This window comes from Argiope bruennichi, chromosome X2 (genome assembly GCF_947563725.1).
Source record: "Argiope bruennichi chromosome X2, qqArgBrue1.1, whole genome shotgun sequence".
Taxonomy (NCBI): Eukaryota; Metazoa; Arthropoda; class Arachnida; order Araneae; family Araneidae; genus Argiope; species Argiope bruennichi.
This window is the reverse complement of record NC_079163.1, coordinates 49,570,087-49,642,175: the sequence shown is the minus strand read 5'-3', so window position 1 is coordinate 49,642,175 and position 72,089 is coordinate 49,570,087. Positions and strand designations below refer to the sequence as shown.

At 29.6% G+C, this 72,089-nt stretch overlaps 4 protein-coding genes and 1 long non-coding RNA gene across 8 annotated transcripts; 4 read left to right on the top strand and 1 right to left on the bottom strand.

Moving 5' to 3' along the window:
• Window positions 1-18,099: 18,099 nt before the first annotated feature.
• LOC129960377 (cytokine-like nuclear factor N-PAC) lies at window positions 18,100-57,033 on the top strand. 4 transcript variants are annotated; one of them, XM_056073789.1, is made up of 7 exons: window positions 18,100-18,249; window positions 19,212-19,324; window positions 25,176-25,238; window positions 32,398-32,456; window positions 32,734-32,784; window positions 54,764-54,826; window positions 55,366-57,033. In XM_056073789.1, the coding sequence occupies exon 7, from the start codon at window positions 55,395-55,397 to the stop codon at window positions 56,946-56,948; it is 1,554 nt and encodes a 517-aa protein (XP_055929764.1). In that variant the 5' UTR covers window positions 18,100-18,249; window positions 19,212-19,324; window positions 25,176-25,238; window positions 32,398-32,456; window positions 32,734-32,784; window positions 54,764-54,826; window positions 55,366-55,394; the 3' UTR covers window positions 56,949-57,033. The 4 variants fall into 4 exon arrangements, 2 of the variants coding, with proteins under 2 accessions (XP_055929764.1, XP_055929763.1); XM_056073788.1 differs by lacking the exon at window positions 19,212-19,324; XR_008783583.1 differs by lacking the exons at window positions 32,398-32,456; window positions 32,734-32,784; window positions 54,764-54,826; window positions 55,366-57,033 and adding an exon at window positions 25,784-26,379.
• LOC129959748 (cytokine-like nuclear factor N-PAC) lies at window positions 26,875-27,714 on the top strand. The gene has a single exon (XM_056072639.1). The coding sequence runs from the start codon at window positions 26,875-26,877 to the stop codon at window positions 27,712-27,714; it is 840 nt and encodes a 279-aa protein (XP_055928614.1).
• LOC129960378 (uncharacterized) lies at window positions 30,619-40,251 on the bottom strand. The gene is made up of 3 exons (XR_008783584.1): window positions 40,107-40,251; window positions 39,305-39,363; window positions 30,619-32,449 (listed from the first exon to the last, which is right to left on the bottom strand). It is a non-coding gene; the product is annotated as an uncharacterized LOC129960378 (long non-coding RNA).
• Window positions 57,034-57,850: 817 nt separating the features above from the next.
• Window positions 57,851-62,632, top strand: LOC129959747 (uncharacterized). Its single transcript, XM_056072638.1, has 2 exons — window positions 57,851-57,901; window positions 62,147-62,632. The coding sequence occupies exons 1-2, from the start codon at window positions 57,851-57,853 to the stop codon at window positions 62,630-62,632; spliced, it is 537 nt and encodes a 178-aa protein (XP_055928613.1).
• A 505-nt stretch (window positions 62,633-63,137) lies between these two features.
• On the top strand, window positions 63,138-63,925 carry LOC129959745 (uncharacterized). Its single transcript, XM_056072637.1, has 2 exons — window positions 63,138-63,266; window positions 63,419-63,925. The coding sequence occupies exons 1-2, from the start codon at window positions 63,138-63,140 to the stop codon at window positions 63,923-63,925; spliced, it is 636 nt and encodes a 211-aa protein (XP_055928612.1).
• The last annotated feature ends 8,164 nt before the right edge of the window (window positions 63,926-72,089 follow it).

Genomic DNA, 72,089 nt, shown 5'->3' with positions numbered 1-72,089 from the left:
TTCTTTTTATATGGTAATAATTTTTCAAGAACAGTAATAGGCATGAACTAAGTACAGAGAGTAAAATAGAAAAGCATCATGCTATTTTGGCTTATGCAAATTGCTATAAAGCATTAGCAAAGAAATATAATAACAAACTTATATTAAGATGAATTTTTCTCTCATTATTCTGCTTTGTGGTATCAATGTAATATTACAGGGATAAAACCTTTAGAAATCATTTCTTAATATATAAATATAGGAAGAGAAATTTTAGTGAATTTCCCAAGAGAGCAATGAAATTCAAATCTTTATTTGTTTGCCGTTCCATGCATTAAGAAAATCCAAGAAAATTCGGCTCTTATAATACCATCGAAATGGATTTGCAAAAAAATTTGAAACCCCCAAATGGGAGATGAAACTAGAAGCTGGCGTTGTTTCTTTCTTGATCCTACCGAGTTCATGAATTATTTTAGTTAAATTTGCAGAGTCGCAATACAGGCAAATTTACTGCTTTTTATAGACACTTTGTATGGTTGTAATATTCTGATGCATATTTCTGCATATTAACAAAGATTTATGCCTATGATGTATATGAGAGGCTCTTTAGATGCATAACATCAAGTTGCATCCAAAGTAAATGAAAATATTTTAAGGAATTATTGAAATACTGATTAATTTAGCTATGAAATTGAATGAAAAATTCATATTGAAATTGCTGACCATGGCTGATGTATAAGGTTTTCCTTTTATTATTGTTTAGTATACATAAAAAAATACCAAATTAATTTATCTTAAAAAAATATGAAGTGGTATCTTATTTTTATAATCACTTTGGGCGGCAATGATATATATGCATTTTATTAATAACGCAATAAAGGATTTGTGTTAATGGAAATGTTAAATTTGTTTACAAAATATTTATCTCAAGCATACATATTAATATCTCTTTAATTAAAAGCAAACATTGAGTTTTTACATGGATTAAAATGAGAAGATTGTTTTCTCTCTCTAGATTCCAAACATTTCAAAATATTTGAATCTATCTCATTATATTTAAGAAGGGAAAAAATGAAATGGTAGACTTCAATTTATACAGTCATTTTTTTATACCTGATTTGTAATATTAGTGGAACCATTTAAGTTAGGATCAGTGACTGAGGCAGCGCTCCTTACAAGTTCCACATAATTAATATTATTCTTTTGCTAGTCAGTAAAAAATAATTATTTTCTATGATTTGCATGATTTTTAAATTGATGTTTCATATTTTAATAGTATAAAATTGAAAAGGAAATAATGACATTCTAGCAAATTAACAAAAAATTCATTGGACTGTATGGTTGAAGAGATCTGATTTAATAGGAATACAACAGACTTTCTAAGCAAATGGTCAAATTCACGAATAAGATATCTTGTTAGCTGTCTCATTTATTTAAAAAATATTATCATCAAGTCAAAGAAAGGGCAATTAAAAGCATTTTTAAGCATTTTCGTTGTTTTCATCGGATATATACTACACTTGTATCTCAAGCTATGAAAATGTTGGTTTTGTTCCTGTTTCCTAGCTGATTAACACATATTTGCACCGAATGAGAAGCGGTAGATCAACAACTTGTTGGTAATTGATGGAATGGAATTTCTATCAGTAAGGGGATTCAGGGATCGTCTGGTATTTAGGAATTCGTTTCTAAGGGAGTGAGGAGAGATATAGAAATGATTTCCCGACGGAACTTTTAATTTGAGTCATTAGTCACAACTGTCAGTAGTCACTAACGACTATCCACTTCGTAGAGAAATTCTGGAATTAATTTATTTTGAGCTCTATGTTGTTTTGCTGTATTTGCTGTCATATTTTTGAAAATACCCAGATGTCATCGATATTATTTCTTTGAGGCAGAGTATAGGGTATAGGCAGTTGCATTATCAGCGTTATATATATATCCATTATATATATAACAGAATAGAATGAATTTAAAATTTTTTGCATACATGCATAAGTTCGAACGATAGGTGTACTAAGTTTAACCATACACTACATAGACGGTCATATCTGCATGACTATGATATTTGCCTTGTTTCAATCATTTTAAAATAATTTAATAATTGATTATTTTCTAACTATAATAAGGAAAATAAATTATTTTCTAATTATAGTTAGGAAAAACTTTCAATATGAGAATTTTCCCTTTATATCTTATCAATTCCTCAATACGAACAAATTCCATAATTAAAATGATATAAAGACACGAAAGTTTTTGTACACCAGAAATGAACTGATCAAAGGCTGCAAACATCAGTGGCATTTGCAGAATAAAATATAAGTTTGCATTTCGGTTCTAAATTCTGTGATATGTTAAATAATTAGATAATGAATATATAGTTAAATATTTTGAAACATTCTCTCACAAATCTTCAATACTTTGACACAAAAGAAGATCTGAAACTAGTTTTCAGAACTGGAAAGCTTCACATGTAATCCCTTAATAAAAAGAATTACAAGCCCTAATGATTATTTAACAGATAATGTCTCAAGTAATCAGAATTTTTAATCCTTTTCCTTACACTTGCAATGGAGTTGGGAATTATACGTGACAAAATATCATCAACAGTAAGCTAGGCGTTAAAAACCTGGTGAACTATTTAATTCCTTGAATTATACACTTGATTCATAATCACACTTGAATTAACTCGTATACTTCAACTGTCTCGTTCAAATGAAAATTTCATTAAGTCGTCAGATATCATAAGAATTAACGAGTTCTACACACATTGAATATCAAAGGGCACTAAAATGGTGCTTTCACAGGAGCGACAATGGAATTAGAAAGTATGTAAATTTGTTTCGAAACTGAACCACAGCGTCGAATAGTCATTTGCATAAAAAATTCCGTATTTTGAAACAAACCACATCCTATCTCGTTTTCGAGAGGATTAATTAAAATTTAACATCAGAAACAAACAACATTTCAGATTGTTTATAACTTTTCACACTCTTTGGAGTGTCTTCAAATTCCACTTAGCAGTCGAAACACGGCAGCTTTCAAGTTTAATTTTGTAATCGGATTATTTCAAATGTCAGAGATCTTGCAATTAACAGTTATCACTGAACTAGAGCCCAAGAAGAAAAGCACGAAGCAAAGGTAATGAAATCAAGAGTTTACGAAGTGTCTCTTAATGTTTCCTTTTTTCCCCCTTTCTTTCCTAAAGCGTTTTACTTTCATGTTTAAAACAGTGGGATTTTTATATTCGAATTTTGAGAAATCACAAAATGCGCTCTGCAAAGCTTTACTACAATTTTCGAGATAATATTTTCATATGAATTGTTAATTTGATTACACAATCTTTGAAGCTTTGATAATCAGTAATAAAAAATCTTTTTAATACATTAATTGCATAAATAAATAAATTCCAGCAGGAATGGTTCCTATATATTCTGTAACTTTCTGTTCTGTCTGTTCTAACTTTCCTATATATTCTGTAATAAAGATGCCATCCCCATCCCCCCTCATAAAATTGTGGACCTTGGGAAAGGCCACTCCTGATTTGTGGACAATAGTTATGAAATATTGATCTTCGGCGTGAATCTAGAGTTTTTACTGAATTTATCGTGCGATCTTTGGTGATTATTCCCCAGCATGCGGTTAATACACAAATACACGAAAATCAAAATGTATTTTAGACGCATTTTTTTTCGATCGATTGAATCAAAATTTGGCAAAGACTACAATTGTGGACACAAAACCACTGTCTAAATTTCATTTATTTAAGTCTGCGTTTTTGAGTTATTGCGTTTACAGATATATGGAAATTCCGATCTACAGACGGCCAATCCCTTGACAGATTTAGTTTAAAATTTGATAAGGTTCTACATTTTAGATGCTCAACCTGTGTTCCAAATTTCAGTTATCGAGTTCTTCACGTTTTATAGTTATCATGCTCTCTTGAGCTCTGATAGCTAGACATATAGACTTCCTCTGAACGGATGATGTTCAAAATCTAAATGAAATCTGCAAATGTGGTGTAAAGTCTATATACCAATTTTCATCTGTCTAGCTCAAAGTGTTTTTGAGTTATCGTGTTCGCAGATAGATGATAGGAGTGACAGATATAGTTCTGAAAACATGCTTTTAGAAATCACGGAGGTATGAAAAGTGGAAATTTGTCAAATTCCAAAATTCGATTTTTGGAGATTACAAAGCATTCTCTTTGTATATTTGACAGTGCTTGTTAACCAAAATAATATGAGATAAATGCTTATTTTTAAAGATTTATGAATATTTCTTTTTATGATTTTCAATTGCATTAACACACTGGCTACCGCATGATTTGATATGTATATTGTCCTATGTACATCTTCTATCTGATTAGTTCACTCTTTTTGACTAATTAGATGATCTTTTCTCTATAACAGTTTAGACATGGAAAGAAAGGGTAATTTAATTAAATAGACGATTGATTTACAGTCGTTTACCATGGCAGCGAATGAATTAATTAACATATTCGCAATATAGAAAATTTGGATTAAAATTATTTAATATTTTATGACAATTTTTATTCGAGAATCAAGGTTCAAAACATCATGTTGTAGAATATTTTATTTTTCGGCCTAATTTATACCAGTGCAGAATTACTTCCTATCGCGATCCAGGACTTTTAATCCAAATATCCCCAGTAAAATCATATCAAGAATTTGAATCACACCTCTCTTTCAAAAGTATTGATCACTGTTATTTATGACTTTTTAATATTGCTTACATAATACAGTCGCTCGAAAAAATATAATGAGCACCGTAACCGTATGAAAAGTTTTTCAAAAATGGAAAATGACTTTTAACGATGTGAATATAAAATATTTACAAATATGAATTAAACCATAAAATATTTACAAATTTGAAATAATGGGAAAATTAAAAAATAAATCTTGAATTAAATGTGAAATGTGTTAAATCAAAATGTGAAAATTTCAAGGAACAAGTTTGAATTAAATATGAAAATTTCATGAGAAATGTTAAATTTTAAAGAGAAACATGAACGAGTTTGAGTTAAATATTTTACAGGAATGTGTAAAAAGAAATATTTTATACACCATGCTGTAAATTGTATTTTTCCAAGATTGGTCATACAGAGAATCCAAATAATAATAATAATAAATAACCCTGGGAACTCTTCTTCGGAAGAAGAGTTCCTAGTGTTATTTTGGGGGGGGGGGCGGGGGTTGAAGTAAAACAATGCCATTTAAATAAATATAAAAATACATTTTATTTAGAATTATTTTACAATTTTTAAATTTAATGTATATTTATTATAAAATATATATGTTTTTCTGGGAACACAAGAATTGGCATTTTCCATTGCCAAATCTAATGGTTGACAATCAGTTAATGAAACGTGTGAAGGTGACGTCTCTGCTGGAGGATTAGTCACTGGTAACCTCCAATAATTGTCTTGTGGAGGATTAGTCTCCAATCGAATGTCATGAGCGGGTGGAGGACAATAATACAAATCTCTTCCAAATTCTTCTAAAAAATCATCTATTGCTTCTGCCGAAATGTCTTTTCGAAAATATTGTCGATTCGAGTCGTCCACTGAGGTCTCGGATGCAGGCTCCACTGACGTCTCTTGTACAGGCTCCACACGAATGGGAGTCAAATATCGTGTTCTTTTCAGTTTGTTTGCTGGTCTCGCCGGCACTTCAAACTCGTGAGCAGGTGTCAGATGTGGCAAGTTGTGCACCTGCAGAGGGAAATGTTTGAGCACCGTAAAATCCAGGTGATGTTTCACCTTTTCCCAAGGCAAAATGTCTATGGCAAATAACGTTTTCTGCACCGTCAAAATGAGATAGAACGTTTCAGGAGGCACGACGTAGGTGGTGTTTGGTCGCAGTACGTACTTGTCCTAAAGATACTGATCGTACTAGCACAGACTTCGCCGCATCGGGCAGGGTTTCGCCTTACACTCTAGGCTCTTGGTGGGCAAATGATAGATCAGCATCGGTGCCTCCGACGTTTGGTAGACGTGCTCTTCTTTCTGAGAGACATTCCACAACCCAAAAGAAAAATGTTGTTTGACCAGGAACATGTTGTCCATAATGAAATGCAGGCATCATCCGACGTATTTTACTGTTGGAGGGAATACGTTTCAGTTTCATGGACGGCTTTTTCCAAATGAATTTATTGGGCTCGAAAAACTGCATTTTTTTCGACTCCAAAATGGCCCTCTTAAAATTGTCGGCGTCGAGTCCGTTCCCTGTCCAGTCTTGTACACGATGATGGAAAACACTAAGAATCGCGACTTCCATATAAGAAATGAAGGCTTGCACTCTACTTTGCAGCATATAAAGACTTGTCTGAAATGATCTCCTATTTATGCCCTCAATATGTTTTTTTTTGTATTTCTAAAAAGAAACTAGTTTTAACCAGTTTTTAAATTATAATCATTCATTTATGACCCAATACATCTGGTCGCATTCTCAATGCACAAACTAAACGCGTTTTGGAGGATTTTGAAATGTCACAATCAAATCTCCAGGCTCGGGAAATAGTCCAGATTTGGGAACTTCTGAAGGAAAAGTCACTGGTAAAATGTGCATTTGAAGAGGAGAATGCTCAGCTGTGGAGGGTACAGCAACAAACTCGGTACTAGGTGGCTCCGCAGTAGAGGGTCCATGGACAGATTCAACGGTAGGTTCTATAGTAGGAGGTCCAGCAACAGACTCAGGGATAGGTGGCTCGGGAGTAGGTTCTGTAGTAGAGGATACAGAAATAGTCTCGGTGGTAGATTTTATAATAAGTTCTTCAAGAGACTCGGTCAGACTCGGAACAGACTGCATCATCTTAGAGTCTTGTCGAGTTTCTGTTTGAAGTCTTTTTTTTTTTTTCCTCGTACTCTCTTGTTCTGGCACGAGACACTTTTGTACCTCTAATCAGTACAATTGCAAATCTATGACAAGATGTTCTATCCAGTCTTTGACAATGATGGAATTGTCATCTTGTTCTTCCACACACATGAGCAGAGGAGATTTGCGGACAGTCGACACAAATTTCCTTATGCCATGTTTGTAAGCAGGCCTGTAAAAAGAAACTTTTCAAAAAATTGAGCCAGTGCCGGGTTTTCTGCAGCCATCCAGTCGTGAGCCACTTTAAAGTTGACTACGTGGGTGGAGAGGGTCTGACGAGAAATAGCGAACCCTTTCAAAGGCAGCACTTCATGTCCTTGAACAGCCAAGAATTTAAAGTGATTTTTGTAACTGTACGGTTTCTTTTTCTTTAGCAGCATTCCAATATCTAAAAGTCGAAACAGCAACTGCCCAGTCTCGCTGATGAGTACGGCCACTAGAGAGAGATAGGGAGTGAGAGCGAGTTGAAACCACATAATTGCTTAAATGCTTTGCTGACTCGACTTTTTAACAGCCCAATAGAAAAATTTTCATGGATTTTTTTTCCCATGAATTTTTTTTTTTTGGAATCTAAAGACATTTACTTTGTTGACATTTACTGTGACCCAAGGTTTTTCTCAATAATTTTGAACAAATTCGTCCATTCGTGAGAGTAAATCCTTTCTCATCTATGCAAAGAACCATCATGGCTGGCTGATGCGTAAACACTTCGGGCAGGTCCGGAATAGGAGATAGAGGAAGTGCAACAGTCAGCACTGACAAATCCTGCAACATGGTAGGCTGCATATTAAACACTTGAGGCAGGTGGAACAGTCAGTATTCAGCAATATGGTGAGTTGAAATCTTTCCAAATTATTTAATGTATTTGAAAAAAAAATTTCCCTTTCCTCTCTTTCTTTTTTTTTTTTTTTCTCAAAATATTTTTTTTATCAACAACCATTTTTTTTCCTTATCCATGTGGAATGGGATCCACGTAGAGATGACGAATATTTTAAGAGCGGTTATTGCGTAACCAATATCAAAAAGTCACAAATACCAGTGATCAATACTTTTCAAAGAGGGGTGTGATTCAAATCCTTGATACGATCTTACTGGTGATATTTCAATTACAGGTCTTGGTTTACGATAGATAGTAACAATCGATACGATCTTTCCAATGAAGCTCTGGAATAAGAGTTCAATCAGACATAGGGAAAGTCCCTTATCCACTGATGCACTTTCCAGGAACAGACTTCACACAAATAGTTGTGGTGGGCGGTGGGACCTATTGATCACATGCAGAGAGCTTCCTATTTCACAAGAATCAGGTCCAAGCTCTCTCTATCCCATCGCATGATAAGGACCATCTCTAGAAGCTATACTCGGCTTGTCTCATTGTACGAAAACATGATTTCTTTCGCACTCAAGTCTCCCCAGAAAAATATTTATTTGTGTTTTTAAACAAATTTCTGCAGATATTCAGTGCTCCAAACAAATATCGTATGTGATATCCTTAACAGGATATAATCACCATAACTACTAAATTTACACGATTGAAACGATTTTATATTCGCATAGTTAAATTTTCTGTGCCTGGTTAGCATGAGAATTCCGCTGCTCTGAATGATCGCCCGGTTTTTTTAAATGCAGATTTATAGCTTATTTTCAAGCTCTTTTAAAAATAAAAGGAATATTTTAAATAAATTGCCAATGATAAAATTCTCTTCATGGACTTTTAAAAACATCTTGGGAAAGATGCACAGAAATTCATCAAAATGTAAATATATTTTTTAAATATATAACAGAAAAATCTAAATGGTGGCATCACATATACATCACTACTTTGTTTACATATCATCAATATTATGGTTGAAAATGTGGTAAAGAAAAAAATGCTTCGTTTGTTAAAATTTCGAGGATTTCAGAATTTAATGGGAAATAAATTATAACGCTCGCATTTAAAATATTCATTTATTCTTTTTGCTATAAACTGATTTTCTTTAAAATATTTAACTCTTTCAATTGAAATGAAATTAAATAAATTAGCAATTAAAATAAAATATCTTTGCTCCCCCCCCCCTTTCTCCAAGTGTTCTAAAGGTATATAAAAGAGAACTGAAATAATTTGATTCGAAAATATAATTTCATAAATTTGCAAAAATAATAATAATAATTTCAAGAAAATACCAGTAATGTTTACTGAGTCTCAATCAATCTAAACTAAAGATTAAAAAAATTCTGGAAGTAAAGGGAGATAAATTGCTGAAAAAGAATTTCAACCAGCCTTTCGATTGTCAGTCATGTATACTCTAGATTGTATTGTCTACACATTATTTTGTATTTTATATTTTCAGTAAAAGTTTTAATAAAAGAAATGCACATAAACTATATTAAAAAATCATAAATTCCATTAACTACAAAATATTTATTATCAAAACTAAAATACCTTCAAATTAATATTCTTATATATTAAAAAAAATTCTGCATTTTTTAAAAATGTCTATTGTAAAATTTTTAGCCATGTTTCATGGAAAACGTTTAAAAATCGATATCGCGTAGGATATAGATAAATGCTTGTTTGTGTCTCGCAAAACTATATAATTTTAGGAATTAAAAAAATATTTTGTGCAAATGGAATACTTTGAAATGTTATATTCTAAACTTAGAGCCAATAAAAATGTTTTAAAAATATTTCATAACGAAAATTAAATTTATAATGTAATTATTTAAAATGAGACAACTTCTACCGATTTAAAAAACTGTATACCTGAAACACAATTACTGAGCTAAATATCAAATTTTCTGAAATTTTTTATTGGGAACCGCGCTTCTAAAAAAAAAGAGAGAAAAAAAAGGGGGGGGGATTCTCTTGAAAATAGACTAATATCTTCTCAACCCGAATTAATAATAATGGACTTTGCTACTCTAGAAAAAGTAAAGGTAATCGATTTTGTTTGGTCCCAAGTCAATTCTTTAACTATTATAGATAAGACTATTTCATTCTGAGAATTTGTTATTGATTGAGAGCATTTGGAAAAAGTTCAGAGATTTAATGCAAAAATTTGAAAGTTTTCTCAAATATTAAACAATTATACATATACATATACATATATATATATATATATATATATATATATATATATCAATTATACATATGTATATATATATATATACACTTTTTACTAAATACTAATTTAAATATTACGACCCTTTTGTTCGGGCACGCATGTAAGTGTGTTTAATTCTCAGCTTTCTTATGAGTACAAATATTTACGCACTAAATTATTGTTTGCACATGAGATTGTTTTGGAGAAAAACTGAAATTAATTTTTAAATTAAATGAATTTCATTTTTGGAGAATTGATGCCTTCTTAATTGACATAGAAAAAAAAATTTTTTTTTAAATCTATTTTCTTCAAAACATGCAAATTTTTATTGACATGTAAGATTTAAGAAAAGAATTAAGTAAAGAATTAAAATTTAAAATGTGAAAGCATAAGAAAACTATTATTTAAAATGAAATTTCATCCAGGTACTTTTCCCTCTGTTTTTCGAAGTGTGTTAAATATGAAATAATGTAACGTTCAAAATTCCTAATTAAAATCGGCCTGTGGGTAAAAGGTTTACGGAAAATTAGCAGATGTTTTGTGCTTGGGAGGTCCGTCCTTTATTCACCCTCTTCCTGAGTTTACTCGGCCCTTTACCAGCTTTGATGACTCGACTTCTGGGAAAAAAACTCTACCTGAAAAGGAGGATCAATATCTTTCATTTAAATAGGCAATTACTAAATACATGTGGAGACTTGAATACTTTTTTCTACACCAAAGTTCTGATATTTGTTTTTTTATTTTGTTTTCAGCTTCTTGCATCTTTAAAAGCTTTAGTTAAAAAAAAAAAAAAATTGTCATCACAATAATTTTATTTTATTGTTCACCAAATTTTAAATTTTAAATTTTTTAAGAAACTTTTTTGAAAAACCACTTGTTAATATATTTTATTCACTAATCTAGATTGTGATTATTGTAGATTTCAATTCAAAATGTTCTCGAATATATTTTAGCTGAATCAATGTAAAAAAAATATAAATAAATAAATAAAGCTAAAATGCAAGACCGCTGGAGTCTATACGATTTTCTGTAAACAAGTAATGTAAAATTTTTTTTTAATTCAATTCCTACTGAGGTTAACAAAGAAAGATTTTATTTTAGTTACTTTTTATTAAATAATTATCAAAAAAATTATTTTGTATCAAAAACTTATTGATTTTCGCAAGAATTGAACTCGCATTCTTCACCTTCACGAGAAAAATACTGAAATCCTTGCATTTTACCGATTGAGCCTGTTGATTTCAGATTTCATTACAAATTGCTAAAACTCTTTTTAAAGTATTAAAAATTAATTTAATTAATGAATTAATATTTGAAAAAACTGTATTGACATCAAGTGTCATCCAATACAAGTTTAAAACAATGTATTTGGATTCGAGTGGATGAATAAAAAGTATTTTATTAACAATTGAAAAATTGAACAAGATATATAAATATATATAGGAAGAGTATGAGCTAATAGTAGGAATTGAAAAAAAAAGTTAATAAAGCATTCTGAAAAAATGTGTTTAAATGACATTTGGACGGATACTAGGGATTTTTTTATTTTCCTGAAAACTTCATTCCAAGTAGTAATATTAATTATTAAATTTGTCGCTTATTGTATAATACCATTTGTTATGATTTGAATTTTAATCCAGTTGTACATCGTATAAGATTCTTACTTAGTTATTATTTCATTGTAAAATCAAATTAGTCTTTTCTTTATTTTTATGACCACAAAAGAATATATACATTCGTTTAATGACGATGCTGCAGGAAATTTAACCTATAGAAAAATGGAGAAAATAGTTCAAATCCAAAGTCCTTCTTCGGTAAACTTGCAGAATAGTGTAGTAGAATGAGACAATTAATAAAAAAATTGAAAAATTTAAATACAGTAAAAATTTTATTTTTCCGTGAGGTTACGAGAAACAAACATAGCATTCGCAACATTTTAGTGAAAACTACGAAGAAATGTGATATAATAAAAATTTATAAAGGGCAGAGTGAATAATTAAGATTTTAATTCATTAATAGTTATAAAATATTCTAACAATACTATTTTTTCGATGCTATGAAATCAAATCAGTTCTACCTAAAAATGTGAACGCACACACACAAAAAAACAAACAGATACAAATGTTTTAATAGCAGAACAAGAAATAAATTCACCCCATATAAAAATTTATACAAATATATACATTTTTTTTTTTTTTTTTGTTTCAAGAATTAAACTTTTCTCCCTAATTTCGAGAAATAATTTTACAATTCAATGTAATAAAAATGTTTTAATAAGTTTAAACATTTTTTTAAAAATTAAACAGATCAGTCACATTTAATTTATAACAACTAGAACCTTATCAAAGCAAAAATTATAAATATTTTTTTAATGAAATTTTATGCAGTGTTATATGAAACAATTGAAAATCAATTACCAAATCCCACGCAGATTTGATGGGTTTTGAAACTACAAGGCAATTTTAATTTTTCTAAGAAATCGAAAAAACAAAACGGAAATTTGACGCGATAAGCAACTAATGTCCTGACACTGGTTTTGAGTGGTTGAGAATTAATTGGCATTCCCACTGGGCGGAAAATCTGCAGAAGACGAAAACAATATTTTTGCCCTATTTGTGACACTTCAAAATAGTAAACAATGTAGTAAATATTAAACAATGTAGTAGATGAAGAAATTCAATTTTTAAAAAATCGCATTTCAGAGTAATGCATAAATATATTACGTCATCCACCCTTAAAAATTAGATTTAAAACCGACATTTGAGAAAAAAAAGGTTTATATTTTTTCAAAATACTTTTTTAAGAATACAAAAAGCCTATAAAAGGAATATAAAATTAGTTATGCTTCTAATAATACATCCATCTAATGATTCTTTCTAATTGTATAGAAGAAATGAATGGTTTCCTTTACAACGATCTATGAAATCACATCCATAAAAGTATGTATTTTGTATGAGAAATATTTACACGATAACATTTTTTTTTTCAAAATATATTTAACAAAAAAGAATATGAGACCTCTTCGTTGTATAATATGTAGAAACTAATTAACTTAAAAAAATATTTTTTTTCACTTTATTAAAATAAAATTAATCATTCTCAGTATAATGCACCATGAAACCTTATAATAAACGGTAGACAATGTTTCGTTATCAAAAACAGCAGAAATGAGATCGAATTATCAATAACTACAATAACAAATTCAAGTAAAATGAATCTCAAGTTTCCTCTGTGTTGATTTTTTTACCTTGAAATATTGAAAAATATATTTAAAAATAAAAAAAAAAATTTTATTTATAATGCTTAAAAATTAATACACGATCGATCATTCTTAGTTGAATGTACCAAAAATACATCGAAGGAGTCAGTCGATTTCAATTTTATGCACGATATTAATGTAAACTCTTAAAGTCGGCAATAGGAGAATATGTTGTAAGTAGAAAAGGAATAAAAAGAGTTTTGGATTTCCTTCAACCTAAAATGGCAAAAGAACAACTCCCCGTATTGACATTATGCTATCAAAACTTAAGCGGCATGAGCCGACATCTCTGAAAGAGAAGGCGTATCGGCTGATCCCTGACCCTCCAGCGGGAGGAAAGGAAATCCCAGAAACACAAAACATTCTTCTCTTGCGTCCTCAGGGTCCCATTCCCTTAACAGGAAAAAGGGAAAGGGAGAAATCTGTGAATGGGTTGAAAAGTGAACGGACTGGTTATTATTGGAACTATCATATCATTGAAATTTATCAGAGCCGTGACTTAAGAAGTCACCGCTCCGTTTAATGGTATCTACCTTGACTTTCCGATATTCGCATTTGATAATGCACTGTCCCATAAAGATCATTTTTAATTGCCTGTGACATGACTTTCTGATGTCATTCGTTCTGTGCACTCTGCTGGAACCATCTATTAGTAGAATAAAGAGCTAAAGCAAACATTTTAAAGAAATTACATTTATTTTTAATTCAACTTTTTCAGAAAATGCTTTACCTCAATAAATAAATTAAATAAAGAGTTTTGAAAACAATCAAATTTAAAAAGTATGCTGAAATAGATAAATTAATTCAATCACACGTTACTAAAATTAGTAAATTAAGTATTAATTACAATTAATAAATTTTATATTTAATACTAATTAATAATTTTTAATTAATAATATGATTGAAATAACAGATATTTGGAACAAATATTTAAAAATCAGCAAAATTATTTGTTATTCAAAAAATCGTGGATTATACATCTGTAGATCCATGTTCACTTTCTTGATAGTATTAAAACCACAAATGGCCACCCATCGCACGCAATTCTTGCTACACGTTGAGCAATCCCCAGCATTGTTTTTTAAAACAATGACCGACATTTCATCGTTTTCTCTTGGCCAAAAGACTCCAACGAACATGGCTGGCCAATGGGTCACGTATAAGATCGTATTTTTCACATTTGCCACGTGTTGCATTAATTTCCTCTCATGGTCTGGATCGTTTTCCGTCACGTACGACGTTGTAACATTGGTCAACCAATATCCATCGTTTCGAAAACACAATACGGCCATTCTCTCGACGTCAGCACTTGAAGGCTGACACACTTCGCCCAGCGACAGGCGATGGTTCCAGAGCGGCAGCAGCAGATGATGGTTCTGAATAGGTGAGAGACGCGTGAGGATAGAAACTGGGACCTTTTGGTTAGCAGTCCAGTAACGATCCGATTTTACCATATGAGCTGTTCGGGTAGAAGCGCTGTTACTGGCTTATATGCTATTCACCACAGTTCCGACACGACAGATGCGGGCGATAGTTTTAGCACGGCAGCATCAGATAATGGTTCCAGCACAACAAGAGGCTAATCGTCGCATTCGTCATCGGAGATATCAACCGTCAAAAATATCTTTTCTCTTTTCTGAAATTTTTTTCAACAAAATATTTTCCTATTGAATTTAAACGTATCGTTTCTTACTTTAAAAATAGGTCAAGGTCATTTAAATTTTTAACGAGTTTCTACGTTTCAAAAGATTTGGATGCCATTTTCAATTTTTTTGAAATATAAAAACCCTATGACTCTACGCTATTCCAATTTTGAAATTTAACCATCAACATGCTAATATACTAATCCCAACAATCAATATTCTAATTCCCTCTCGAAATCTAGAGTTTCTCTTCATATAATCTGATACATATTTTGCACTGTGTACATTTATTGAGAAAAATTGTTGTCGAAAAAAATTTACTGAAAATGTGATAAAATATTTCGGAAGAACGATTTTCAATTTTACTGAGCAAAAAGAAATACTATCTACCGATTTTTTCATATAAAAGTAAGAGAAAGGAGCAAAATTATATTCACTGTTTTGATATTGTATTGATTATTGTAGATAAATTATTGTAGTGGAAAAATATGATTGTTTTTATTCTGTAAACATTATGCAATCCTCAATGACGGAAAAATTCTTCAAGTGTGGAATATCCACAAACGAACTGGTATTACATCTCGGAAAGAATGAATATGAAGAGAGAAATATTATAACGACAAACGCAGATCCTAAATCAAGAACTCCCCAAATGAACCCGTTTACGCTACAAACCTTCATAAAAGAAAAAAAAATCGCCTTGGAAATATATTAAACATGAAATTTACACTCAAGGGGAAAATCATGCTTACAACACAGGATCCTGTCTGTTGCGTACGCGAGCGAAATTGTATACAACTCAACCCCGGAGTTTCTTGTCAAAAAAAGAACAACTACAACTTCTACTTTCCTCTTGTAAATAATGTGAATAAAGAATGTTCGTTATACAAAATGTGAGTTTTTCATTTGAAAGAGTAAAAGTATCTTTGAAGTAATTAAGATATTATTTACCCTTAATTTAAACGTGTTCACTTGTGATAAAAGATCCTATCTTTAGGGATGACGAATATTTTACGAGCGGTTATTACGTAACCAATATCAAAAAGTACAAATACAAGTGATCAATACTTTTCAAAGAGGGGTGTGATTCAAATCCTTGATACGATCTTACTGGTGATATTTCTATTACAGGTTTTGGATCACGATAGAAATTAACAATCGATACGATATCACTGAAATTTACCGGAGCGGTGACTTCACTGGAAAGTGTGAAGTCGCCGCTCCACTTCATGAGAGTAACCGGTCTTACTGGTATTCGTATGTGTTGATGCACTGTTCCATACAAATCGTTCTTAATTTCTTGTTATTTAACTTTGCATATATTCCATTTACTGCTGGCGTCATTTATTCGTAGAATATAGAACTAAAGTAAACAGTTTAAAGAAATGACATTTATATTTAATTCAAATTTTTCAGAAAATGATTTACTCCAATACAGAAATTAAATAAATAGTTTTGAAAAAAATCAAATTTAAGAAGTATGCTGAAATAGATAAATTAATTCAATCACACGTTACTTAAATCAGTAAATTAAGTATTAATTACAATTAATAAATTTTATATTTAATATTAAATAATAATTTTAAATTAATAATATGATTGAAATAACAGATATTTGGAACAAATATTTAAAAATAACAATAGCAAAATTATTTGATATTCAAAAAATCGTGGATTATGCATCTCTATCGATTGTTACTTTCCTGTGATTCACCGCTCCGGTTAATTTCAGTGATATCGTATCGATTGTTACTTTCTATCGTGATTCAAAAGTGTAATCGAAATATCACCAGTAAGATCGTGTAGTGATCTTAGCGCCAATTTTCAGTCATGTCATTCTAAAGCGCTACATATCTTCTTTTCCTAATACAATTTATGTTAATACTTCACCCAGGAAAATCCCCGTTCTATGTATACGTGCGCTAAGCAGTGATGTTCCATGGTTGTTTAGAGATGCATAATCCACGATTTTTTGAATAACAAATAATATTGCTATTGTTATTTTTAAATATCCGTTCCAAATATCTGTTATTTCAATCATATTATTAATTAAAAATTATTACTGAATATTAAATATAAAATTTATTACATGTAATTAATACTTAATTTACTAATTTAATTAACGTGTGATTGAATTAATTTATCTGTTTCAGCTTACTTCTTAAATTTTTTTTTCTCAAAACTATTTATTTAATTTATTTATTAGAGTGAACCATTTTCTGGAAAAGATGAGTTAAAAATATATGTCATTTCTTTAAAATGTTTACTTTAGTCCTATATTCTACCAATAGATGGCGCCATCAGTAAACAGAGTACATGTAATCAAAGTCAATCATGTCACGAGCAATTAAAAATGATCTGTATGGAATAGTGCATCATCAAATACGAATATCGGTCCCTCCCGTAAAGTGGAGCGGTGACTTCGCACTTTCCGGTGAAATCACCACTCCGATAAACTTCAGTGATATGCAATTCAATGATACGATACGATAATTCCAATAACCGGTCCGTTCACTTTTCAATCCAATCACAGATTTCTTTCGATAGCTTCCATTGGACAGATCGTATCGTCACCGCTCCGGCAAATTTCAGTGATATTGTATCGATTGTTAGTTTCTATCGGGATCCAAAACCTGTAATCGAAATATCATCAGTAAGATCGTAAGAAGGATTTGAATCACACCCCTCTTTGAAAAGTATTGATCACTTGTATTTGTGACTTTTTGATATTGGTTACGTAATAACCGCTCTGAAAATATTCGTCATCCCTATGGTTGTTAGCGAAATAAAGAGTTAATTTCCTAATAGAGATAAAATGCTTTATAGAACACTCTACATGAACATCACCACAATCGTATCAAGGATTTGAATCACACCCCTCTTTGAAAAGTATTGATCACTGGTATTTGTGACTTTTTGATATTGGTTACGTAATTACCGCTCTTAAAATATTCGTCATCCCTACCTAACAGCAGGTCAAGTTTGCAAATCAACCAATCACAAGTACGATGACATTACTCATATATGTATTGAAATAATTTCCGAAGATTGGTTTATTCAATGAGAATTGAATTTTTGATCATTTGCCTCATAATACATTAAGTCATCAGGCATTCTTTTCTTTTACATTTCAAGTAAAACGCTTAGATTATTTTTTTACTTTAAAATTTGCCACACATAAATTAAACATATGACGTTTGATACATTAACTGTAACCGTAACCATCCGGTATTAAATCGGCGGGAGCGTCTCTTCATCAGCTGATTGCTTTTTTCAAATTAATGTTCAGCAAATTTTTTTGTTTGTTAAACATGTTATATTAAATACTTAACTTAAATATTAAACACTTTTTCAGAAATAAGCTAGCTTACATATCAATTTAATCGGTATGAGCTTTTTTTTTATTAACTAAAGAATTGTTCCATTAGAATGACTTGAATTTTTTGTGTCGAAACTTTTTTGTTTGAAAGCATGCACTATTTTTATTTAAAGTGTTATTTCCTCATTTCAAGAATTAATTTATCATCAATTTCGTAGAAGTAGTTGCTTATTTTAATTTTTTTCATCTCTTATTTAGACACACATTAATTAATTTTATAGTAATTATGATGGCTGCCTACTGCATGGGATAAATTTTTTTTCTTCAAGGAATCGCATATATATGATTTTCATCTAATGTTTTATGAATAAAGAGTTTATTTCTACTTTATCAGTGTTAGCTATGTTTTTCAGTGTAAAGAAAAGTATTCATGCTTTATTTATTTTCATTGGATTGTAGAGAAATTTACTCATAATTTTATCCACTTCATGAAGTAAATGCTTGCTAAAATGTATCTGTTCTATATTTGTCTTTTAGAATTTTGAAAAGAAAATGTTCTCATTCCTTCTTTTAAATTGGAAGGAATTGGTAAATTAATTTAGGTGGGCTTAAATTTTCTTGACAGGCATGAATAAGTATGTGCACATTATTTTCCATTCTGTAGGAACTAAAATTCTGTATTTAAATTATTTATTTGTAGTCATGTTCAGTTAGTTCAATTTGGTTTCTTAATTCTTGATGAAATTAGATCTTTTAAACATATATGGTTAATTTTTTTTTATTTACGAGCAGAGATTTAAAAAGTAGCAATTTCATCATATTTTACTTACTTCAGAAACTTAGGTCATGAATTTCTATTAATATCCAGTGAAGAGATATGTACTACAGTTGAATTTATTTATATTCTTGGATGCTTATTATTCTAATATAATTAATTATAATAATTTCTAGAATATATGCTTTTTGTTGTTTTTTCCATTTTTTTTCAGAAAATACACTTAAGAGATCCCACTTTTTTTCGTTTTATAGCTATTTCACCATATAGATGTGGAGAGCATATAATCATAATAAGGGGGAAACATGGTAGCCATTGTATTTTGACCATCTCAAGGATGGCCATGGTACAAACCAGAATTTCCTTTGTATGTTATTTACTTCACATTCCCATTTTTAAATGTTTAGGCATGCAACAATGCTTGCCTTCTTTTTATAATACTGGTCAGAAAACTTGTTAACCTTTTTAATCATTTGATTTTAGGGCACCTTACTTTGATAGTTATAATAAAACAAAGTTATAAATTATTGTTATTGATGTATTATAAGAAAGATTATATTTGGGGCTTACTCTTGTTTAAAGATATATTGGTTCTTTGTCATAGCTCTTACATTGGTGTTGATAATCTTTGCAGATCTGAGTGACTTTTTTTTGTCAAACTTCGGTCTAAAAACTACAGAAAATTTTCTCATAAAGAATATATATAATAAATGCAATTTATTATAACATCCGGGTTATACGATACCTGCTAATTACATATTTTTTAGCTGTTTTGAAATTATAATTTCCTTTAACTTTTCCGGAGTACCTTTCTACATAATTGTTAAGAATTAGTGAAAATAAATAATTTTAATGCAAGCCATATAATTTTTCCCGCTAAGGAAAATCCAACATTGCACTGAAAATAAAATTAATACTATAATAAAAACTTATATCAATTTTATTTTTAAAAGACTGGAAAATAAGTCATACATCTGTTTAAAAAAACTGGGCATTCTGTGGTGGCTGAAACCTCTTCAAATTGATGCCCAAACATATGAAATTTCAAAAATGTATAAATAAAAAAATTAATCTTCCTTTGTAACATTTTTCTGTTAAGTTTAATCATCAAACGATTTGTATCACAACAAAAAAGTTGTGTATTTTATTTCACCTGAATGCTTAATTTTGTGTGTCTTACAGTTAAAGAGCATGAAAGGTAATTAATCTCCTTTCCCTTAATATATAAATTTTGTTCTGCTAAATTCTAGATCATAAATAAAGAGAAATTTTTTTCTATGTAACTATAAACCCTTTTTTAAAAATGCTATTATTTCAAATAATGTTAAATTGTTACTTCTTTTCTTTGCTCTTTACACTCTTTAAAATCATGTTGCATTTTAACTAGTACGAGTATCCTCGTAAGTTAAATATACATACAGGGAAATTTTTTTCCAGATTTGAATGGCAACCCTGTTTATAAGAGGATGCATATCATTATTAAAAGTTCTTATTTTTTATTCAAGTACTTATATTTTTCTTCTGTTGGAGTGGGGGAATCCCTTATGCTAGATTTACCTGATTACCGACTGTTTTTCTTTGCTATGACAGATCTTTCCGTGAATCCGGACATTAGTGGGAAAGGTTTTATCTCAAGTTAGAGAAATACTGATTGAATAAGGAACATATATCCCTTTCATTCATTAGGCTCCCCACCATTTGCTTGTTTAGACAGGGAGAAAACTCCTTTCCTCCGAGAGATGATTTTATGTATTCACTTAAAAGCCCTAGTTTTGATTTTTAACAGTGAGTCAGTATTTCTCTTCACATGATTACTTCTTTGTAGAACATTTGTTACTAGTATGTAAGTATAAGAGAAAAAGAAATGTAATCGCCAGAAAATTTAAACTTTCTTTTTCACCCAATCTTCCTGATTCAAATCTCTGAATAAAACATTTTTGGAAATGTCTGTAAACGCTAAAACACAAAACAAAATTCGAGTTGAAATTTCTGAACACCAAATTTGCAGATTTCACTGAAATTTTGAAAGAAATCTATTTCCATTGTTTATTTATTTATATCTGTTTATCCAAGTACAGGTGAATAGAACTTTAAAGCTTTAACAAAACTGGTAATATTTAGCGCACAATTTTAGCATCTAGTTGAACATTTATCAGTCTTTCTGCTCGCTTGCATATAAATATCATAACAGAGAAACACAATAATTTAGATAAATGAAATTTGATAAGTAATCTTGTTTTTAAAAATTGTAGCGCCATCGTAAATTTTGAGTTCAATTGACTGACGAAAATGTTATGAAGCATATTTGTTGCTCCCCCCCCTTTTTTTGTTTTTTTTAAAATACTATACTAGACCTCTGAAAATAAAATATGTTTGTACTCTTGACTTTCATAGTTTTGCCCAAGGTTCCTACTTTTTATGCTGGAAGGAGAGGTAATGATATCTTTCTTAGAAAGTATGCTATGAAGTATTGGACATTTTCAGCTGGTTTATATGTGCTGCAGAGCATATTAAACCATTTTTTTTAAATGTGTCTGAGTGATTACCCACCCAGAATGAAATTGGCTTTTTATGCATGTGATATTTATAAATTAATAGAACTATTATTGTATACTTTAAAAGAAAGTTTAAGAAGAACATTTATTTTTGTCCGACCCAAATATTATGGAGCATATTTGTTGCACCTCCCCTTTTTTTTAATACTATACTAGACTTCTGAAAATAAAATATGTTTGTACTCTCGACTTTCATAGCCTTGCCGAAGGTTTGTACTTTTTATGCTGGAAGTAGAGGTGATAATATCTTTCTTAGAGAGTATGCAATGAAGAATTCGACGTTTTCAGCTGGTTTACATGTGTTGCAGAGCATATTAAATCTATTTTTCAAATGTGTCTGAGTGATTACAATCCTAGAATGATCCTGGCTTTATCTGGCCTAAATAGCAGAAGGTCCTTATATTTATAAATTTTTGTATTCTTTAAAAGAAAGTTTTATGTGTTAAAAATTTTTTTCTGTACATTGCTAATGTCAGTGTAATTTTTCAATTACTGCAGAATAGAGAAGATAATACAGGAATAAGAGGGAACAAATTATTGTAAATCTTACATTTCACAAAAGAAACATCCAATTGTTATATCCTTTTCTAGCGTGATTGTCATTAGCTTATTTAAAAATGCCTTGGAATACAAAATGAATTCATCTCCAGTAAATTTTGCATTGCTAAGAAATTATGTTCTACAGAGAACAAGTAAGGGTGAAAAAAAAAAAAAAAAAAAAAAACGTTTCTGTATTGCATTTTTATCAAAAAGGTATTTAGAAAAATCCAGACTTCATATTGATTTCTTGGTCAAGTTTTCTTTACACAGTTTTGATTTTAATGTCTGGAAAATGAGAATGAACTAGCTATTTTTATCCTTTAATTGAATGATTATAAATAATAATAAGAAAAACTATAGAGTTTTAAAAATTAATTTCATTCTTTCTCATGAAAAATCATCTGTTGAATTCAGCATTAATAAAAATATTGATTTGGAAAATTTGAATGAAAAATATTTCACAACAATTATTCTTATGACTACATAAAACAGTCTGGCAGAATCCACTCAGTAGTCATTAATAAAAAAGTTAAGAATTTTAGAAATTCAGTCCATTTAAAATATTGCCTATTTTTGTGGATGGTAAAGGAAATAGTCAGTAGCATAAAGTAAGAATCTGATTTCTTGATCTCTTTATGATGAAAGAAATTTCTCTTATAAAAGGGAAATGTTGAAATTGAACACAAAACTATTTCACTTGTTTGGCAAGCTAGAAAATTTTTACTACTAATAAATTCTAATGAGTTGGAAAAGTTTTTTGGGGAAACTGACTTTAATAAAATGTGCTTGAATTTTATATTCTAGTTTTGTTTACTTATGTTCTTAACCTTTTTTCGAGGAATTGGAATATTAATGAGGTAGGAATATAACTTTTTTTTTTCCCTTATGGAATTATACAATTGTTAATTGTATAATTTAAGACGTGGTGAAAGTCATTTAATAAAATCTATTATTATTAGTCTATGCAACCCATTTAAGACTGCAAATAAAATTACTAAATATAGTGAGTTATTGCATGAGGAAATTTACACTTTCCATCCCAGCTATGCTGAATCGTATTTATTGCATATACAAATATACTTAATTTTTGCAGTAATTTCTCAGTAGGTGCACTGTTACAAATTATAGGATTAATTTAACATTCCACTGGTGGATGTAATTATTTTAGATTTCTCTTGCTTTTAAGAAATATCAAACAAGATAATTTTATTTTTATTTTAAGCTTTTTCACTGAATTTCTTCATTAACATTGTAGAAATATTTGCTTAAATTGTATATTTATTGTAATTTACTGACTTTTCCTAGTACTGATTCTATTATATACTGAGCATGAAATAATTTTCCCACTTTGGAGGGCTTTAGAATGGCCATTCGTCCAAATGAGATGAAATTTGAGCTACAGTTTATTCAAATGATGTGCTTAACATTTATTAAACAAAAAATTTTTACATGAAAATCCACCAATAAATGGCAATGTAAATACACTTTCAAACATTTAATATGCTTTATAAATGTTAAATAACACACATCAAAAATGTAGCATTAAAACTACTCAAGATGTTTTTCTTCATGTTCAACAATGTGCTCTAGTCACAGAACTATATTTGCCATATCTGACTGGAATAAGTCTGTTAGAATTTCAAGAACACAGTGCCAAATACTGTCCATCAGATCTAACACAGATGCTGGTCTTTCACAGACCAACATGTTTTGGTCCATCATGGTCTTTTAGGAAACTTCACAACCAAAAGTTGCACGGAATGAATTCCAGCGAACTAAGAAGCCATATAATTGGAAAATGATGGCTAATCACTCGCGAATCTGTGAAATGGTGTTGTAGTAATTGCTTTCCTGATGATGTGAGGATGTGTATTATACTACATAAATATAATGTGACAATAATAATAAATAATGTTATTACATCTTTTTATTTTCTTTGTCTTGGTTTTAGTATTTGAAAATTATAGTTATTTCATGGCCATTTCTGTACTTACAGCATTTGTTCATCTTTTGAATTGATAAATACTGAAGTAAAATGAATAGCTATGTTTAAACATGAATTGCTAGTAACTTTTTTTTTTGTTCATTTTTGATTTGTTTATATTATATGCAGTAATATTTATATTAGTCCAATCACAGTGTTTTGCTTGAATTTTTTTCCCCTCTTTGCTATCTTTATGTTTTACCAAACCTTTTAGTGATACAATAATGGAAAAATCTAAAAGGTTTGGAACTAAATAAGAGTTTCATTATGTTATTTATAAAAATAAAAAAAATGCCCCATTCTTATTAAGTAAATTAATAGGGATATTTCTTACAATTTTTAATATTGTATCTTTGTAGTTTGTATTGCTTAAATGTATTATCGGGTTTATGAGATTGTTCTTCGTGGTTTATTTTTAGTTTAGAATATTTTCAAACTTTTCTTGTTGAATTTAGTTTCTGTAATATTTTTCATTAATCTTTTGCATCTCAATTTATATGATTCATGATGTCATAAACTGAATTTTAATTTTTTAGAATCATATCTTTGATTAAGAAATTCTTCATTCAGACATTCTTCCATTTCTTTCTTTTTTCTCTTTTGAAAATATTTAATTTCTGTCCGAGTAATGGCTTGCTAATTTTTGCTTTAAAGGATCTGTATTGCTTTGATAATGACAGTAGTGAGAGTAGCTGAAGTATTCAGAGTGCCAATTGAAAGCAAGCTTTAAAAATTGCATAATTTTTCTTTTGCTGTTGTTTTAGAGTTCTTGCATTTCAGAGTTTACTGATACATATGTTAACTATTTATCTATGTACGTATTAAGCTATAATTGAATTTTATAAGTTTAAATTATTAAATTAAAAAGTTTTCAGTATTTATGTGGTGCTGCCTCCTGTTACTGCAAATATATCAAACTCAATTCATCTATTTTTTATTATGTCATAATTTGTATAAATTCTGGCATTTTATAAAATTAAAATGCCTAGTAAATATTTTAATTTTACAGAATTTATTGTGTCCAATAAATCCTTAAAAACAATAAGCTTTTTAAAAGTATCATTTTTAATAGTTGCTTTGTTAATAGTTTTTCATAAACATTGAAAATTTCTATATACTCAACAAATTTCTCTTTCCAGGGAAGCCTATTGCCTTGAAAAGAAACTTAAGAAATAGAAGATATAGACTGATATTTACAAAAGGTAAATTGATTTTTCATTTGGAATACTTTCAGTGAATAGGACTGAGCCTAGTTTTTGTTTTCATATAATTTAAAACTTAAATGAAGCAATTTTTTTTTTTTTTTTTTAATTTAGACTGTCTGCCTAGTGAAAAAAGAGGGGAGGATGTTATTTTTCAACTGCATAATCAACATATACAGTTAAAATTATAATAGGTAGAGGTGGAATGCATCTCAATTTTTTTTATGTACAATTTTTGATTTTATTTAATTGAAGTTTTTATTTTATTCTATAAGGAATAAGTATAATTTATAGGATGGCTAATTTCAAATTCATGGCTTCTTGTTCGAATTTGCTCAAATGAATGCCAGATTCTCTTATTTTCCAAATGCTATCTATTTAAATTTTAACATAAATAAATTTACACATGCAGAAGTTCTGTTTACAAAGTATATTTAGAAGATCAACGACTTGTCAGTTCCTTCAACTGGAAGTATGCCTTAAACTTATTCAATAATTGATGTAAAAAATTACTGACTTCTCTTGTTTCATTTGTTCAATCATAGATTTAAAGACAGCAGGCTTCTAACTGAAGATGGCAGTCAAAAAAGATTTTAGTATTTCAGATTTAGTTTGGGCAAAGATGAAGGGTTTTCCTTTTTGGCCAGCCAAGATAGTAGAACCCCCTACAGATAAAAAATCTACTCCTAAAAAGGCACGTCATTATGTATTCTTTTTTGGAAGTCTAAATTATGCATGGATAAAAGATGAAAATATTGTACGTCATTCTGAAGAAATGCTACAGTCTACTTCCAGTAAGAAAAAATCAACCCTTTTAAAATTAGCAATAAAACAAATCATTGAAGAAGCACCCAAAGAAGCTAAATCACTAGTCAAAGAAAATGAATATCCTAAGAAGTCTCCTAAAGTATTAACAAGTGGTACTGAAAAGAAGATTGCTAAAGTACAAAGAAAGAAAGTGAAGAAGGAAATCCAGGAAGTTCGAAAGAGAATTTTACCTAAACGACGTTGTATGGATAAATCAGAATATGAAAGAACATCTCCTCCTCTAAAGTTAACTAAAAGGCCTACTGAAGATTTCTCTGAATTAAATACACCTCCTAATTTAAACTATAAGTGTATAGCTGTTAGCAGACCATTAGATGAGAATCCTTCTTTAGGAATTACCAGCAGTGAATTTCAGCCATTTCCTACTTTTGAAACTGAAAGCCAAAAAGAAATTGAAGAAGCACCCAAACAAGCTAAATCACTAGTCAAAGAAAATGAATCTCCTGAAGTATTGACGAGTAGTACTGAAGAGAAAATTGCTAAAGTGAAAACTGAAAGCCAGGAAGTTCGAAAGAGGGTTTTACCTAAACAACGTTGTACGGATAAATCAGAATATGAAAGAACATCTCCTCCTCTAAAGTTAACTAAAAGGCCTACTGAAGATTTCTCTGAATTAAATACACCTCCTAATTTAAACTATAAGTGTATAGCTGTTAGCAGACCATTAGATGAATATCCTTCTTCAGGAATTACCAGCAGTGAATTTCAGCCATTTCCTACTTTTGATTTACATGAATCCAATGAAGCCATAAAAGTAGAAAATGTCACACCATCGCATAAGAAGATTGGATTTATTGGTCTCGGAATGATGGGTCAAAGGCTTCTTAAAAATCTGCTTACTTCCAATCACAAAGTCACAGTTTGGAATCGAACCCCTGAGAAATGTGAAGAGTTTGCTAAAGTTGGGGCTGAGCTTGCACATACTCCAAGTGACGTGGTTGAGAACTCTGACATAATTTTTTGCTGTGTTTCTGGTCCTGAGGCCTCAAAAAGCCTGGTTTTTGGAAACTGTGGCATTCTTTCAGGTCTTGAAAAGTCGCCACCTGGATCAAAAAGTTATGTTGAAATGACTACATTGGATCCAACTACATCAATAAACATTCACGAAGCTATCACAAGTAAAGGTGGGAATTATCTTGAAGCTGCAATCTGTGGATCTAGAAAACCCGTAGAAGATGGAATTTTGTTAATTTTGTGTGCAGGCGATAAGAATGTTTTTGTCTCTTGTGACAGTTGCTTTTTTACCTTGTCAAAAAATGTATATTATCTTGGAGCCTATGTTTGCTTTGCTTCTCAGATGAATCTGATTCTTAGTACAAGAGTGGTAGAATCACCTGCTGCCTTGTTAGAAGCCTTGGACCTTGTTGAGCGTTGCAATCTTTCTGAGGCCAGTTTCTTTGAAATTATGGAACCAATATGTTCACCTCTTCTTATAGAAAAAGGAGAAGCCATATTATCACGTATCTTTAAAACTAATACTGCTCTTAAGTACCAACAAAGAGATATAATTTCGGCTCTTACATTTTATATAGACCGTGGACACCCAATGTCAGTCACGACAGCAGCAAATGAAGTGTTCGAACGTGCTAAACTTCGAAATTATTCTGACCGTGATGTATCTGCTGTTTACATGGGAACTGAGTATTAGTGTCAGTTCATTGTTTTGCTATATTATGTTGTATGCCTGAGGGACATATATGTTTTTTTTATCCCAATTCATTGTAAAATGTTATAAAAGATTTCATAATCCATTAAAGATATCATTCATACAGTTTTATTTTCAATTTAGTTGTGTCTTTTTATTATTTAGTCTTAAACTTTTATATTTTCATTTTATCATCATTGGTCATTTTATATTCTGAAACCAGAGCAGCTTAATTATTAAATATATTGAATAATGATAATAAAGCGCCTTATTCCTTAAAATTTGATTTTTAATATTTATTCAATTTTGATTAAGAATATACGTACATGGTGTGCAAAATTAGTCCATGCATTGTTCTCAGCTGAAGAAAAGACATTTAATTCTCAGTAATAAATTATCCTATTGTATATATATCCCCTCCCCCCTGATGCAGGTACAGAAAGAATAAAATTGCAGTATAAAATGTACTAATATAATTCATAGACTATTGCTATTAATGAATTATGGAAGTTTTTATTTGTGTATTGTACAATTTTAACGAATTTAAATTAATAATAATATTTATACATTTCTTCTACTTGGAATATAAAATTTTTTAAGGAAAAAAAAGTTTGTTATTAGATACACAATGAAAAAAAATTTGTATTGAGTTAAAGTCCAAGTCACTCGAAATATTTTCGAAATTTACTATGGTATGAATAGCATTTTTATTTCTCGTACTATATACTGTACCAATAGATTTTATATTATACACTTATTAGAAAAGACCTTTTTATAATTTAAAAGTAGTTTATTTATGATTTCAATAAATATTACCTTCTTAGAAATTACTTAAAACTGTAATAACTACCATTATGGTCTAGAATCATGTTGTAAAAATATAATAAATATCTTCTTTAAATGCCAAAATACATGAAATCTTATTATAAAATTACTGCTAGTAAATGAGTGTGTTAAAAGCTATATTTTTTACCATATTTGAGCAATTAAAATCAATGCAAATATTATTTACTTCTTATTTAATTTGATGTTAGTGTCCTAAAATCCACTTCACTGATAAAAATATTTTAAATTTATTATAACTATTTAAATCCAAACTAATATTATATATATATAGATAGATAGATAGAAAGACAAATGTATTATTTTTCATCATTCAACTTAAATATGATTAACTCTGAGCTCAGTGAGTGCAAGAATTCCAGTGCCTAAAAGTCCTTCTCTTTCTTCAGATAAATTACAGGAGGGGGACACCAATTAAGCTATAATTCAAATGTGTGGTCTGTTTTTTGCCTCCTATAGTTGCAGTTTGAAGGAAGGGTTTGCTTATTTTGTTGCTGAATTTATACTCATGTGTGTTTCAAAGATTTTAGATGCCTTTTTTTTTTTTTTTTTTTTGTATTTTATAATTACTTCAGAATTAGACTAAATTCAAAAAAATAAAACAAGAGTAAACTATATTAACATCAAACATTACTACCATCGAATCTTCTTTGGATATTTTTTTTTCCAAAAGTTTATTTGCTTACTTATCAAGGATGAAAACATTTGATAAAATTAAAATTGGTATTTTCAGTTTGTTTTTTAGAATTAGTGTTTTATTTTTTATTTTTTAAACCTTTATATAAAGGATATAAAAATTATGAAAACTTCAATGAATAGGAAACTATTTTAGTACCAAAAATCTTGAAAATGCAAACTTGTTTTTAATTATTAAAGTAAAATTAAGCTTGCTTTTATTTGCTTTTTGAAACTAATCAATAATATTTTTACAAACTTTGTAGATATAGTGCAACATTAAGTAAGGTGTTTATAGCTCGAAAAACTGAAAGGAATGCAATGAAATGGTTGAAAAGATGCACCATTAAAATCTGTTATTTTGCTAAAATAATAAAATTATTTTCTCAACATTAAATTTAAAACATATCTCTAATTTCCAATAATACAAATTCCTTTAATAATACAAAATTCCTTTAATAATACAAAATTCCTTTAATAATACAATTCCTCCAATAATACAAAAAAAACTAATTCTGTGAAGATGGCCGCGAAGAGTATCTTAAAACAATTCTTTTGCATCTTCAACACATATAATCTTAATATTATCAGTTAAAAGTGCATAATTATGGAGAAAAAAAACTGCTCTGGTGATATTTTATGATGAAAAAATTATTGCTACCCAAATGCTCATTTGATTACTCAAATGTTACCATTATGATTGCCCAAATAATCATTTTATTCCTTCTCATAAAATAATTCTATTTCATAATCATATAGTATTCTTACAGCAATTCAAATTAGTTTCTGAATCAAAATTAATATTTTCGATTTCATAATTAAGACATAATAAATTTTATCCCAAACAGCAAGATTTTTGCGTTTCTATAAAATTAGGAAGTTTTTAATAAAAAAATAAGATTATCTGTACTTTTCGTGCACATATAGACACTTCTCAATCAGTGTTCATAATTTTTCAATTATTTTCAAAGAAGTTTCATGTAAATTTAAGCTAAATGCATCAAATTTTACTTTGTTTTTAAATTTTAGACAATAATTGATTTTTATTAACAGTCACCACATTTTTTTAAAAAAATGCACTAAATGTGAAAAGAACAGTAATTGTCAAAATTTTTTTATTTAATATCTAAGTGGCGATGTTGGTAAAGCAATAAATTTAGAAAATTTCATTTATAATTAAATAAGGCATCAAAAAAAAAAATGAACAAAAAGATTTTTTAAAAAATTATCTAAATAATCAGTGTCAATAAAAATAAAAAAAGAAAGAAATAGATTTTTTAATTGATTTACAAATATTTTAATTAAATAATTTATTTAATTTTTAACTGATCATTATAAATATTTTAATAAAATTGAAGCATTATTTGTGTAAAAATTGAAATCAATTAAAAGATATTTCTGCAACAAGGAAATTAATAATAACCTTTTAAAAAATGAGTACAATTATAATAAAGCAAATCTTTGGGTCTTGTCACATATTACAGTAATAAAAATTCACAACATATTTTTAATTCGGTTTTTCATATTTTGCCACTTCCTACCTCTTTTTTTATTACTTGCATTTTCTATTTATTACTTTAAAATTTTAGTTATGTGTATTAATATTTTATGGTTTATATAATCACTACAGTGATTACTGTAGTGCTTAAACAATAGAAAAGCACGATGATAATGTTCCGTTATTGTAGTTTAGAATAATTTATTATGAAATCGGCAAATTATTAATTGCAAACAGGAACATATAAAAGGACCAGAAAAACTGTTTAGAAAAAAAATTAAAATTCTGTAAAAAGAAAAGATCAAAATAAAACATTTTAATTTCGGTTACAGTTAATAATTCTCGCACAAATAACAGACTTATTATTTCCAATGAGCACAGCTTCGACAAGTCAAACCTGCCGTCCTTGTTTCTTGCATTCATTTCTCAGAATCAAAAGTCCTAACTATTCGGATCTAATTTTCTTTTTCGGTTAATGGTATGCGAGTTTTAATGGCGCAAGAGTCAACTTTGCTAAAATATGCCATTTCTTTTTTTCTTTCGGATATCAATGATTAATTGCTATCGATGTTTTCTTCTACAAAGAGCAACTTTATTTTTCAATGATATCCAGAACACCAATTAGATGAAAATCTAAAAAACTTTAAAAAATAAGTAAAGTGACGAAGGTATAAGTTCAAATACTTTTTTAATACATAAGAAAACAGTGTGGAATTTTTAACTGACTCTGCATCACATAAAACTATTATCATTTTTTAAGATAAAAAGAGCATTTCTCAGAACTATTTTTAAAATCTGCTTCGTTTCACCAAATAACTTTTTGTTAAAATGTGCATCAAGAATATTTTACTAAATATGACCAGGAGACTGTATAAAAATGCACAGCTAATGATGCAATAATATAAAATGCAGAATAATAATTATGCACAGCTTAGATCAATTTTTGGGTAAAGCGTATTTTGGGTAAAAAGCGTATATCCATCTCTACCGATTTACAATTTTTCATGGGGTCACCATTAGGGTGTAAATATTTGTAGTCAATCCTAAAGATCATGTAGCTTTCTCGACTTAAAATTGGCATAAATACAAATTATGAAAGAAAGTGTCAGATTTTAAACTCCCTTTTTTTCTGTCGAGAAAAATAAAACGGAAGTGATAAAATTTTAGCAGATATATATAGAACGGTTTCAAAAATGTAGAAGAGTCATTGCAGATACATGCAAGATAAAATAGTATCTCCTCACCTTTAAATTTTAAAAATGCTGCGAATCCCATTATTTATTGCATATGAAATCTGCTCCGCTTTTCATAATTAGGGCTTTGGAACACCCTGCTCTAGTAAAATTTCTCTAGAAATGGTTACTTTAGTTTCGTGCTGCCCTCTTATCTTTTCGCCCATTGGTACAACACTAATCGTACTTCAGATTTCATCAAAAGATGGCGCCATGATATCTAACAAAGGCCGATCTTGATGAAATATATAAAAAAATTGCCCACGGAAATTCTGATTGACATATTTTACTCCTTTTCTCACAATAAAATTTTCTTTAAAGATTTTTAATTTTTTCTTTCACAATTTTTCCTCAAACCTACTCTTATAATTTAATAACATTTTTATGAGCTTTTCCCGCCATACAATTATTTCATTCGTTTGCTTCACTTCATTTCAGCACTGGCATACTTTTATGAAGGACTAACCTTCAAGTCCATCTGATATTTCAACTGAAATGTAAGTATATAATATATTAGTCACAATAATTAGTGAATTAATACAAAGTTTAGACGTATTATAAGTGTTTACAGATTGAAGCGCTTCGAAATTCGTAATATATATTGCAAACTTTCATATTGCTTTTTCAGCTCTATGAAAACATTAATAGACTAGTTTCTTCTATAATACACTAGTAATTCACAATTGATTAAACTATTTATTAATACCTCTTAATTATATATATGATTTCTCGAAAAAATAAGTCAAAACTTTTTATTTATTTCTCTAATTACAGCTCATTCTTTTTACCGGAAATCTACCGGACTTCTACAGTACAGTACTAAAGGTAAGAATAACAGTTTCATATCTTCCCCAATATTATTTCAGTATTTTAGTAGTATATTTTCAGTATTTTAGTAGAATGAATTTTCATCATTAAAAAATAGGACTTAAAAAATTAAAAAAAAAAAAAAATCCTTTTTGAATTAGTCAGTGCAAATAACTTAAATCCTAATATTAAACTTGCATAAATTGCCAAAGCGTCAATCTTTTAAAATATTTATTTTACTTTTTCTTTTCAAAGTTATGAAAGATTATATGGTCAAAAATACAAAAAAGATGATTAATATGAGGGTTTGTAATAGACGCTATTAAATGTTAAGGTCATACCCAGATAAAAGTTTTGATTATTTAGCAATGTGTATGGTTGAATCATTTAATATATATGTGGGATGGGAAGAGAACTGCCTTTTTGAACTGCTTGGTGAATAAAACGTTTCTTAATGTTATATTCTGATCTATTATTATTGTTGCTTCAAGGCAGAAGGTGTACTCTAATTCAGAAGCCAAGCCCAGCAACATAGTTAAATAGGATTAGAAATTCAGTTAAAATAATAAATTTTCTCAGTAAAAAATTTATTTATTGATTTATAAAATTAGAAAACTAAGATCAAGTAAACTATGTAAACCATTTTAAAAATTCATGTTATGTGCTCTTTGAATAAAAGGACAAATTGGAAATTTTTTTAATACTAAGTCTTTAAAAAGGATAAACTTATGGTTATTTTCATTATATTTCAAGTTTGATTCAAAACAATAAGGTATGAACATTTTTTTTCTTCTTTTTAAATTTTCTAATCGGTTAACGAAATCCTTGTTTTATAAATTAAATTCCTCTTCTGAAACAAAACAATATGATGCTCAGAAAAAGCTTTGTGCTTTTTAAATTTAATTACTTTAGATTTCTCTTACTGTAAATTTTAATGATTGTGTAGTAATACATATATAATTTTGATTATTCTATAATAAGCATTAATATATTATAAGATCTTTCCTTAAAGCATCACAAAAAAGTAAGTTCCTGGAATGCATTTTTATTGATTAATGATAGTTTCATTTTAAGAATTTTTCTGCTAGTTGAATAGCCTTTTATTTCAAAATTTCTTAAACTCCAAATATTTTTTCATTTAGTTCTGGTGGAAGCATTCCAAAATGTCAAAAATTAAGTGAATAAATTTCAGTTATTTCAACATATATGGTGTCTATAAAGATGAGTATGCAAAGGTTATAAATAACTAGATATTTAATTTTAATAATATAATAAAAAAAATCAAATAATTTTTAATAGTATTCATAAGTATGAATTCTGTTTGCATGAAATTGATTTTTTCTCCTAAAACCGCTATTGCTATCATGATAATTCTTTAGTACGGATGATTCATTTTGTTTTGTCAAATAAATGATGGAAATTTATGTCACACAATAATTCAAGGACATATAATTTTTCTATCTATAGGATTTATCAGTACAGATTGAATCTATAGGATTCTTACTAATACTGATTCATATTTGTGCAGTTTCTTTCTATCTTACAGTTTCTCTCAATAATATGATATTGATATACAAATATAATGAAATGGCTAGAAAAATCAAATTAAATGTTTCTGAAATTAATACTTATAGTATAAAACGGCAAAATTATATATCTATATTTTTGAAAACCAGAGTGCACTGATGTAGAAAAATATAAAATAAACATATATCAAATTTATTTTACGAACTAGAAATTTGTGTACAAACTTTTATTATTTCTGAAGGCTTTATAACTTAGGAAAGCAGAAGTTCTTTTCAATGCGAAGATAAATTTTGAATGAACATATTTTATCGGTAAAAGTTAGGGTTATTTTCAATATATAAATTAAATTTTGTACACAGTATTTAAATACTTCAACAATCTAATGTAATTCCCTTTCAGTCCTCTAAAGGACAATATATTAGTTTTTTTTTTTTTAATTTTTAAAAAACTGCAACGTTGAAATTCTATCGCTGGACGCTAAAATATTTTACTTATATAGAATTTTTTCTGCCTAATTTTCTGTAAAGGAAGTGGAGTATAGTATGTCTTATTACCAGTTAAGGGAAATCTTTACGCAGTTGGTGCCATCAGAAGCAGAGAATTGATTACTTAACTGATTTTTTTTTTTTTTTCAAATGCTTCAAAAATGTACGTATCTTTGACTATGATGATAAGATTTTACCACAACCAATACTCAAGTCTGGTACTGGTCTGTAATATTTTCATACATATCATCCTCTATGAATGTTTCTGAACAAATGTGGTCATCTACTATCTATCTATAAAGTTTTTATCTTTCTTCTTTGTTTTTAATGAAAAGAAAAAGGAATTCATTGTCTGTAACATTAATTAATTATTTCAGTTCAAATATATTAACAAAATACTAGATGCAAGCCCTAATAAGCAGACTTTTAGCCAACCAGTCATATCTCAGAACTATTTGTCAGATTTATTCACAGATGATGCAGTACAAAAACACATGTACATTGACAAAGTTTTTAAAAATGAAATGAATTGTTTAGCTCTAGTGGTGGGGGGGGGTCTCCCCTATCCATATTGTTTATAAATATGCAAATCAGAACTGAACAATAATTCTATTAATTAAAAAATAATTTAAAAACAAAATGAAAATATTGTATCAAAATGAAAAAAAAATTATTCAATGATAGCAAAGTTCCATTAACTTTTAGTCCACCAACTGTAATAAAAGTCCCTTGCACAATTAATGAATAGAATATTTAGTAACACTTAAAAAAAGTGGAAAATTGATCCTAATCAATTTTTTTCTTTATTGCTTGAAAAGAAAAATGTTTTAGAGCTGTAAATTAAAAAAAGATATATAACACGAATGAATTTTATAAGTTTTTGTGACAATGTATTCATATAGATCAAAACATGAAAAACGTTTTCTTTTCCTTTAAAAATTTTTTTGAGAAAAAAACAGGAAAAATGTGTACCTATAATGTATCAAACAAATTAACTTTTTGTGTTTAATATTATTTTTAATTTCTAGAGCATTTAAAAAAAATACAAAGTGGGAAAAAATGTATTTTAGTATAACATTTATTTAGTTACAGTTAATTGTTTAGGGAATTATAATAATGGGTCAACATTTTATATTCTGTTTAAAATAACTTAAAACTCAAAATTCATACCTTTGCTACCGTTACACGTGGAATGACTAATGCAATGTCTAAAGGAAGAAAATTGGGAGGGGGGGGGTAGAGCATATTATATATTTAAATAAAAGCGAGCCATTAAAGCTTACATTCGTAACACTAACAGAAGATGGGCTTTAGTTAGGCTGCCTTTTCCTATAGAAAGCAAAAACGATACCATTTTTGCTAATTATGTCAATAACTTGATGACCTCAAAAGCACCAAAAACTTTCAAAAGTGGAATGGAGGTGGAATATTATAGATTTATATATATGCAATAAATTTGATATGATGGTTAATCTTTTTTTTTAAAATTCCAACTAAACATAGCCTCATTTCCCTGCAACTGACTCGATCTAAGAATAATGAATTATGAAACTATCAGATTATCATTGCAATACCATAAATAATGCATGAGAATAAGATAATTTTTTAGGGTGAATAAATTAAGGTAAGTAAAATTTTTTAGATAAGCATACAGAATATAAAAGTAAAGGCAAAGTTAATTGACATAAAACAGCCGATACAATTTAAGTGAGAATCCATTATAAACTAGATGTACAAAATTTGTTCTCCAGAAATGAAGGAACTTCTTAAATACAGCACCAACAATGTCACATTGATGAAATTTAGGTTTCTTGGAATTTTAAATGCAAATGTTCTGCTATCTAGAGCAGTAAAAAAAACAAGGATGTCTATTGTTTTTGACTATCAGTAAATGATTTTCAATGGTTTCACAATGTTTCATTCTACTAATGAAAAATACCAGCAAATTGACAAGTTTGAAGAGAATTACTGATATAAAAAAAATTACAAGTTTGAGAATAAATTACCCTGACTTTGCCTGATTTTTCAGAATTCCCGATCAGCTGGCCATCCTGATTATCTCTCAGATTTTTCACATAATTCAATAAGAAATTAATTCCCCACAAGTATATTTCTTTTAAACTTACACCTTGCAATTATTTTATTGTTTAACCAACTTTGTGAGAATCTTTTTAAGTATATTAAATAATACAGGGAAAAGAAATGAAAAATGAACTTCAAAATATATTTTTATTTGAAAATACATAAGTAAGTAAATTAACCTATTAACTTTTTCAAAAAAAATCAGAAATAGTAAGCAGTGTAAATATACATCACAGCAGTATATTGTATTTCATGAGTTGTGGCTGATCAAAGTAGTTTTAGTTTAAACCGACACTATGACTTAATAAATTTTGAATCCTAAAGAGCTGAGGAAATAAACAACTGTTTTGTTATTCAGTTAACCTATATCAGATCCTAAAGACAATCAATTTGCTTAAAACTATGAATAAACCTTTTTCAATAAAAATTCTGATACTTTTATATGAAAATTGGAATTGAATAAGAAATTAGCAGGATTTGTAATATGCTTATACAATTTTATTTTCTGAAATTATGATAGTAAGATTTATGCCAATTTCTTTGCTTTAATTAGAAATAAAAAAAATCTAATAAAATTGTTATTGTATTTTGCTTAAAAGTTCAGTTACGAATTTTTAATTGTAATTTTAAATTACAAAAATGATTTGATTAATAAGCAGAATTTTATTTTATATCATTTGCTGTTATTTTAAGACAAAATATTCCATTTAAAAGAATCATAACATTAATAAAAAATTCTGCACTAACAAGGAAAAATAATGTATTAAAAATTTAAAGGTCAAAACTAATCTTTGGAAAGCACGAGGTTTAAAGAATAAAACTTTAAATTGAAATGACGAAAAACGTTCTGATACTTATAAGGATATTCATAGTGGCTTTATAACTTTCTCCTGCTGTTTTTACACCTCAAAAGGCATTGATTTATACTCTGACCTTCAATTTTTTTGTGATAAAAATTTTCTTTAGATAATTGATTAAGATTAAAAAAAATTTTTTTTTGTAATTTTAAAAAGCTTTTATATTTATTATTTTCCACTTTTAAGTCTTTATCTCTTATGGTCTTCATAGAGGCGTAAAAAAAACCTAAGCTTTATTCAAAAATCAAATGCGATTGCACTGCATGCAAAGAACTATGCCAAAATATCTAGCCTTCTTTAACTTTACATCAATATTATAAACAATCACATAAAATTTCAATGTGATAAACTTAAATATTCTAAATTTCTAAGAATAAATATTTGAATTTTAAAATTATCTTAAATATTGTAGTTCATGTATTCCTACTTGATTTTTTTAAAATTTCATCTCTCTAAAACATTTTTAGAATTTTACTTTAATTGCTTCGTCAAGAACATGGCACTCTATGCAAATTGGGATTTTAATTAATAGATTTTTGGAATTTCTTTTAGTTTTTATTGTGTCTTAATTTCTCCATAGTCTTATTAGATTTGTAATAATTTTTATTTCCTACTTTATATTACTATAAAAGCATGTTTAATTATTTTTATATTTTAATTTAAATTTTATCCTTTTATTCTATATTTTAACAATGCTGCCTCCCAATAAAAATTAGATTAATATGCAACACTTAATTTAGCAGGATATTTAAATGAAACTATGGTAAATTAAAATTTGTGCCAAAGAAAAATGTTAACTGAAAACATATTTATAGAAAATTATTAAATTATTATTTATTAAAATTTAGAATGTAATATTTACTCTTTTTTTAAGTCTAAAAGATTTACAAAATCTAATAACTTAATATTTACAGAAATGTAGAACACATATTTAAAAAAAAAAATGTCTTAGGCATCAAAACAAATGCCTATATCATAAAATAAGAAGAAGCACTTTTTAAAAGATAATAGTTTAAGCATCTTTGTTTTATTATGTTGAATAATAGCTTTGTTCAGTCTGGATGTTGGTTTTTGATTTATTAGCAAAAAAAAAAAAAAAAAAAAAAAAAAAAAAATTGAGTCAAGTAAATGGGAGTCAAGGATTATAATAGATACAGATATTCTGGAATTTATAATTTATATATCTGGAGAAAGTAAATAATGGCATGAAATTGCAATGAAAAACCAGAAATATCAAATCTCTGGTCAAATTTCAAATAAACCTGGACATGAGAGATGATTTATTTTTAAAATATAAAGAGAAAAAAAATGAATGGAAGCATAGCACAATTTTTTTTAGACATGTATTAAAATAATTACTATACCTACAGTAGAAGGAAAATATGCTTCTATAATAAAAATTAAAAATGTACTTTTATAAAGTGTATTGCCTAGGAATTCTTGTCAAATGTAATGGTCATTTGACAAGGATTCATTAAAATAGTAAATGAAGAGAAAAAGGTTGCAATTGTTAAAAAAATATACTGGCTCAAGATTTCTTGTATCCAGTAATATAGAACAATAAAAGGAAATTAAAGTTTCTACTACCTGTATGTAGCATTACATTTGACACATTCAGTCTGAGCTGCTGCCTGATCAATCCATCCCTGCTATCAATCATGGAGTTAAAAATCTCATAGCAAAATTGAACTATGGCTGCATTGTATGTATCAAAATATAATTTTCATAGATGAAATCACAGATAAGATTGTTTAAAAGAACTTGAAGCAATGAACAAAACATTTAGGCTTAGGCTCAAATTTCTTATTTCAGAAAGATAAAGATCTAAAACCTACAACTAAAATTATTACATTATTTTATTTGTTAAGTATAATAATATACCTTTATTAAGCTTGAAATAGATTTGAATGTTTTTCATGCAGGTCTTTAATAAAGGAAAAATGTACTTTACTCAGTGTTGGAAAACATCATATATATATATTTGAGCATTGCAAAACAATTTTTAAATGCTATGGCAGTTTAATAGGATAATTAAAAAAAATATTATAATAAAGCTTGCATTTGTGAATGAATGCATTATTCTTTATATATTATATAATATTACTATTTCAATAGAGGAGAGAGGTTTAACCTCTTCATTTGCTTCTTTGATTTTATTAAAATAAATACGAAAAAAAAAGGCATTTAATAAAATTTTCGAATCGTATTATCGTACCCGTAACGTGCATTTTTAAAGGATAACATCTTGCTAACGATAAATCGTTAATAAATCCAGTCATGAAACTTTCAATTTCGATGAAAGGGGTATAACCATAATATTGAGAGGTTGAAGCTGTTTCATAGTAATAAAGCAGGTCGTAATTTTCTAGAATGAAATAGTGGACGTTACCTTGACTACTTGTATTCATCACACTTAAGTCCACTTGAAGTATACAGAATTTATATTTAATAAAATAATCTAAACCAGGCTCTTACAAAACAAGAATTAATCGAAAACATGCTTTCAAATTTTGGGTTGGTATTCTGATCCCGCAGTGAAGTGGAGGTGTGTTAACTGAAGAAAAATGAATCGTGAAATAGCGTTAGGCGGGCGTCCTAGTGAATTGTATTGCAAAAGTATGATAAAATCATTTTAAAATTATTTAATGTTTGTATAAATATTTTTCTTAATGTGAGAATTTTATTTCATGTATATACATTTATTTTGTAGTTTTAAAACATTTTTAGTTTTCTGATAGCTATGAGAAAGCTATCAGAAAATTAAAAAGTTATATTTCTCCAAATTTCGATAATTTAAAACTATTTTTAATTGATTATCATTTAGGGGTAATATATCAGTGATATATCGTGGAATTTGAACGTTTACTATGCTTTTAAGGGGTTATATATATTTTATTTTTATGTACGGGTATCCGTATCTGGAGATGTGTCGTTCAGACAGAAATAAGTTCGAAGATCTGGGTTCAAGCAGTCGGATCTAATAATTGAATGTGTTCCGTTCATTCCTCGGATCTGTAAGTGATAGCTAAAAAAAGCGTTTGGAGGAGAAGAGTTCTTGCTTTTGATATTGATTGATTGACGGGAGTTTGGAAATATTCAGTCGCAAAGGCATCTCTGCATTCACTACAGTTATATATATATATATATATATATATATATATATATGTAACATTATTTTTTGTGAAGCAGAATGCAGTTTGAAGACAGTGAAGATACTTTTAATTTCGTGAGGTCGTTTTATTTCATTTTGAAGAAGCAGGCATATGTACAAGCGATGAGCACACAGAACGACACAGAATAAGAATGAGGAAAAAGCTCTTGGACATTTTATCCCTGGTCTTATATTACCTATGATTTTGATAGGGAAAACATTTCTTCATAATCCTAATATATTACGAGATTTCGATAGGGATTTTCGTTACACGCGCGGAGAAGGCAGGGGAAACACGGGGAGATTTCAAAAAAGAATTTGCCTCATCAGCGGTATTTTGCCTCTTCACGCGCAGTGTGGGAAAGTTAGATTTTAGCTGATTCAGCAATTTAACAAAGCTTCTCTTGAATTAATTAAGTAGAGACAGTGGAATTGGATCACGAAATAAGAGAATATTTTAGAATGAATTTACTATGGGCTAAATTAAGAAAAAATCTTGAAAATTAATTAAATTGAAATTAGAGTTAAAATATCATTACAATTCCTCCCCCCCCCACTGCAAGACGCGGAAGTATTTCGGGGCCCTCGACATACAGCCTTACCTTACAGTGGTGGTCAAATAAGAAACTAAAATTTAAAAGCATATTAAAAGTGATACCCGAGTTTCCCTTACCTTTAAAATAATATAAAAATCATTTTGAACAAGATTATGTAAAGCACAAAATAGATAATGTGATATCTGTGAAAATATTAGATAAATATTCAACAACACCAAAAATAATAATATTAAAATATGCAATATACAAATGATTTTCTGCTGAAACTCATTCTATTGTCTCCCAATCTGTAAGATTGTCTCTATTTGATGAGGAATGTTTCTAAAGAATGTTTGCATAAGTGTCCTTTAAATAGTAGATAGCTCACCAAAATGATCAAATTGAATGTAAAATATTGGAATAACTAATTGAATTTATATAATAGTAATATATCAACACAGTTCTAATTTTTGTATATAATACTTGAATCTGAAAATAATAATATGAGATTCAAAATACTCTTATAATATAAATATTCAAAAAAAAAAATGACATAAAATGTATAATTGTAAAAGAAAAACTTTAACCCACTAGTTAGCCAATTCGTGGTGAATAGTAAAACCTTGTAAACCAATTTCTAGTAGTGGGTGAAACTTAATGACGCAAAATTAGGGCATCAAGAAGGGGGACATAATTCTTATTCTCTCACTACTCTCATCCAGGAATATTTATTTCAAAATGGAGAACAACATATCAAGGATAAAAATAGAAAGAGATAGAAATTAATTGTGAGGTTTACCCTATAATCACTTGTCAATAAGACTTACGTATTTGAATGTATGTTATGATGGTTCCTATCACATCATCATCATGAAGAAAAGAAAAACTAACTCTTACGAGTGGAGACAACGAGTCAACCAAAGTGGGGGTTTTATATGGAAGAAACATGGGAAATAAAAGGGGTATTTTTTTTAAAAAAATTTAAATTATTATTCATGACTTAATTTTAATTTTTCTGGTGGATAATATGTTCTTAATTTTGATACATGGACAATATCAGTAGCTTTGTTTGTTAATGCATTTGGTTTAGTTATTTCATAATTTACATCTGAAATTTTAGTTACTATTTCATATGGACCTCAAAATACTGGAGATAATTTTCTACGATTTGGGTAATTAAATTCCTCATACATTACAATGTCACCAGCTTTGAATGGAGAATCTATAAATCTAGCATCATATCTTATTTTATTTTTATCATGATATTTTATTGTATTATCTTTAGCTAATTTTCTGGCTTCTTCTACTGGAGGATAGAATTTATTTTGAGATAAGGGAGGAGGATAAGGTAAAGTGCCAAATAACAAATATGCAGGAGGAAATTTTGTAACTGAATGGGGTGTTAAATTATATTCATTAATTACTTGTTCTAAAAGTTTAGTCCAAGGAATTTTAGTAGGAGAAGAATTGACTTTGCACTTTAATTTAGTTACTATTGACTGGTTAGCTCTTTCACATTTCCCATTAGTTTGTGGATGATGTGAAGATGCTAACAGATGCTTGACACTGTAATTTCTGAGGAAATGTTTGAATTTAGATGAGGTAAAAGCACCATTTCTATCAGTTAATAATTTGGAAGGAACCTGAATTTGGAAAACTTGCTTTAATATATTAATATAAGTTTTATAATTTTCATTTTTGGAAGGAAAGGCCCAAACATATCTAGTCGCATGATCAATTACTATATGAAGAAATTTTTTTGTTGAATTGTAATAGTTAAATCCACCAATAGTATCGACAGAAAGACATTCAAAAGGACGATCTGTGGGGGGTACAGCCTGTAAAAGGCCAAATCTTTTTTTCTTTTTACTTTTTATGTAATTGACAAATATCACAATGTTTAACAAAAAGTGCAATATCTTTAGTAATATGGGGCCAATAATACTGAGGAGTAATTAAATTTATCATTTTTTGAGTGCCTGGATGCCCAAATTGTTCATGAGCTGTTTGCAAAACTTTTCTCCTAAGAGAAAAAGGTACAACTATTTTAAATAATTTTTTCTTTTTAACTACAAGTACATCATTAATATTTTTATATTTAGTATCATCTAAATTGTCTAGATTTTGATAGTGTTTTATCTCATCTAATTCCAATAAATGCACAGAATGTTGGAGATATTGAGCAGTAGGATGCCTTGATAACATATCAGCTTTAACATTAGCTGTTCCCTTTAAATATTTAACTTCATAATCAAACATGCTTAGTTTTAAAGACCAACGAAATTATCTTCCCCTTAAATTTTTTACATTTTTGAGCCGAACAAGAGCAGCATGATCAGTTTGAATTATGAATTTTTTCCCATGTAAATAATAAAAAATTTATCAAGGGCATCTACTATTGCTAACTCAGTTATACAATAATTTTTTTCATAAGATCGTAAAGTTCTTGAATGATAAGATACAGGATGTAATATACCAGAACAGTCAGGTTGTTTTAGAACAGCTCCAATGGCTACCTGAGATGCATCACAAAAAACATGAAGAGGTAAATTAGGGTTATATAGTTGTAACACTGGTTTAGTTATCAATTTATTTTTTAAAATTTCAAAAGCTTTTTGACAGTCTTCTGTTCATTGCCATGGTGTATCTTTTTTAAGAAGATTATTTAAGGGTTCTCTTATTTTAGCATAAGAATCAATAAACTTATTATAAACATTTACATAGCCAAGAAAACCTTGAAGTTGCTTAACATTTTTTGGAGGTTGTAAGTTTTTAATACTTTCAATATTATGATTATCAGAAGAAATGCATCCTTCTTTGACTTCATACCCCAAGAAATTAATTTTATCTTCATCAAACACACATTTAGAAAATTTTAATTTAATGTTTTCTTTTTCACACATTTGAAAAATCTGTTTTAAATGATCATAGTGTTCCTCTAATGAGTTAGAGAAAACTACTATGTCATCAAAATAGTGACATGCAAAATTTGAAAATGTATGTTTATTTAAAATTCTACGAATAGTTCTATTGAATATTGCAGGTGCATTTTTAAAGCCAAAAGGTAGAACTTTAAATTCATATAAACCTTCAGTAGTTACAAATGCCAATTTATGTTTATCTTGAGCATGCAAGGGTATGTGCCAATATCCAGATGCAAGATCCAAAGTTGAAAAAACTTTAGCAGTACTTAATTTATCTAATAAGGTATCTATTCTAGGGAGAGTTTCTGCCTCAGATTTGCAAAGAGAATTAATTTTACGATAATCAATACAAAGACGGCTTTTTCTATTTTCATCTCTTTTATATGCTAATGTCACAGGGGAGGAATAATTACTAGTAGTTTCTTTTATTAAACCTGCATCTAACAAATTTTTAATTTGCTTATTTATTTCAATTTCATCAGTAGCAGAGGTTCTATAAGCCCTTTGTGAAACTGGTAAATCATATGTTAAATTTATTCTAGGGGGTTCCATTCTTATTTTACCAACATCATATTTATTTTTTGCAAACTCATGAGAATATTCTGACACCAGAGATAACACAGGTTCAGATAGTTTATTTACAGTCAGAGGTGTCAAAATTTCCTCTGAGGTATTCACTACCTTGACCTTATTATCACTAGTGTTATTATTTTCAACAATATGTAAAAACATATAATTATTATTGATATGCAAATTGGTAATAATTTGTCCATTTTGAAATATTTTATTTTTGTCACAATCTATAAGTAACTTATATAAACTACAATCTGGCAGTCCTAAAATGATATATATGGTAAAGGATTGTCCATAATATATAATTTGATTTTCCTATTTATTTGGCCAATTTTTAAATATATGTCACAGATTTGGGTTAATTGGAACGTTCCATGAGCTTGTTTGACTCTAATAGGGTTTATATTTTTTCTTGTCAAGTTAAGTTTTTTTACAATATCTGCAGATATAATTGAAACAGTGGATCCTGTGTCAATAACAATATTAACATTACTATGAGGGTTATAAACATTGTCCAAGTTAGCTAGACTTGGTAAAGTTGAGATGTGTCCGGACACTAATAATTGTAACTGTGCTGGGCGAGGGGTCTCATTAGAAGAATTAGGTCTAAACTTAGAATTTTGAAAACAACCAAAAGGGACTTCTGTGCACGGGGAATTCACATTGGCTGTTATTGGAGTATTGGTCATAAAGTGAAGTTGATAAAAGGGACATGCTTGTGTCCAATGATAAACATTTGGAATACCTATTTCAGTGCAAATTCTACATGGAGAAGATGGTAATTTTTGTTGGTAATGTAAACTATGACCTTAATTATCGAAATTATTGGGACGGGGCCTTATTGAATTATGATAATTTTGTCTAAAATTATTGGGAGCTCGATGAGTAAAAAAATTTTGAAATTTATAATTAAAATTATGCCTAGGTGTAAAAGGTGATGGTTGCCTTATTCTGATTCTAGTTTCATTACACCTGCCTGGGTTTAGTTCTGAAGATTCTTCCATTTTTAATAGTTTAGTTGTTATTGTAAGCCATTCTGTAGGGGTATTAGAAACTTTTATGCTATCTAATTGTTTTAGTTGAGTTGGCAGTCCATCAGTAAGACCTTCTAAAATCAGTTGTGGATTAAGGCCTAACTGTCTGCCATAATTTAATTTTTGATGAAAATAATCAACTAATTTAGAATTTTTTGAATCAAATTTCAATTGTGAAAAGTCAGAAAAATTAACAATATTCGGTTGAATAAACTGTTCAGTTAATATACAACATAAATCATCAAAATTATCAATATTTAAACAACTATTTATATAATGTGTTAAAGCTGACCCTTTTAGAAATTTAACAATATTTTTAAGTTTCCACAAATCATTTTTGTTATTCTCTTGACAAATTTTGTTAAAATATCCCATCCATAAATCCATCTTCATCCCATTTTCGGGATCAAAAGGGATTATGGAGGGTTCTTGGGCTATTTGTTCAATTTCTTTTTTTATCAATTTTAGCTTCTGAACCTTGAGAATTAGACACATTTGTTTTATCTTGGTCAGTCATTTTTCCAGATCTTAACAACATTAAAGTATATTTCAAATAAAAAACATTATAAATTTATGCATAAAATTTTAAAAAATAGACTTGATAAAAGACTAAAAATTCAATATTTTAAATAATACTATAAAAGTATAACTTGCAATAATTCTAAAATTCAAAAATGAAAATCAAAATAAAAGAAAAACACACAATATACGTAAAGTCGGGAAACACTAAACACTTTCTTGATGAATTATCACTTTTTTAATTAATCAAAAAATGCAATTTTGAGCACGGGAAATGGAGACTACGGCAGGTGACGGAAAGCTATTTTTATATTGAGTTTATAATATAAGACACAAATGATATTTTCGAAATTTGGTTGATTCAATTTGGTACTGGAGACCACTGGCGTGTTTTATATTGTGGTGATGATTTAACAAAAAAATGACGTCGAGTTCGGGATTATTCAGCACAGGTAAGGAGCCAGAAATTTTTATGATGACAAGGAGCCCCAATTCCTTGATGATATAAGGTGCACACACATGACGATATGGAGCACAAGCACAAGGGTATTAAGCAGCAGTGTCGGATGAAGTCACAGGTTAGGCACTGTACCATCGACGATGCGGTAACATGACGGAATGCAGGGGATTCAACGGGAACTGGGCCGGACCCTGGACTACGGTTTGCATGAAACGATGTGGCCGGAGGAGACGGCGATGAAAGAGCTTCACCACGGAAACATCGCAGCTGGCGAACCTGGACCGAAGCAGTCATCTTTGGAGCGTGGCGATGGCCTGGCCAGCGGGTTTAATTTTAATTCTTTTAGTTCATTTTATCATTTTTCACGGGAAACTATCCTGCCGACTTTTTAACCCTCTCGATTCCAGTGGGGCGGTTTGAGAATTTACCCTATAACATCCACGTGGGTCAGTTTGGGGCGGCTGCTAGCCGTTTTAGGGGAGATGGGTATTAAAAGCGGCTACTCTACTGACCACTCCAGGAGGTCCTCGTTATCTTCGACAATCGCGGCTTTTTCACAGTAGTTTCCCCTGTGCCTTAGGGCGGTAGGAGTTGAGGAGAAATTCACTAAATAGGTTCTTGGCGTATATTTTGTATTTTGAAAGGGTTTTAGTTTCTATTTTCACGTGTTGTTAGCTCAAAGTTGGAAAGAATTTATGGCCATTTATAAAAGAAATTTTCCACTGAAGTTCTCTGGTAAGGATGAATGATATATAAGGATACCGACACGTTGTTTATTTTTCGGACAAGCATCAGAAGCCCTTTTCAGTAGTAAGACTATTGTAATGATATAAAGACAAACCATTGCATTGTCAATGCGGCCTATTCACATCTCAGTTTTCTCACAAAATGGGTAACGACACTTGTTACTATGGAAGGAAGTCGTTTTACACTCCAAGCATCTTATTCTTTCATCAAAGGACCGTCGGAAATTCTGAGGCCGTGTACAAACTACCACTTTTAAAATAGAGTTAAAAAAAAGAAGAAGATTGGGAGTATTCTTTATCGCCCTCTTCAAAGAGTGAGATGTTTTATAAGTACTAAGTTCCTTTTTAGAATGCCATTCTGAAAATTTCTCTTCAGTTGTGAATTTCTACTCTTTATTTTATGTACTGTGAATCGGGTGTTTGGATTATCAGTGTAATGTTTCTATTGAAACGCTTATTATTTCTTCATTATGAGTAAAAGAAATCGTGAACACACTGAAGAAGAAATTAAAGCAATTTTACTTGATTCTGATGAAAGTGACAGTGATCTATCAGCGAAGATGATGGTTGGCCAAAAAATGATACTTTAGGTGATCTCTCGTTTATTCTAAGCAAAGAAGCAGATGAAACTAACGAGGGTCAGATGAACGAGAGAGATAGAGATGAGGAGTCAAAAAAGGTTATATAATGTACTTATTATCAAAAATTTGCAAATGATTCCCTCGTGTGTAAATTTGTGAATATTTAATATGAAGCTTTCGTTCAAAAATTTATCTTGTCTTAACAATACTATAGAAAACTTCACATAACATTTTAAAATCAGAAATTCAGCTTGAAAAATTCAACATGACAGTTCATACTAAAAAAGTAATATTTATGATTATTGTAATTTTAAATGTGTTAAATCTTCATATTTAGTTTATGAAGAATGTAATGTTTTAGTAAAATGTTCAGGCTGAAAACTGAAGGAATGTATTTTCAAAATATATTTCGCTGAGTAATTTTTCCCCCGAATTTTATTTCATAAATTTTTGTATTACAGTATTAAATGAAGTTTTAAAAATATGTTATCTCATCTATCGAAACAATTCGATAGATGAGATATATAACGTTTGATGTAATATATTCCCTTGGTTAGAAAAAAAAATTTAATATTAAATGAAGATTTAAAACATTATCTTGTTTATTACTGAAAAGCATTGACATCTATACTATGTAAAAAAAAATGTACTAATTGCATTGATATATGTATAATGTATACTTTACATTACTATGTAAAAATTTTTTAATTTAAAACTATGTAAAATTTTTTTATTTAATTTTGGCAACAAAAAATGTAAAAGCCTATTGAGAATTAAATGAAACAAAGATCTTTTTGAAATTGCTAGTAAAGCCAGTTTTTATTTAAATGGTTTGGAAACCTAACATGAAACTTACAAAAAAAAAAAAAAAAAAAACTATTTTCTAAATTATAAAATAAATTTCAAATTTTTTGTAAAAAAAAAAAAAAATACCCCACAAAGATGATGAGCGGAACACTTCACACTAAAAAATATAAATACATTAGAGTAAAACTCTTAAGCTGATGGAAAATGAATCTCGTTGTCGAAAACCGCAAGGCAATTATTGAAGGTAGAGCGAAGACAGTTTTATTACTTCAGAGTAGCGGGGGGTAACTGCCCGTCAGATAGGAAGAGTCCATATCTTCCTGAGACACGCTGAGAAAGTCTGGATGTTAAAGGGAGTGCCACTTGAAAAGTGCTTGGATGTTAAAGAGTTAATATGTAACATTATTTTATGTGAAGCAGAATGCAGTTTGAAGACAGTGAAGATACTTTTAATTTCGTGACGTCGTTTTATTTCATTTTGAAGAAGCAGGCATATGTAGAAGCGATGAGCACACAGAAAAAGAAGCTCTTGGACATTTTATCCCTGGTCTTATATAACCTATGATTTTGATAGGGAAAACATTTCTTCATAGTGCTAATATATTACGAGATTTCGATAGGGATTTTCGTTACACGCGCGGAGAAGGCAGAGGAAACACAGGGAGATTTTAAAAAAGAATTTGCCTCATCAACGGTGTTTTGCCTCTTCACGCGCAGTGTGGGAAAGTTAGATTTTAGCTGATTCAGCAATTTAACAAAGCTTCTCTTGAATTAATTAAGTAGAGACAGTGGAATTGGATCACGAAATAAGGGAATATTTTAGAATGAAGTTACTATGGGCTAAACTAAGATAAAATCTTGAAAATTAATTAAATTGAAATTTGAGTTAAAATATCATTACACACACACACACATATATATATATATATATATTAAAAGAATAGTTTCGAATAAAAATCACTTACTATGGGCTAAACTAAGATAAAATTTTGAAAATTAATCAAATTGAAATTTGAGTTAAAATATCATTACATATATATATATATATATTTATATTAAAAGAATAGTTTCGAATAAAAATCACTTATGATTTTGAAAGAAAAAAAATTGTAAAGACAATAACAAAACTTCAGAGCAATTTATTATTATTAAGTGTTTTTTCATGTGTACATCTTTTATAGGCATGGATTTTAATTTTTTAAAAGAGTTTAAGAGACTCCCCAATTAAAAAGAGATTAAAATGGCTTAATCACAATTTTGAAAACACTTTTCTCCATCATAAACTCCATCACTAGAGTTATTCTTTCAAATCTTAATTTTTGGGAGGAATTATTTTTTAAACCTGTACTTGGACTTATAAATTTTCTATGGTTATTTAAAGCCTGCTTTGTTTTTATACTTGAATAATGATAAACAGGTTGTTTTTATAGGAAACTCTGAGTTTTCTAGTTTAAATTAAATAGCAATAAGTTTCAAATGAGCTTTTTGATCTTCTCTGGATTTTCAATTTATTCTTCACTGGACTAACAATATTTTTCGTTTACTATCTTCCTGAAAATTTACCCACAAAACCCTCTCCCTTCTCAGCTGTTTGATATTATATTAATAATCATTTTCATGATTCTTTTCCAATAAATTAAAGCTAAATAACTTCTGCAATTATGCAGTTATAAAAATAGAAGTTTTTCTTGTCATCATAAAGCTACTTTTTTTTATTCTTATAAAAGTTCGCTTTTAAGAAAAAAGGATATGCTGTTATTTATCATAAAAGTAGAAATGAAGTACTATGTGAGTTTCATGACCGATTGCTCTCATTTTGATTTTTTTTTTAAATCCCTTTCCTTTCAATTTACATGGTCCCCTCCGCTCATTTCGCAACTTTTTAATGAGATAATGGAGTGCGAAATTTTCCTAAAGTATTGCTTTTCTCGGCTGACTGATTATCTTTCTATTCGAATTTTACTGAATTCCTTCATCTAAAAATGTATTAAAATAGATGACAATGTTTTCTAGAATTTTGAAAATACCAAGAATTTGAAGTTATGCTTCTCATCCAATCGCTTTTATTCTTGCTTCACGCTAAAAAGTTGAAAAGCGCTGCTTTAGATATTTACTATCTCGACCCTACTCGGACTTAGAAAAATTTTTAGTCCCTCTTAACTGTCATGATTTTAGCAAACTGGCAGTACTGATTTCAATCTGATAATCCAAGGTGCCAAACAGGTCAACACTTGATTTTATGAGGGTTTTGCTAAAGATACAAATATTACTTATTAGAGATTTAGAATGAAGGGAATTGGCATTTCTTAGAAAAATCATCAAAGAAGTATTCTTTTCATTTCAATGTTGTTTTTACATATAGTTAAGAACAGCATAATCGTTTACAACTCAATTGTGTATATCTTCCAGAGTCCATTAAAACTGGATAATGGTTTTCGCGTGTTTAATTCTTTTTCTCACTGCCCCCTAATTTATATTTTGTTTAAACTTTCGGTTAAGTATTTTTTTCCCCTTACTACCCCTATCATTTTTTATCATTGTGTAAGTGTAATAATAAAGTTTCTATTTTAAGCAGAATTTCTTTTTATTGGAAATATGGAAATTGGAGAACAAATTCTTATGGAATAAGGAAACATTCCGTAGTATGTTTATCATTACATCATCTTTTTTGGGAAGTATCTCTACATCTAATTTTTTTAAAAGTAAATTTGAATAGAAAGTTTAGGAATGGGTATAAGGTATTTCTTACGGAAAATTGTCACTTTATTACTCTTTTTTATTTGCCACTACTTTTACTCAAATCAAGAATAAAAACACATTTGAAAAATAAAATAAACATGAATATTTCTCTCCTCCCTTTCTTTTAATTAAATACTTTTTAGAAAAACAAATCAAATTTATTTTGAAAATGTAAATGTCTACAAAATAAAACATGTAAAATTTGATAAACTTAAAAATAAAATTACAGTTTTTTATATGATTAATATTCCGTATTTACTTAGAATAAGCGGCTTATTTTTTACACTATGGTACATACAAGATATTTTGCTGGTAAATTTACAATCAATAATAATCATTGAAAATTATACATCTTGATTGATAGTGAAGGTTTATTGGAATCCTCAGGCTTAAAGACTTCAATCTTAGCCGATTTATAGCAAAAATAATTATATTCCGCCAATTTAATGAATCGCTATATTATCTAATAGATATATTGATATTCTTTTCATACACGTGCACTCTTGTCATTCTCTCCCATAGAACTGATATATAAATTGAGGAAGCTAATCGCTTGTTTCTTGTCTAAACAAGTGTATGCAACATGAGTCACGTGACTTCGAGGAAATCTGACCTTTTTTGGCGCCATATCGCAACTTGGCATACTCAAAAAAATATTTGATATATTCTGCATGTTTAAATTATAAAAAGTTAACTTTTTTCAATTAGATGCTAATTTTCAGAGGAAAAGATAAAAATGAAATAATGGCTGTATTTTAAAATTTATGAAGTATGGAAATAACTAGTTTGAAAAATAAGATTTTTTTGTAATTTATCTTATGGTAGGAATTTTCCATTGTGGAAAGAAAGTAGTTCTTCCTTGCTGCATATCTTTGCCCACTTTATCTGGCAAAATTGTTGAATGGTAGGTAAATATTTCATAGAAAAAAATGAGTGCCCAGGTCCCAGATTTCTTCCTTGTCTGACTCTCAGTAGACAAAATAAAGATGTTTGTTGTAGCTACATTCAAAAGCAGACTATGAAATGTCAATAGTCATACCAATGAAAGACCTGTTAACAATGTGTCTGAAATAGCAACAAAATCCCATTAACATTGTAGAAATATTTGCTTACATCGTATATTTATTGTAATTTGCTGACTTTTCTTAATACTTATTCTCTTATATACTGAGCATGAAATAATTTTCCCCCTTCAGAGGGCTTTAGAATGAAGGCCATTAGTCCAAATGAAATGAAATTTGAGCTACAGATTATTCTAATGATGTGCTTAACATTTATTAAACAAAACATTTTTACATGAAATTCCACCAATAAATGGCAATGTAAATACACTTTTAAACATTTAATATGCTTTATAAATGTTAAATAACACAAAAAAAAATGTAGCATTAAAACTACTCAAGATGTTTTTCTTCATGTTCTACAATGGGCTCTAATCACAAAACTATATTTGTCATATCTGACTGGAATAAGTCTGTTTGAATTTCAAGAACACAGTGCCAAATATTGTCCATCAGACCTAGCACAGATGCTGGTCTTTCACAGACCAACATGTTTTGGTCCATCATGGTCTTTTAGGAAACTTCACAACCAAAAGTTGCACGGAGTGAATTCCAGCGAACTAAGAAGCCATATAATTGGAAAATGATGGCTAATCACTCGCGAATCTGTGAAATGCTGTTGTAGTAATTGCTTTCTTGATGATGTGAGGATGTGTATTATACTACATAAATATAATGTGACAATAGTAATATATAATGTTATTACATCTTTTTATTTTCTTTGTCTTGGTTTTAGTATTTGAAAATTATAGTTATTTCATGGCCAATTCTGTACTTACAGCATTTGTTCATCTTTTGAATTGATAAATACTGAAGTAAAATGAATAGCTATGTTTAAACATGAATTGCTAGTAACTTTTTTTTTGTTCATTCTTGATTTGTTTATATTATATGCAGTAATATTTATATTAGTCCAATCACAGTGTTTTGCTTGAATTTTTTTCCCTTCTTTGCTATCTTTATGTTTTACCAAACCTTTTAGTGATACAATAATGGAAAAATCTAAAAGGTTTGGAACTAAATAAGAGTTTCATTATGTTATTTTTTAAAATAAAAATGAAAAAAATGCCCCATTCTTATTAAGTAAATTAATAGGGATGTTTCTTACAATTTTTAATATTGTATATTTGTAGTTTGTATTGCTTAAATGTATTATCAGGTTTATGAGATTGTTCTTCGTGTTTTAGTTTTACTTTAGAATATTATCAAACTTTTCTTGTTGAATTTAGTTTCTGCAATATTTTTCATTAATCTTTTGCATCTGAATTTAAATGATTCATGACGTCATAAACTGAATTTTAATTTTTCAGAATCATATCTTTGATTAAGAAATTCTTCATTCGGCCTTTTTACCATTTCTTTCTTTCTTCTCATATAAAAATATTTAATTTTTGTCAGAATAATGGCTAGCTAATTTTTGCTTTAAAGGATCTGCATTGCTTTGAAAATGACAGTAGTGAAAGTAGCTGAAGTATTCAGAGTGCCAATTGAAAGCAAGCTTTAAAAATTGCATAATTTTTCTTTTGCTGTTGTTTTAGAGTTCTTGCATTTCAGAGTTTACTGATACATATGTTAACTATTTATCTACTTACGTATTAAGCTATAATTGAATTTTATAAGTTTAAATTATTAAATTAAACAGTTTTCAGTTTTTATGTGGTGTTGCCTCCTGTTACTGCAAATATATCAAACTCAATTCGTCTATTTTTTATTATGTCATAATTTGTATAAATTCTGGCATTTTATAAAATTAAAATGCCTAGTAAATATTTTAATATAACTGAATTTATAGTGTCTAATAAATCCTTAAAAACAATAAGCTTTTTAAAAGTATAACATTTTTAATAGTTGCTTTGTTAATAGTTTTTCATAAACATTGATAATTTCTATATACTCAACAAATTTCTCTTTCCAGGGAAGCCTATTGCCTTGAAAAGAAACTTAAGAAATAGAAGATATAGACTGATATTTACAAAAGGTAAACTGATTTTTCATTTGGCATACTTTCAGTGAATAGGACTGAGCCTAGTTTTTGTTTTCATGTAATTTAAAACTTATATGAAGCAATTGTTTTTTTTAAAATTCAGACTGTATACCTAGTGAAAAAAGAGGGGAGGGTGTTATTTTGCAACTGCATAATCTACATATACAGTTAAAATTATAATAGGTAGATGTGGAATGCATCTCAATTTTTTTATGTACATTGTTTGATTTTATTTAATTGAAGTTTATATTTTATTCTAAAAGGAATAAGTATAATTTATAGGATGGCTAATTTCAAATTCACGGCTTCTTGTTCGAATTTGCTCTCATGAATGCCAGATTCTCTTATTTTCCAAATGCTATCTATTTAAATTTTAACATAAATAAATTTAAACATGCAGAAGTTCTGTTTATAAAGTATGTTTAGAAGAAGAACGACTTGTCAGTTCCTGCTACTGGAAGTATGCCGTAAACTTATTCACTTAATGATGTAAAAAATTACTGACTTCTCTTGTTTCGTTCGTTCAATCATAGATTTAAAGACAGCAGGCTTCTAACTGAAGATGGCAGTCAATAAAGATTTTAGTATTGGAGATTTCGTTTGGGCAAAGATGAAGGGTTTTCCTTTTTGGCCAGCCAAGATAGTAGAACCCCCTACAGATAAAAAATCTACTCCTAAAAAGGCACGTCATTATGTATTCTTTTTTGGAAGTCTAAATTATGCATGGATACAAGATGAAAATATTGTACGTCATTCTGAAGAAATGCTACAGTCTACTTCCAGTAAGAAAAAATCAGCCCTTTTAAAAATAGCAATAAAACAAATCATTGAAGAAGCACCCAAACAAGCTAAATCACTTGTCAAAGAAAATGAATATCCTGAGAAGTCGCCTGAAGTATTGACAAGTGGTACTGAAAAGAAAATTTCTAAAGTACAAAGAAAGAAAGTGAAGAAGGAAAACCAGGAAGTTCGGAAGAGAGTTTTACCTAAACGATGTTGTACGGATAAATCAGAATATGAAAGAACATCTCCTCCTCAGAAGTTAATTAAAAGGCCTACTGAAGATTTCTCTGAATTAAATACACCTCCTAATTTAAACTATAAGCGTATAGCTGTTAGCAGACCATTAGATGAGTATCCTTCTTCAGGAATTACCAGCAGTGAATTTCAGTCGTTTCCTACTTTGGATTTACATGAACCCAATGAAGCCATAAAAGCAAAAAATGTCACGCCATCGCATAAGAAGATAGGATTTCTTGGTCTCGGAATGTTGGGTCAAAGGCTTGTTAAAAATCTGCTTACTTCCAATCACAAGGTCACAGTTTGGATTCGAACCCCTGAGAAAGGTGCAGATTTTGCTAAAGTTGGGGCTGAGCTTGCACATACTCCAAGTGATGTGGTTGAGAACTCTGACATAATTTTTTGCTGTGTTTCTGGTCCTGAGGCCTCAAAAAGCCTGGTTTTTGGAAACTATGGCGTTCTGTCAGGTCTTGAAAAGTCGCCACCTGGGTCAAAAAGTTATGTTGAAATGACTGCATTAGATCCAACTACATCAATAAACATTGCAGAAGCTATCACACGTAAAGGTGGAAGATATCTTGAAGCTCCCTTCAGTGGATCATTAAAAAGCGTAGAAGATGGAAGTCTGTTAATTTTGTGTGCAGGCGATAAGAAAGTTTTTGTCTCGTGTCACAGTTGCTTTTTTACCCTTTCAAGAAATGCCTATTATCTTGGCTCTGATGTTGGCTCCGGATCTAAGATGAATCTGATTCTTAGTACATTAGTGGGAGTATCATCTGTTGCCTTTGCAGAAGCCATGGCACTTGTTGAGCGTTGCAATCTTTCTCAGGTCGACTTCTTTGAAATTATGGAACTTGGACCAATATGTTCACCTCTTCTTAAAGAACTAGGAAAAGCCATAATATCACGTAACTTTAAAACTAATACTTCTCTTAAGCATCAACAAAGAGATATAACTTTGGCTCTTGCATTGGATAATGACCGTGAACTCCCAATGTCAGTCACGACAGCAGCAAATGAAGTGTGCGAACGTGCTAAACTTCGAAATAATTCTGACCATGATGTATCTGCTGTTTACATGGGAACTGAGTATTAGTGTCAGTTCATTGTTTTGCTATACTATGTTATATACCTGAAGGACAAATATGGTTTTTTTTATCCCAATTCATTGTAAAATGTTATAAAAGATTTAATAATCCATTAAAGATATCAATCATAAAATTTTATTTTCAATTTAGTTGTGTCTTTTTATTATTTAGTCTTAAACTTTTATATTTTCATTTTATCATCATTGCTCATTTTATATTCTGAAACCAGAGTAGCTTAATTATTAAATATATTGAATAATAATAATAATAAAGCACCTTATTCCTTAAAATTTGATTTTTAATGTTTATTCAATTTTGATTAAGAATTTACGTACATGGTTTGCAAAATTAGTCCACGCTTTGTTCTGAGCTGCAGAAAAGACCTTTAATTCTCAGTAATAAATTATGCTATTGTATATATATGCCCCCCCTTTGATGCAGGTACAGAAAGAATAAAATTGCAGTATAAAATGTGCTTATATAATTCATAGAGTATTGCTATTAATGAATTATGGAAGTTTTTATTTGTGAATTTTCCTTATGAAATGCAAGAATTTTGTTGCTGTATGCAGTTTGTGAGCTACGTAGTTACAAAACCAGTATGTAAAGACTTAAAATTTTTGTCAGAATTGTAATTGAAATTGATAATGTATTCATTTGGATTGCCTGTGAATCTAATGGCTATTTAATTTATACAGTTGCCATGATTGATCTTTAGATTTCATAATTAGAAAAGACTAAATATCTCTGCAATTTTCTTGCAGTATAGTTTCTGTTCAAAATATATTATCTCAAATTGTATATTGAAAGCTTGGTAAATTGGCTCATATAAGATATTTGAATGGCCTTTTTGTCCCATTTTAATGTGATATAGCTTGTTTGAGATTCTGTCATCCACACTTGAGTCATGATGACTCGATTGGTAATCTGTTTGCAGGCAATTCAAGTTGCATCTAATGAAGTGAGTTTTTGATTGAAGAGAAACTAAAAACTCAGGATCAGTGACATGTAATGAAATTTCTTTACTGAAAATCTCGAAAAGTTATAAATGGCCATTCATCAATGTGAACATTTTTTTTTTTTTTGTGGGAAATGTTAATAGTATTAATATGTGAATTTTTTTAGAAGCAGCTGGGCCAAACTTATTTGTTTAAAGTAATGCTCTTTTGTGCAATTCAGAATTTGTTGACATTTAAGATATCTTATTGAATGGATTAAACCCACGTGGAAAAGTTCCCAGAATACTTTAGTTGAAAAATTGCTACCAGGCTCTCAACCGTGCACAGGGTAGGAAAAATACTTATTGAAAAACATGGTGAAATGTTGCCTGTTTATGGTTCCTGCAGATTATTGACATTTATTTTTGTTTGCTATTCTTTTTATGTTAATGCTGCATTTTAAGATATCTTGTCGTCATCTTGCATGTTTGTCTATTAAATTATTCATTTTCCATATGAATTTTTTAAAACCCGAAGTAAAGTTTCGATCATGTGTATTTTAATACATTATTGATCTCATGTAGGTCGTTAGTTTTGTCAATCAGTGCATATTAATGTATTTACAGAAATAAAAATGTACAAATGAAGTAAAATTATGGAAAAGAAGAAATTAAACGCATGTTTGTTTTATTTGCAGGTTTTCCTGCATATATGCAAATGAGTTAAAATTTAAATTTCAAAAAAAACAAAAAAACAATCTCACCATGATTTTAAATTATGGCTACATTTATTTCTAAATTTATATTTCTTTTTCTGTAAAAACAATAATGGATTAATGTTTTTAAAATCAATTTGATTCCTGCAAAATCAAGTGGATGAAAGCATGCTATAATATAGAGTCGAAACGGCGTATACACGTAAATTTATATCGTGATTTTTAGGTGGCATGTATATTTGTTTAAAAACTAATATCTGGTAATCAGCTGACTTTTCAAATCTAATGAAACATTTTAAGTTGTGAAGTTCTGTGTACTCTGCCTTTCTCTGCAAGAAAAACATTTCTTATGAATACCATAGAAAGTACCACATTTTTTTTTCAAAGTATACAATATCCATCTGTACATTTTTACCATTTGAATAGTAAAATAATTTATTCTCATTTTGCCAAAAATGCTTCAATTCCCCCCCCCCCCCGGTGAAGAAAAGGGAAATTTTGTCTTCCAAACAACGTTTAAGCGACAGCATGTACTTTTGTTTTCTCTCAGTTTGTTGTGCTTGCGTAGAAGATTTAGAAAATGCCCATGTCTTTATAAATGTTAAAATAAAACGTAAGAAAAATCAACTGTTTCTTCATTGGGGTCAATTCATGGTCACGTGTCAGGTACCAAACAAACCGCTTCTGTTCAATTTTCAACCGTTCTGCTCATGTCGTGATGTCTGCCGATAACGTTGACGAAACCATTGTTTAGTAAATATTACGCTAGCCGATCAATTATTAAAAACTTCTCATTTTTTTAAAGATATTATTATGAATTTTTTTCTCCAAATTTTCGTAGTCACATAATTTTATTTCTTATATTAAAATTTTAATTAGTATTTTCAATGAAAAAATATGATCAAATGTTTGTTTCAATGCACTCACTAATACAATAAACTAAAAAAAAAATATTTACTATTTATCAACATTAATTTTTCTTGACACTTAGAAATAATATAAACACAGTATGACAAGAATGTCAATGTAAATGATGAAATCAATTTTATTCAACAGAAACATCCTAGATACTAAAGAACAGTTTTTTTTATCATTAATAAAAACATAATGTTGAACAATATACTTTGAAAGCAGAACATTTATGAAATTTTTTTAATTGCTAGAGTTACATTGATAAAAATTACATTGAATGAATATCATAAAATAAAACAAAAACATACAATACAGTAAATTTAATAAACAAGAATAAGGTCATGATATATATATATATATATATACACACACACACACACAGAGAGAAGTTAAATAGGATATAAAGAGGAGTTGAAAGAAACACTTTTATGCTTTCACAGAATTTTATAATTCAAAATTGATACGTAAAAGAAATAGAAAAAAAAAGTGTAACATGCATGTAGCAATGAAGTTGGGAATAAAAATTATATAATAAATGCTCATATGGAAATTGATTTTCAATGAAAAGACCTTTTTTATTAAAACAGAAATCACTGACGTGCACAGTGTTATAACAGGATATTATGATAACAGTCAAATTCAGTTTAAATACAATAAACTATTGACATTTCATTTTTAACAATAGAAAGGTTGTTTGATATAAATTCACTTTGAATCCATCACAAATCTGCAAATGTAATTAGAAAGCTAGTAATATTCACTTCCACCTAAGTTTAGCATTATAGCAGTTGTTATTTTTGCAACAGGAGTTTGTTTACTTACATTAATTAAATTTAGATAAGATTTTGTAAAAAAATGCGATGTAATATTCATGTAAACATTTTAAAACCTTCTAAGCATATTCAAAATTATCAGAAATTTCATCAAATGTGAATTAAATAAATTAGAAATGCACTCACGATTTTATTTGATTGTTTTTGACGGCAAATCGCTTACCGATTTCTTTTTCTTCGAAGAGTTTTTCTAGCAAATTACTGGAACAGATATATTTAATAAATGGACACACACTGAATGAATTCTTCAAAATGATCGGAGCATATCACCGACTTCGAAGGCGCGTAAATATCTATACCAAAGCTATCAACCCAAGTCAGGATTGTTTAAAGGAAAATAAGAAAACATTTTATCATGACAGTCCCTCTTGTGTTTCGCATTAAAGCATGCATCCATCAGCACATCAGCATTTCCTCTGTTAACACATAATAAGAGGAAAGAAAATGACTAAAAAATTATAACTTCAAATGTAAACAAAAAATCCGCTTCATACTACGCGGAGAACGTTAATGGCAGACTGATCGACGAAAGCGGTTCGGATGAAACTTAAATGCCATGCGCAAGAAGTACATGACAATGCGACTTTTACGTCACATGAATTGACCCCAATTGATGCAATTATCGTACACTCATTGTATATTGTACCCTGGACGTGATCTGTTGAAATTTGGAAATTTTTAGGAATGCGCGACAATTTGGAAGAAGAACGGTGAGGAGTTGAAACAAGAGATGGGCACATTTTTTATTTGTTCTAGTTTTTTTTGAATGATTTGGTTTAAAAATGGATATCAATAGCATAAAGAAGAAAAGGAAAGGATTACGAAATATCTTCACGAAACATCTAACTAAAATAAAGCATACTTTAAGTAAAGAAATTTCTAATGAATACACGAAAGAAACCAAACTTAATGAGCTTGTGAGTTTAAAAGCTCAACTCACGGAAAAATTAAAGGATTTATTTAGCGTGGATGACATTATAATATTAAATATAGACCTAAATGAAATGATAGGCCGAAGTGAGTTATGCGAAGACTAGAAAGACAAAAAATCGATCTAACATCTAAGCTAGAAAGACAAATAAAAATTTAAGTGATATTCCACAAAGAAGGACAAACAGTCCAATTACAAATAACGCGGGAAATGTTATCCCCTTAAGAAATCAAAGTGTTAATTTACCTAAATAAAATATACAAAACTTTCATAGCGATTGCAATCAATTAATAAACTTTTGAAATTCTTTCGAAGTTGCAATTCATAAAATGATTCATTAACAAAAATTGAGAAATTTACTTATCTAAAAATGTATCTTCGTGGAATTGCCTTAAATGCCGGGAATTATGATGCTTCGATATAGTTATTTAAAGAAAGATTTGGCCGAACAGACATAATCATATCTTCTCGCATGCATATACGTTTATTGATTGAAAAAAAAATAATAACTTGCTCAAGTGGAACAGGTTTAAGAAAAATATATGATGCAATAGAAACTCAGATTTTTGCAATCATTAAATGTAGCTTCATGTACTTATAGTAATACCAGCTATTACCCATGACTTCGTTCGCGTGGAAATTTTGATGTATATGTATGAGAAATGACCTAGGCATCTTGCGTGTAAATCAATACCTAAGCTCCGTTAGTAATTAGGTCATTGTGAGTGCCATCCAGCCTATGTTGTTTCACTGCCATGGTTAGAAGATCACTCTGTTCTACCTGCGAACAAAGGTCTTGCTGAGAAAAGATTGAAAAACACAATTGATGGAATAAAAAATATTGGTATTCTACGGGACTACGAAGATTTTTTTGAAGAAAGAAGGTATTGTTGAAGAGTTAAATAGTGAAGATCTCAAGGACTCTAAGTGTCACTATCTTCCTCATCGACCTGTCATAAAAGACTATTCAACAACAAGGATCAGACCTGTCTTCGATGGTTCTGCAAAATCCAAAGGAAGTCCATCCTTAAATGACTGCCTAGTAACAGATCCAAACCTTGCGGAACTTATTCCATCCCTAATAAATAGGTTTCGTATTGGAAGGTATGATGACAAGGATTATGTGCGATTTCTTTGGTGGCAAGATGGAGATTCAAATATTGTCAAAATCTACAGACATTGCCGTGTAGTGTTTTGGATCAAATCAGGTCCATTTCTTTTGCGGGCGACATTGAATCCCCTATTAGATGGAGCTCCTGATTGCTACAAGATGGCAGCTCAACACCTACAAAAATCTATGTATGTTGACAATTGTGTGGCTAGTGTTAAAAGCGAAGCTGACTTGACAAAGTTTATAAATTAATCCACAGAAATCATGGCTCTCGGAAAATTTGATTTACGTGGCTGGCAACACAATTCTTTTGAGTCCTTAAGAGACAATTGTAATGACTCTCAAGATGCTTTTCCTACCTTTCCAGTTCTTGGTCTTCTTTGGAACATTGAAAGAGACACGTTAAAAATTGATGTCAGAAATGACACTCAGAGTGAATCTGTGGAAGTAACAAAGAGATATATTCTCTCAAAATGTCACAAAAGATTTGACCCTATTGGAATTACTGCCCACATAACTTTAATTCCAAAAATATTGCTCCAAGAAACGTGGAGAATTAAGGCTAATTGGGATGATACTCTTCCAGAAGAAATTGCTCATAAATTTGAAAAATGGGACAGACAGTTACATCAGTTAAATAAACTAGAAATACCAGGATGGATTGAGGGGATAAGAACTCAAAACATAGTTTGCATGTATTTTGTGACGCTAGTCAACAAGCCTATGCTACTTGCATTTTCTTAAGTACATTGAAGTAATGTTTGCTCCTCTGCCTGAAGATCGATTCAAGGATGCTTCTTGTTTTGAAGTCACTGGAATAGATCTGGCTGGACCAGTCTTCTTGAGAGATGGAAGCAAATCATGGATAGTTTTATTTACCTGTTCAGTATTCCGGGCTATGCATCTGGAACTTGTCTCTTCTATGTCTACTGATAATTTTTTATTTGCATTAAGAAGATTTATAGCTCGTCGAGGGTGACCGGCTATCATTTATACAGATAACGGTAAAAACTTGGGAACGGAACACCTTCTAAAAAGGTTAACTGGGATCAAGTTGTTACTGATGGAGCTGTGAGTAGAATCATCTGGAAATTTATACCTCCATCTTCACCCTGGTGGGGAGGATGGTGGGAACGTCTTATCGCTCTTGTTAAAGATCTTTTTAAAAGAGTATTGGGTAAAGCAAGCTTGAAGTATGAAGAGTTAAATCCCCTATTGTGTGAATGTGAAAGCATTATTAACTCTAGGCCTATCACGTACGTGTCAGATGACAATGAACTTGAACACTTAACACCGTCTATGTTTATGAGAGACTTAATGGAATGGGGTGTACCTGATCTTGATAATTTGGAATCTACCAGTCTTCAAAAGATACACATGTATCGGTTGAAACTTCGTGAAGACCTACGTAAACGTTTTAGACTGGAGTATCTAGGGCATTTGAGACAGAATACGAATAAAATTAGAAAGGCTGATGGTAATAAGGTGGGAGAAATAGTTCTCATTGAAAATAAAAATCTAAAAAGACTCTACTGGCATTTATGAAAAATCACTGTGATTTTTCCTGGTAAAGATGTTGTTACACGTCTAGTGAAAGTGAAAACAGCTTGTGGGAAAAAGTTACGTCCTGTGCAATGTCTGCATTCACTTGAGATAAATTCAGTTTCTTCGGAACCTCTTCGACATCGAGCGTTAAAAAGTAGAAGAAAACTTTTTCAATTTACGAAAAAAAATCCAAGAAATAAGACTGCTGATCCTGTCGATGACCAACCTTACTGAACCAGAAAACCTGATTGGGACGAGAGATTAAGACTGTCAAGAGACTTGATCTTTGATCTCTTAATTTAGTTTTGAGTTTTAAAATTTTAAGCTCAAAAGGTGGAAGTGTTGCGTACGCGAGCGAAATTGTATACAACTCAACCCCGGAATTTCTTGTACAAAAAGAACAACTACAACTTCTACTTTCTTCTTGTAAATAATGTGAATAAAGAGTGTTCGTTATACAGAATGTGAGTTTTTCATTTGAAAGAGTAAAAGTATCTTTGAAATAATTATGATATTATTTACCCTTAATTTAAACGTGTTCACTTGTGATAAAAGATCTTATCTTATTTTACGTGTCAAAAGAATCTGATGATCCAGCGTTTTTTAGTAATTTCAAATTAGTTTCGGTTTGTGTATTATTGAATGTTGGTACAACACAGTCTGTGCAGCCCAGCTACTTAGCCAAGACACATTAGTAAACATTCCAATTGCGACGGACATCATATGAGAAAATATAACCACTCGTTTTCTCTTCTAAGATATCCCCACAAAAATCTCGCTGATGGAAACTGCCGAAGAAATAACAAAAAAATAATGAAATAGAAATTGTGGAAATGAGGCGATTCCTGAAACAAAACGATACTCGGAAGAAATCACCCGTCCTTATCACGAAACTAGGAACGCGCTTGACAGTGGATATTAAGATTTGGTTTAGAAATCAAAGAGTGCAACTTTTCATTGATAATCCACGACAATGTACAAATTGCTGCAGTTTCATGCACCCTTCAAGGATATGTGAAGAGCAAAAGATTTGTCATCTGTGTGGCGACATTCACGCAGACATCTGTTAATCACAACAAAAATGCTTAAACTCTAAGGACGAACATTCAGCCACATCGAGAGCATGTCTTTTGTTTATTAAAGAAAGGATATTTTAAAGCTAAAATGTAAAAATCATATTACAACAGCTGAGGCAAGACGAATCTTTAATCAATCAAAAAAATCTAGTTACGCTGCAGCTGTAAAAATAAATACATCTATAAAAATATCTCCAGAAATAATAAGCGAAAAAATGGAAACTATGCTCAATAAAAGGAATGAAAGGATTGACTCAATTATCCACACAATTAAAATCAAAATGAACGAGCAAATAAACACAATTCTAGGGATGTTTGAAAAATTGGTGGAATCGTTGTCACATACTAACTTAAACGTAATGAGTAATCTTGGAAGCGAAAATCTTTCTCCATCAAGAAAGAAAAAAGCTTTATAGAAAATTCGCAAAGCATCTGCTATCCCAATGCAATTGGATGCAGGTGCTTTTGGTTAGTTCTTGGGCTCTCTCTTTCCTTTTTTTGTCCTTTTTCTTTTCTTTCTTTTTTTTTTTTTCTCTTGTGTGTCTTTAAACTTTTTCGTTATCCCATAATTCCACTGGGATTGCGTTTTTTTTTCCGTAAATTTTTGTTCATTTTCTCTTTTACAATGACTTTCGTACTGTAGAGGTCTTAAAAAAATGGCTAAAAGTTCCTCCCTTTTCTACATTCAAATTCTGGATTTTCTTAGAAACATTCTTCCAGCAGATCACTTCCTGTGTTCAATTAAAAAATTTTTTTATTTAGACAGGCAAGATCGGCCTGCAAATAAATAGATTGCTACTTTAACATAAATTTCTTATGGTTTCTTTCTTTCTTTCTTTTTTTCTTTTTCTGCTAAAAACTGTTTGAGAGCTACATAAAAGAGAAATGAAATCATTGATTTTATAGACTCAAAAATTTAATGACTGTTTAATTTGCTGTAAAGTTATTTCAAGAAAATGACAATAATACTTGAAATCGATAATGAAATTTCTGAAAATAGAGAAAGATGAATCGATAAAAAAGGGTTGTAACTCACATTTTGTCTGACAGTCATTTAAATACGAGTGTGTAATGTTTACATATTATTTTTATTGCAACTCAATCTCAATTTTATTTTTTCAGAGAAAGTTTTAATAAGAGAAACGCATATAGGGTATATTAAAAAATCATAAAATTTCATTCATTACAAAATATCTATTAGCAAAATAAAAGTATTTTCAAATTAGTATTTTTAAATGTTAAAATAAATGTTATATTTAAAAAAAATTTTTAAGAAAGGTTTTAAGAAAGAAAGGTTTTAAAGATTATAATTTGTAAAAGTCTCTTCCAACCTTTTTGTATTTTATCTTTTAACCAAGTAATCCAATAGAAATTCCAATGAATCGTAGTGAATTCTCAATGCAGTGCGTAAATATATTACGTCATCCATCTTTAAAAATTAAAATTAAAATAGACATTATAAATATAAAAATTATATATTTCAAAATATAATTTTAAGAGTACAAGAAGCCTACGAAATGGATAACAGAAAGATGAACTAAATGGGTATAAAATCGGTTATGTTTATCTTATTCCATTCATCTACAGCTTCTTTCTAGTTGTATAGAAGAAATATGAGAAACGAATTGATTTTTTTTTACGATGATCCATGTATAAAAGTATGTATTTTGTATGAAATATTTTTTACAGGATAACATTTTTTAACTTATTTTCAATATATGAAGAATAAAAAAAGAGCATATAAATTTTGTGATACATTAGTTGGAAAATAAATAACATCGAAAAGAAAATACGCATAAAAAATTATTAGTATCGCATTGATTCTCATGATAAACACCAGATAATACTTTGTTATCAAAAACTGTGGAAGTGAAGTAAAATTATAAAAATCTCTAGCTATATATTCAAGTGAAATGATTAAAATTTCAAAAAAAAAAAAAAAAATTTCAAGCTTCATCACCATTTTTTTTTACCTCGTATATTGATAAAAAAATGCATTGCATTCATGTGATGAAAATTAATATAAAATTGATATTTCTCAGATTAATGTAACAGCAATTCATCGGGGGACCAATCGAATTCCATTTAAATACGATGTAAAAAAATGTCTGCAATAGGCAGATATATTGTAAGTGGAAAAGACATAAAATGAGTCTTGGATTTCCATCAACCCCAAACCACAAAAAAACAATTCCCCGACAAATGACATCATGTGACCGAAAGTTAAGAAGTCTGGCCCGACACATGCGAAAGAAGGGGTGGCACCTGCAGGAGGACAGGAAATGTCAGAAACAGACTTTGAGCCTCAGGGATGGCATTCTCCCATCCCCTTAATTGAGACCATAAAGGAAAAGGGAGAAATCTATGAGTGAGTTGAAAAGTGAACGGACAGATTATTCTTCGATTTACAGTATCATTGTAAACATTCGAAACCGCATATCACTGAAATCGAGGTTATTCACAGGAAAGTGTTTGTAAGTGTAAAGTCGTTCTTAATAGTATTGGTGAGTTGACTTTCAGTGATTTGGCATAAGGATAATTTTTAATTGGCTGTGAAATGACCTGGCATTTGCGTTCTTTATAAGCGCCATCTTTTGACAGAATATAGAACTAAAGTGAAATATTTAGAGAAGAGACATTTTTTTAGAAAATACTTAAATAAATAAATTAATTAAATAAGTTATTTCGAATAAAATTAAAAATCAGGCTTAAATAGATAAATTAAATCAATTACACTTCAATTAAATAAATTAATTAAGTATTAACTACAATTAATAAATTTTATTATTAATAATAACTAATAATATTTAATTAAAAGTGTGATTGAAAAGCACTTATTTGGAATAAATATTTAAAAATAACAATAGTAAAAATATTTGTTATTAAAAAATTCGTGTGTTTCTTTGGTTCACGGGTGTTCTTTGTTTTATTTCACGGGTGTTTCTTTGTTTTATTTACCAGTTTTATTAGAGAATGTAGATATCACAAAAATAATTTGTAACTTATTAATTATAACAGAATATAAAGAATCACAAAATTAAAGGAACATCTTTATTTCAATCACAAAAAAATGTTGTTGTTGTTTCTGATCCAAGGTGGTATAGCTGCGCTATATCACCTCCATGAAATCAAAGCTCTCTAAAAAGTCCAAAAACAATAGCGGATTCCTTAAAATCTCAAAAATCGTAAAATTTAAACATTTAAGAATATGTGGGGGAGGCTTGATCTGCCTTGAGCCAAAAACCTTCGGCAAAGATCCTCCGTCCGTGTTGGAAGGTGAGGGATTTGGTGTGTCCACTTAAAAAACGAGAGAGCCGTTTGCTGTTTTCTAGAGATATTCAGACGGTGACACCAACCGGGACTCTTAACAAAGTAGCGTCAGCAGGTGGGACTCTCCAAAGTGCAATCGACTCCATTTTTTTGATAGAGGAGATTTCAGAATAAGTCATAGAACAGTCTTAGCTAAATTATCCGCTATCTCATTACCATTTAAACCAACATGTGAGGGGACTCACTGACAGTGTATAAAGTGTTCAGCGGAGAGCCTGGCAATAATAATGTTTAGATAAACAAAAAAGTGTTAACATCACTATTCAGTCTGTGGTACTATTTCAAATTTTTGAAATGTGATCTTAAAAACATAATGCATCAATTGTACTGTCATTAAGCCTGGAATGTAATTTTGTGCAAACATTATCAGCTGTCGAAAACACTCTTTCGGCATGTAAAATAGCTGGTGATACTGTTAGCAATTTGCAATATACTTTTTCCAAATATTTACTTCTAAATACCTCATCTTCAAATAAATCGATTTCTCGTCGGATGGTTTTGGATATAGCTAATTTCTGTATTGTATTTTGGTTTGTTGAAATTTTTTTATCGCTAATTTTAATTTTTGTTCAAGAAACAATTTCTTTCACATTAGTGCCATCTTAATCTCCGATAACTGTACCGAATTCTTCTGAATGTGGATTGCTTTGTGGGTAAAAAAAAATTTTTAAAATTTACTATAACCAATTCAAATTTGATCAAGTTTAATCTCTTTTCTTTTTCATTTTAAAAGTCATCATAATTATGTAAATACCGTAAGACATTTTCTATTTCGGTATGCCTTTCTTCTGTGCGATTTTTCAATGTAATATTTAATTCTTGAGATAGTGATGTGTGCTGTTCTTCAGTGACTGCAACATGAAATTTATTGTTGCATTAGCTGTTAATAAATTAGAATCTCTCCGACATAATGCCTCAACAGCCAGTTTGTATATTAAGTTATAACAACCTGTTCTGGATATTAAGTCGAATTCATTAACTGAAAAATTAATTTGTCGGTGTAAGTCGATTATTGCTTTTTGGATTGGATTTCTCAGTTTGAAAAAACGTTCCATCATTAGGAGTAAACTGTTCCAACGTGTTTTAGAATCTCCTCCTAAACATCTCCTTTCATCTTTCCTCTCACTCCTATTTTGTCAAAGTAAACCCATACTAACGCATGCGCAAAAGGTGGAGGGTTTTACAATCCATTGTCATAGAGTATTTTATCACTTCTTTTGATTGTACGATGCAACTTTTTATTCACAGTCTAATTAATTTCGTCCGTTAGGGAGACATAAAAACAAAAACGTATACTATTTTGCCATGTTGGCGATCCCTGAACAATTTAAACAATTACAAGACAATTTAAACAATTTCTAATAAATACCGAATAATCGGCATTTAAACTTGCGAATAACGATATTACAAAATTGTACAAATGGCTCAAAATACCGATATTCGGTATCCCGGTATACCGGTATTGCAATCTCTAAATTTCATAAATATTGTTTCCCAAAATTTTAAAATATTACACAACATTCTGAGTTACTTATGTCACTTTATCGAAGCATTATATTTTGCCCGAACTGAATATATACTTTAAGCATTTGTGCGATTGCTATTTGTTATTTCTTGAAAATAAAATGGCCATTGTGATTGATATTTGTTATTGTTTGAAAATACATTAGCGATGTTGCATACTATGAATTCTCAATTTATATTATTTCTTGCAATACACGTTTCTTTGCTTTACATTAAAATGAGTATATCCATTATTTGAGATTATATAATCAGTGGCGTAGGAAGGTCTATTGGCGTCTGGTGCGGAGTTTAACTTCTATTGTCTAGTAAAATACTTCCATGTCTACTAAAATATAAAATAAAATTTATTAAGGAAGCAATTTTTTTATTTTGTTTTTTCTGGAAAAATGGCCTAATGTTAATTATTTAAATATATAAAATGGTGGGCTGTAGGTAAGGCCACGGATGCCTTGTGTGGCAATGGCGAATAATGGTTATGAAATATAGATTTTGGGCGTAAATATAGCAGTTACTGAATAGATAGTGCATATACGTAATTTTTAGTATACATAGTATACATAATACATACATATATTGAAAACAAAATGTGACGTGGAACTACAATTGTAGTCACAAGATTACACAACGAATTTTATTATTTAAGGCATCGCGTTTATGAGTTATTGCGTTTATATGCATGCGAAAAGTACAGATGAGAGTACAGTATTTTCAGTTTTTGGATGGCTTTAGTTTGTATGCAATTTTATTTATCTAGCTCTTTATGATTTGTAGATAGCGAGTTCACTTGTATTCGAACAGCAAGACAGACAAACGTCCTCTCCATGGATCTAATTTAAGCTTAGATTGAACTCTAAAAATTTTATCGAAATTCTACGTATACTTTTTTGCTACGTCTACTACGTAAAGCATTTTTGAGTGGTCCTGTTCGTAGACAGACCGATATAACGCCAAAAATGTGTTTCTGGAACTCAGGGAGGCTTGAAACGTAGAGATTAAGCGGAATTTCGTGTTCGAATTTTTTTGGCGGTTACATTACCTTCTGTATACGAGAATTTTTATACGAGAAGATGAAAAGAAGTATTAATACAAACCAGCAATTTTTTTGTCACCGCTTTAGAGTTTGTTTGTTTGTTTCTTATGGCACTTGCCACTGACAAGCCCAGTGTTACGAAGACAGCGATTTAAGCCTGAGGGGAACGTCTCTTATTTTTTATAGCAGCACCAACTAGGGCCAAGAGTACGACTTTACCACTCACGCATCACTCATTCGCTTGCACAACCCCCTTTTAGAGGAGGGCACATTCACACATCTCACAGATAGAACAACAGAAGAACAACCATGCCCAAACCGGGACTCGAACCCGGGACGCCCAGATCAAGGGGAAGACGCGCTACCCCTATGCCAGGACGCCGGCCCGCTTTAGAGTTTGTGCTCTATGCGGATCACACCCATCGCACCTACCTTCCTACGCCATTGTTTATAATCTGTCTATCTGAACCATGCACAAATAATAATTTTCCGTCTCAAATAAATAGCTAAAATAATTTAAATTAAAACTATTTCGGCAGTTATGAACATCTTATTGTTTTTCTACCAAATAATATCATTTATTAGAAATAAACAATTACGGATCAGATGCTATACAATTAATTTATATTATTATAAATTTATATTTAATTTGAAAACAACTGTATATCTGATTTATTTAGGATTTATTAATCTACTTATATATTGAAGCATAAATACATCGTTTAAGAAAGTGCTTTGGCATATTATAAGCCTAATTAGCAAATTTTTGAATCTATAACAGTAAATGTAACCAAAGAAAATATTGTTACGGAACTTCAATTCCACTTCTGTAAAGTCAATTGGTTCGCTTGTAGAAGGTGTATGGTGTGAAAACAACCAGCAGGCCTCACTAACAAACGATGACTTTTATTAACACGAAGACAAGAATACGCAGACAACAAGTGCACAGTGGAGACGTACACAAGTAACACACAGCATCATACTACAACAAAAAGTAATACATTAGTAATAATCGGTAGTAATGACAACCAAAACACACAAAGCGGGCAGACAAAATTCAGTAGGAGGAGGGAATCTACTTAACTACTCTCTACTGTTTCTCCAAATGCTTGCAATTCTCCACTGTCTCCTCGCTTTAGCTGTATCCTACTGTCGATTCTCTACTACACGACTAGCTACTGCTCACACGACTCGATGCTTCTTT

What these genes read in the sequence shown, in the direction of transcription:
- LOC129959748 (XM_056072639.1), top strand. Translation starts at nt 26,875, where the DNA reads ATGGGTCAAAGGCTTCTTAAAAATCTGCTTACTTCCAATCACAAAGTC.
- LOC129960377 (XM_056073788.1), top strand. Translation starts at nt 55,395, where the DNA reads ATGGCAGTCAATAAAGATTTTAGTATTGGAGATTTCGTTTGGGCAAAG.
- LOC129959747 (XM_056072638.1), top strand. Translation starts at nt 57,851, where the DNA reads ATGACTCGATTGGTAATCTGTTTGCAGGCAATTCAAGTTGCATCTAAT. An exon ending in TTCAAGTTGCATCTAATGAA is followed by an intron (nt 57,902 to 62,146) that starts GTGAGTTTTTGA and finishes ATTTTTTTGAAG; the next exon opens with AAAGAAGGTATTGTTGAAGA.
- LOC129959745 (XM_056072637.1), top strand. Translation starts at nt 63,138, where the DNA reads ATGTTTGCTCCTCTGCCTGAAGATCGATTCAAGGATGCTTCTTGTTTT. An exon ending in TAGTTTTATTTACCTGTTCA is followed by an intron (nt 63,267 to 63,418) that starts GTATTCCGGGCT and finishes CCTTCTAAAAAG; the next exon opens with GTTAACTGGGATCAAGTTGT.